We start from the raw sequence: 63,342 nt of genomic DNA on the forward strand, positions 1-63,342 counted from the left end.
GATTTAGTTCATGTACATCACACTTAATAATTCCAATTACTAATCCTGCCTTCATGAGTTTTTGTGGTGTGAGTTTATCATTATATTTTTCTGAATCATTTACTTGAGGTCATTTAACATGAATATATGCATTTATTTTGATTTGTCTGAAGCTGATATGGAACCACAAATCTACTCACCAGTTTCCATGACTTCCAAATGCAAAAAGCTGCTCTCAACTCCAAAATTTGAACCACTTTGTCCCAAACAGACCTGCCTGTCCACTGTGTCACTGTCACTGTTGTTTTTCCTCCCCTTGACATGGAAAGAACACATTCTCATTCCATCTTCAGTCACCAATACACTTTTAAATGAAAACTTACTGAGAAACACTTGTAGTTGTCAGTTGTACTTGCAGTTTCATGGGTTTAGGCAAGAAAACCACTTGGTTCAGTTTTGGCACCACACCACAACTACTTGGTTAGGCTTCGGAAAATAAGACGCTAAACATTGACTATTTGCTTCACTGGGAATCAAACACTGGTCTTCTCTGTAAAAGTCCTGTGTGTAATCAACCACTCCACCTCAGCTACCTGCACCCATGTCCACCCATAGGCCAACTTTGTCACTCCTTATACTACATTTATCTTTCACCCCTTTTTGCTGACGTCCTTGTTATTTCCGACAAATGTTTCAAGAAGTGGATCCTGGATACTTATAAACCACAGAGACTTAAATTTGTGAAAGTAACAATCACTTTTATTGCTTCTTCAGTACTGTGCCTGTGTGACCTCCAAACCACACAAGCCTTCTTGCTTTGTCTGTGACAGAAAACATAGAATCAAGACGAAGACAGCATGGCAAAATCTATGGGCTGCACGCACAAGAGTGCAATGTATTTTTTCATAGTCATGGATGACACACAACTGTACATCTGTGCTGAACTGAATGATGCTGCAGCAGACTCCATTACTAACTTTTTTTGGCAATAAATAAACAGATGAGCAATAATTTCATGAAGTTAAATGAGGAAAAAACTGAAATCCTATGGGTTTCCCCTAAAATAAATAGAGAAATACTGTTGAACAATCTGGGGAAATGAACTCCCAGGAATTAAATCTGAGGTTACGGATCTTGGTGTTATCATAGATTCAGATCTAAGCTTCAGGTCCCACATCATCAAAGGACTGAAAACCTAATTTTTCTACCATAGAAACATAGCTAATGCATGACCATTTATAAATCAAAAAGATGCTGAAAAAACGATTCATGCCTTTATTTCAAGATGACTCAATTACTGTAACACACTATTTAGTGGCCTTTTGGAAAAACAAAACAAAACAAAAAAACACTAAGATACTTCATCTAATTCAAGACTCTGCAGCTTGGTTATTAACCAGAATGGAGAGGAAAGAGCACATTAGTCCAATTTTAGCTGCTCTGCACTGGCTGCCTGTATCTTTTAGAATCAATGTTAAGGTCCTCCTACTTGTATACAATACTCATGGTTTCGGGCCAAGCTACATTGCCAACTCCCTTGTTTAATATTTGTCATCAAGAAAACTGCCATCATCTGGTGGAGAAAATATAAAATGTTTCTCTTCAATTCAGCCTTTAACTAGCTATGATTTTCCTGATACAGGCCAGAAACATTTGAACTTTGTCACGCACTTATCTTCAGCTGCTTACCTGCTGCCATTCTATTCATCTGTTCACCTGCTCAGCCAGTACTTTTCCACTCTCACTCCCCTTGCCAGCCATGGCCACCTGTCCCCTCACCTGATCTTCATTCCCCGTCAGCCCAGTATTTCAGCTGCTCTCCCACATTCACTCAGTGCTAAATTGTTCTTCGCCTTCTTCACTTGCTGCTATACTTCTTTTAAAATGTATTTTACTTGATTTTTCTGCATTTGATGTACTGTATTTATAACTTAAGGTTATGGATATAACCCCGGTTCTCTGATTAGCATGAGTGAGTGTCTCACTATGGGGAATGCCTCCTGCGTGACCTCATCAGAAGCACAATAACACTACGCCAGCCTCCGATTGGCTGGCATGAGTGATGCCTATGTCAGGAGGAGGGGGACCCTCCCCCTATATATAAGGCTGACACAGCGGCAGCCGTCATTCAAAACAAGCTCACCTCTTCCTCGCTTCACAGCAAGGAGGGTGGTCTGGTGAGACACTCACTCATGCTAATCAGAGAACCGGAGTTATATCCAAAACCTTAAGTTCTCTTTCATAGCATTCGTTTCATGTCTCACTATGGGGAAAATACTGACTCCCGGATTGCCAGACGAGCCTGTAAAGAAGACAACTGTCCCTAGTAAAACCTCACCGGGTAGGAGCCATGCTCTAAGAAGAACCCGTGCTCAGGACCATTTGTCCTAGAGTTGGCGTTGTGACATCCAATTTACAGAATCTAGCAAAAGTGTGGGTCAAGGCCCAGCATGCGGCTGCACACACCTCCTGAATGGAAACTCCCTTAAAAAGAGCCCAAGTGGTTGCTAGACCCCTGGTGGAATGTGCACGTAAGCCCGCAGGGGGTTGGAGACCTTTGCTATTGTAAGCAAGGGCAATAGCCCCTACTATCCAGTGAGAAAGACGCTGTTTGGACACTGGCATTCCCACATGTGGTTTTGCCCAAGACACAAACAACTGGTTGTCCTGTCTAAAACTCTAGGTCCTGTCAATGTAAATTCGTAGTGCATGAACCGGACACAGGTTATGCCTCCTCAGAGGAGAAAGGCGGAGGATAGAAAGCAACCAAATTTATTGGAGAGCATGAGCCCAACACCTTTGGGATAAAGACTGGGTTAGGCTGCATACTGACACTAGTATTCCCAAGGGAAAACTGGCCTACATGCCTGATGCACAGAGAGGGCATGAATTTCGCCTTATCGCCTGAATACGCTTAGCCGAGGCTAAAGCAAGCAGCAACACTGTCTTCAAGGACAACATTTTTTACTCCACTTGCTCTAAGGGTTCAAAAGGGGAACAGGAGAGAGCGCCTAGAACTGTGGGAAGATCCCACGTTGGAACCAGTGGCCTAGACGTAGGCAATTTACGGTGGTGACTAGTCCTATAGTCACCCCCTGAGTCAGAAAACCTGGACTCCACTGACGCAGGGCTAGCGAGCAGTCTGGGGAAACCCTTACTAGACGGCGGCCATCGCGATGAGGGTCCAGACCTCGAGAGGCTACCCAGCGTTGAAAGCCTCTCATGTACAGGCGCCCCAGTGGTATGGCCACCACAGAGGAGGCCATCATGCCCAGCAGCCTCTGGCATTGTTTGAGAGTAACCATGTTGCCCCTTCGAAACTTTGACAGGGTCTGCATAGTCTCCACTCTTTCCGGAGATATAACTACCTTAGCCTGGAGAGAGTCCAGGGTGAGCCCTATGAAGGTGATGCGTTGCACGGGCGTCTTCATGCTCTTATCTGCATTTATCTGAAAGCCCAGACCCACCAGGTGCTGCGTGAGAGCACCTGTGCCTCGAGAGTTCTCGTTTACGGCAGTTCTCGTTTATGGCAGCAGAGCGTTGGAGTTTGAGAAGACACATAAACAAATAAAACTTCCTAAACTTCCTAAACAGCTACAGTGCCGTGGATCAATCCTGCTCAGTCCCTGAATGGAGATCAATGGGCCAGTGATCCCGATCACCGTGCTGGACGGTGGTTCAGCACGGCGGAAAATATGCCGGTATACTGCGGAAAACATCTTCCCCACCTCCAGCCCAGGATCTCTGTCTCTCCAACAAATTCACCGTACTGGACGAACAGGAGTTCCCTCCACTTTCAGGACCTGAAAGCCGGGCCTCCCGGCTGCCTCTGCCCGACCACGGTCCTGGTCCTGGTAGCCGGCCTCATCCCACTACCATCATCATCGGGGATTCTATCATCCGGCATGTGAAAACACAGTCCTCCACCACTCTGTGTTTCCCCGGCGCCACTGTCAACGATGTGGCTGCTGAAATCCGCGGTGTACTGGAGGCACACCCCTCAGTGCATACGGTGGTGGTTCACGTGGGAACTAACGACATTAAAAGGCAACAGTCAGAGATCTTAAAAGAGGACTTTACTTGACTTTTTAACATCCTGAAGCAATCTGGAGTGAGAGCTTTTATCTCCGGACCAGTACCGACCCTCGGACGCGGAATGGGGCGTTTCTCCCGGCTACTGAGCCTCCACACCTGACTTTCCATGTCATGCCGGGAACACGGTGCTGCTTTTATCGACAATTTTAATCTTTTATGGGAACGCAGGGACTCTTTTAAATCAGATGGCCTTCATCTGAATTTTCGGGGATCGCGGCTTCTCTCCTCCAACATAAACTTCACCATCCTACACCACATGGACAATCACCACGCAGCTGACCAGCTTGGATCATCTTCATCATCGTTGTCACCACCATCCACCTCATCACGTGATTGACTACCAATCTCACATGACTCAGGTACACCCTCCACTAGCCTTCATAGCACCACCACCTCTCATGACAGTACATTTCATAAAGCAAGAATCACAGTCAGAATCACAAACAGAATTCACAGACCAGTTTCATCATGGACCAGCAATAAGCAAAATAACCTAGTTCCTGTCACTTCTGCTTCAACCTCCTCACACTGTGACGAAGTGCGCACGTTCAGCACGAACATCCAGCTGGCCGTGCTGAACGTGCGCTCCCTTTTAAATAAAACTTTTATCATAAACGACCTGATTTTAGATAACAAGTTAGACAGCATTCTTTTAACAGAGACATGGCTTGGCACTGACGCACCAGTTGTTCTCACCGAGGCTTGCCCACCAAATTTTCATTTTTTATTTTCGACCAGGAGTGGTAAAAGAGGGGGTGGAACTGCCTCTATCACTAAAAACATTTTGAACTCAATTGAAGTCTCTTTTAACAGTTACACATTGTTTGAGCATCATGCCTTTGTTTTTAGCAGTCCTCCTATTCTTTGTATCACAGTTTACAGACCACCCCACCATCATCCTACCTCTTTTATCAGTGAATTTTCTGAACTATTATCAATCATACACACCAACTATAACAAAATTCTAATAACTGGTGATTTTAACCTACATATCGATAATAGCTCTGACGTAATGTCCAATGACTTTTTAAATCTTTTAAGTTGCATGGATTTTAAACAGCGCGTCACACAGCCGACTCACAACACACAGGACACACCCTGGACCTGGTCATAACCTATGGCCTGTCCACTGGTGTGTCCTCTGTCGTTGACCTGGCTGTGTCTGACCACTACTGTGTGTATTTTAACATCACCAGTTTTAACCACCAGGAGGCCCCGGTGAGAACGGTGAGGAAACGCTACATTACTTCTGAAGTGGCTGCAAATTTTATGGAGTTTAAAGAGCACTCCTGCAGAAATTTTACCTGCTTCTTGTGATTTTATTGTTGAGAATTTTAACAGCAAACTGAAAATAACACTGGACTCTGTCACTCCACTTTTAACCAAAACCATAAAAACAAAACCTACACCACCGTGGAGAAATAACGACGAAATCAAAAAACTCAAAAGAAATTGCAGGAGTGCAGAGAGGAGGTGGAGAAAAAGCAAACTGACAATTCACTATGAAATATTACGTGAACAGCTGAAAATCTACAATAACACAGTCAAACTGGCACGAATCTCTCATTTTTCAAGACTCATCACAGACCATAAAAACAACACCAAATTCCTGTTCTCCACCATCAATTATTTAACTAATAGCAATTTTAAAAAACCCTCCAAACCCCCATCAGATGCTCTCTGTGAGGACTTTGCAGACCACTTCAGAAATAAAATAGATAATATCAGATCCAGTCTTTTACCCCAACAGAATTTATTTTTTAACACACCTGTACCATTACTTTTACCTGAGGAAACACTGGAGAGTTTTGCCCTGGTGGACGCAAGGACACTTGGTCGAGCTTTCTCCCAAGTAAACCCAACAACCTGCCTTTTAGACCCAATTCCCACATCACTTTTAAAAACATTTTATGGCTTCTTTGAGGAACAGATTTTAAATATTGTAAATTACTCTCTTCAGACGGGTGTCTTCCCCGCCGCCTTTAAAACATCAGTGGTGAAGCCCCTTCTGAAGAAGAGTAACCTAGACCCCAACATAATAACTACAGACCTGTGTCCAACTTACCATTTTTAAGTAAAATATTAGAAAAGCTGGTTTTTAATCAATTAAATGATTTTTTAAATAGTATCAATATTTTGGAGAAATACCAATCTGGTTTTAGGATGAACCACAGTACAGAGACGGCCCTTTTAAAGATTTTAAAAGACATTAGGTATAACGCAGATTCACATAAACTCACAGTCTTGGTACTACTGGATCTAAGTGCTGCCTTTGATACAGTAGATCACCACATTTTATTAAACAGACTGAGAAACCTGGTCGGCCTCTCTGGTACTGTTTTTAACTGGTTCAGCTCCTATCTCACAGATCGATATTTCCGGGTAAGTTTGGATACATGTTCCTTCAGAACACATAAAACAAGTTGTGGGGTGCCCCAAGGGTCAATTTTAGGTCCAATTCTTTTTAATCTATATATGCTTCCCCTTGGGGACGTCATCAGGAGACACGGCATCAGCTTCCACAGTTATGCAGATGATACCCACCAAAACTACAAGATTTTAAACCAACACAATGTGTAAAGAACCTGGGCGTCATTTTTGACTCTGAGCTGAATTTTATTCCACATATTAAAAATGTAACAAAAATAGGTTTTTATCATCTTAAGAATATAGCCAGAGTCCGCCCATTTCTCTCTCAAGCTCTCTCAGGCTGTGGCGCTTCCCAGTGTGGATGGCTCCCATAGGTGTTTCCTCACATGGTTCCTCAGTGCCCTGCCGTGTCTCAGCACTGTGTGTGTGTGTTTGTGTGTGTGTGTTTTGTGAGTGTTTGTGTGAGCGCATGTGTGTATATCTGGAAGTGGGATATTGTCTGTCATATTATGCTTTTATTCTCTCTGTTGTTGTATTCTTTTATCTTGTGAAGCACTTTGTGTTGCATTTTAAATGGATGAAAAGTGCTATATAAATAAAGTTTGATTTGATTTGATTTGATACGCCACCTCCTGGCAAGTGGGAGCTGCCACGAGCCAATCGTCTATGTATGTGGCCACTCGAATCCCCCTTTCTCTGAGTGGGGCTACTGCCGCCTCGGTGCATTTTACAAACACACTTGGGCTCAGTGACAGACCGAATGGCAGAACCATAAACTCGTAGGCGATCCCCTGGAAAGCAAAACGCAGATATTTTCTGTGTGGGGGATATATGGGAATGTGGAAATAAGCATCCCTCAGGTCGATTGACGTGAACCTGTCGCCTGCGCGCACGAAACGCAGCAGAGAAGCATGTGTCAACATCCTGAATTTGAATTTCCTTAGATAACAATTCAGGGCACGGAGGTCCAAAATGGCTCTCATGTCCCTCCCCCCTTTCTTTGGGACTAGGAAATACCTCGAGTAGAAGCTGCTCTGAGCTTCGCCTGGAGGGACAACTCTGATGGCTCTTTTCTCTCTCAGATTCGAAATTTCTTCCCAGAGAATACTGGCAGGCTCGCCCATGAGAGTAACACACCTCTTTGAACTGTGATGGAGCAATATTTAACTGAAGCCTGTAGCCCTTCTCTATCGTTCTCAACACCCATGCTGACTGAGTGTAGGCAGCCCAGCTCTCCCTGTGTTAAGAGAGTGGGCTGACCGGCCACTCCGTCAAAACTGGTGTGTTGGCGCCCTCTTGTGGCTCCTGTGCGAAACACACACCGTCCATGCACTCCGATGCTTCCAACCGGCGGCATGGAGGCGCATGGACCGTTTGTGTTGTTACGGCCGTGAGGCTGTTGGATCCCACTGGCTGTGTTATGCCTAATATAAGAGGACTTGGAGGCCTTTGGGTGGAGGTGGGTCGCAACCAGCGGCTCTATGGGTGGCATCTGGCGGACACCATGGATCTCCATTCCCTCACAATCCAACAGAGAGCTACCTGCAATCGGGTGTTTCTCGCTGCATGGTCTCTCCTTCCAGGTCACGGCTATCTTGTCCAGAAGCTCTGGGAAAATGGGCAACATTTGCTTTCCTGTCTTCTTTGCTTTGGGCAGTTTTTTGCCGTCAAACCGTGATTTCACCACCTCTGCTTGGGCGACGGGCCACGGGATGCTGAGCCTGTTAGCTGCGCGCTTACACATGTCCTGCATGTCAAGGTCTGTGGGAGACGACAATGGGAGCTGGACGCTTCCCTCGTGGCAGGTTTTCTCGTGTTCCTTCTTCCTGATGTTGGCGTCAGCTGGGATCGCCACATCTATTACCACCACCCACTTCTGCTCTTTGTCCACCACCACTATGTGCTGTTGGTTAGCCAGGAGCTGTTTGTCAGTCTGGAAGCTGAAGTCCCACAGAATCTTGGCCCTGTTGTTCTCAGCCACTTTCTGTGGTATGGCCCATTGGGATTTGGGTACTTCTATTCCATACTGGTTGCAGATGTTCCTGTATACTATCCCAGCCACTTGGTTGTGCCTCTCCATGTATGCTGATCCAGCTAGCATCTTACATCCTGCTACTATGTGCTGGACTGTCTCAGGGGCTTCTTTGCACAGTCTGCATCTTGGGTCTGATCTACTCTGATAGATCCTGGCCTCTATGGCTCTTGTGCTTATGGGTTGTTCTTGTGCTGCCATGATTAGTGCCTCTGTGCTGTCTGTCAGTCCTGCATTTTTCAGCCACTGGTAGGATTTCTTGATATCAGCCACTTCCTCTATCTGAGGAAGGTGCATGCCATGTAGGGGCTTGTCCCTCCAGGTTGTCTGCTCCTCCTCCTCTACACTCTTAATAGGGTTCTGCTTCCTGAGACATTCACTTAGCCGTTCATCCTTCGGGGCCATTTTTTCGATGTATTGAATTGAATTTTCGATGTTTCATCCTGGACTGTGGCCTTGACGCTCACTAGCCCTCGGCCTCCCTCTTTCCACTTAGTGTATAGCCTCAGAGTGCTGGACTTGGGGTGGAACCCTCCGTGCATGGTAAGGAGCTTTCTAGTCTTGATATCTGTGGCTTCTATTTCCTCCTTTGGCCAGCTTATGATACCAGCGGGGTATCTGATGACTGGCGTACATGTTAATGGCTCGGACCTTCTTCTTACCATTCAGCTGACTTTTTAGGACCTGCCTTACTCTCTGGAGGTATTTGGCTGTGGTTGACCTTCTTGTGGCCTCTTCATGGTTTCCATTAGCCTGTGGAATGCCAAGGTACTTGTAGCTGTCTTGGATATCACCTATGTTGCCCTCTGGTAGGTCAATCCCATCAGTCCTGATCATCTTGCCTCGCTTGGAGACAATGGGGCCACACTTGTCCAATCCAAATGACATCCCTATGTCTTCACTGTAGATCCTGGTGGTGTGGATCAGTGAGTCTATTTCTCGCTCACTCCTGGCGTACAGCTTGATGTCATCCATTGTTATGCCCCGGTCTAGGGGAACCTTTGACAAAACGTGATGTGGTGCTCCCCCAGTCTTCCCACTCCAAGAAAGCCAGCAACAACAAGCCAAGTTCAAAACAGGAGCAGTTTTATTTGCATCAGAGGGAGAAATAACAAACAAAAACACTCTAGATAGCCCTAACTTACCTAACCAAAAGAAAAGGGAAATAAATAACAACAGATAAACCTACCTCCTATAAATGAGGAAACAGGAGAAAACTGGGTTAAATCAAAAGGCTTCTCCCTCCTACTACTGCTCACTTTTGCTACTTAAAGAATTTAACAGAATATGACATTCACCATGATTCACACTAAATACGCTACAACAGGATTGAAAGAAGCTGCCGATCACTATGATGGCCTGGCATTTCCTGGTAGTGGAAAGGCTGGAGAGGAGGGAGAAAATACATACCTCTCGCAGTCACGATCAACGCAGACTGACGAGAGATGTATTCAAAGTTACAATTACTTCCACTGGCCTTCAAAATAAAAGCGCTGAGGTTGCAATGGAAATATAAAAAAATAAAGCCAAAATAAATAATCGTGTCACATTGAGGATAAAATAATAATAACGAAAGAATCCAAAACACAATGTGAGGGATTTTGGTGAAATTAATAAAAAAATATAAAAATAATCAACCCTCTTTTCTCTTGTTACATATGCAGAACAGCAGTGGTGATAGTGCATCTCCTTGGTATATGCCACATTTGATGTTGACTTGGGCAGTCGGCTTTGAATTGGCCTCTACGGTTGTCTTCCACATTTCCATCGAGTTCTGGATGAAGGTCTTTAGGTTCCTGTTGATCTTATACAGCTCCAGACATTCCAGTATTCATGTGTGCGGCATTGAGTCGTAGGCTTTCGTGTAGTCAATCCAGGCAGTGCACAGGTTGGTCTGTCTACTCTTACAGTCTTGGGCGACTGTTCTATCAATCAGTAGCTGGTGCTTGGCTCCTCTGGTGTTACTGCCAATTCCTTTCTGTGCTTCACTCAAGTATTGAGCCACATGCTTACTCATTTTTGCCGCAGTGATGCCTGACAGGTAGTCTCGGGCGACTGTTTATCTGTCTGTCTGTCTATCTGTCTTTAGAATACCAGTACTAATACCAATACTATGTGCAATTTGTGTAAAAACTGTAAAATTCGATAGATTATATTTTTATTCCAATTTTTCTTATACGTCTTTGTGGCAATATATATTTTTTACATATATACACGTTTTCCTTTTATAAAGTCCTTGTCTAAAATTTACATATATGTATATATGTGTGTATATATGTGTGTGTGTGTGTGTGTATATATATATGTATATACACACACACACACACACACACATATATATATATATATATATATATATATATATATATATATATATATACCATGGTATCCTATCCTCTGTGCAGTTAAAGCCAGTCACGAGTCACGAAGTTCCACAGGGCTCTGTGCTTGGACTGATTCTATTCACCCTATATATGCTTCCTTTAGACAACATTATCAGAAAACATTTCACAAATTTTCATTTCTATGCAGATGATACCCAGCTATATTTATCAATGAAGCCAGAAGAAACCAATCAGTTGACTAAACTCTGAGTGTGTCTTAATAAAATAAAGCCCTGGGTGACCTGATCTTTGCCCCTGCTTCTCTCTCTCTATAAAATTGATAAATAAATTAATAAAATTGACTTGAATTGATAAATTGATATATATATCAATGTCCACTTAAAATTATATAAAAAAGCACATAAAATGACTGTTTGAAGACCTCCATCGAAACAGTCATCCACAACTTAAATTGTGGTTGGAAGGGTTGCTCATATGGCCTTAGTGAGACAGAAGTATGAAAAGTGTGCAAATCAATTCCTCAGCCTCAGTATGAAATTAGTCTCAAATGAAATGCACTTTAGGCCCTGCCCCTCCTTTTTCTTATGCCCTAAAGGGTGGTGCACAAGACTGAACAATACTGCACATGAATAAAGGAGCTGATATAGCAAGAAAACTGACAGTTCAGAAAAGGAGTGAAGATAAGGAAAGTCGTGTGGGCATGTGTAGAAATCAATATGTTGTTGCTGATGTATTTCATGTTGTTGTATATCTACTTTTCTCCTGCTGTGACCTCCCATCTTTATTCCTCCCTGTGCCAGGTACAGGGACAGTTTCATCTAAATGGGATGCACAAGGCTGGAGATGTGATTTTCGGTGGGCTATTTCAGGTCCACTTCTTTTCTGACTTTCCTGATCTGTCTTTTATCTCAGAACCACGATCGCCTACCTGCCATGGGTGAGTCTATCAGGAAAAGAGCAAAAATAAGAGACAGGGAAAGTCAGTCCCATTAGTGGAGTATGTTTTTATGATCAGTTATTACAGTTCTATTGTGTATTTCTGCCATTTTAAATATGTTACATTTTTGTGTACTTCACATGAATATTGCAGATTGTTGCTATTCAACTGCTGTATTGTTTCCAAAATATTTAGTTGTGCAACATGCACAGTTACAGTTAGTTACCGTTTGTTGTATTCTTCAGTTGTAAACAGTTGCATTTCTTGTGTTAGTTTTGATGTTCTAGGATTCAGGCAGGCCCAGACCATGGCCTTTGCTATTGATGAGATCAACAGAAACTCCAACCTGCTACCTAATGTGACTCTGGGATACAGTCTTTATGATAACTGTGTCAAATTAGGAATTGGATTTCGTGCAGCACTGGTAATAGCCAGTGGTCAAGCGGAGCAGTTTATATTAGAGGAGACCTGTATAGGAGCCCCTCCAGTCCTCGGGATTGTGGGTGATTCTTCTTCTACACGTTCCATTGCCATCTCCACTGTCTTCGGTTTGTACAGAGTACCGATGGTAAGTTTTCGGTTTTGCCATCTCAGAACTCTTTTGGATTATTTTGATTTAATTTGAAATTTAGTGTCAGTTGGAAACATGCTGCATCGAACCATAAAAGGTAGAGAGAGGTGATAAAGGCTCTTCATGTTTTTTTAGTATGTACAACCTGTGTCTTTCACAGGTCAGTTATTTTGCCACATGTTCCTGCCTGAGTGACCGCCAAAAGTTTCCATCCTTCTTCAGGACAATCCCAAGTGATTCTTTCCAGGTGACTCTCTATTACCAAAATGAAAATACAGTGTTTTACAGTATTTTTTCAATTAAACATTTCTTGGGAGGAATGTTCCATCACTGCACTGAAAAATATAATCCTTGAAAGGCAACAAATAAACATGATGCATTGTGAAATTTGTTCAGCAAGTTTTCCATAGGCTTTTTCAGACTGTGCATGAATCCCTTCATTCTGTATTCATTTAGGTGCGTGCTATGATTCAGATTCTAAACCACTTTGGCTGGACTTGGGCAGGTCTGCTGGTCAGTGATGATGACTACGGACTCCATGCTGCCCGATCCTTCCAATCTGACCTGGCTCAGTCTGGTGAAGGTTGTCTGGCCTACTTAGAGGTTTTGCCTTGGGGCAATGATCCAGCTGAACTTAGGAGGATTGTGGATGTGATGAAGAAATCCACAGCTCGTGTGGTCATTGTGTTTGCACATGAGAGTCACATGATTAATCTCATGGAAGAGGTTGGACTTGAAATCCAGATTAATTATCAACTACTGTTGTTACAGTAAATGCAACTGAAAGTTTGTTTTTTTTTTTGTTTTTTTTTTACTAATTATTGTAAGTTACAATGACATGTTGGTCTCTGATAAATATTTGTAATTGAACTACAGTGATAATGATATACATCACTCTGATGATAATGCTGTCTACAACAAGGAAACAAAGGATTGCAGCTGCCTATCAACGATTAACATAATACATTTACTGTGCAAACTGTATAATTCACAAAACTAGACTCTACTTTAGTGACATGGCAGTGTGAATTTATATATTTGGCTCAATGCACAGGTGGTGAGGCAGAATGTGACAGGTATGCAGTGGATTGCCAGTGAAGCCTGGACAGCAGCTACTGTACTCCAGACCCCCCACCTCATGCCATACCTGGGTGGGACACTGGGCATCGCCATCCGTCGAGGAGAAATACCAGGGCTCAGGGAATTCCTCCTGCAAATACGTCCTGACCAACACCACAACAACAGCAATGGAAATAGCATGGTGAGAGTTTAACCATGTAATACCATAATTCAAAATAATGTCTTGTAATTGTTTACAACGACAAAATATTATAATGTCAATATATTATTCTTTCCATTATTCATAAGAAACTGTGTTGAATTTATTTCAGGTAAACCAGTTTTGGGAACACACATTTCAGTGCAGATTTCCTCCACCGCCAGCAAGTTGGATGGAAGCTGGGGGAACATTATGCACTGGACAGGAAGATCTGGAGGAGGTGGAGACAGACTTATTGGATATTTCAAACCTCAGGCCTGAGTATAATGTGTACAAGGCTGTGTATGCTCTGGCATATGCCCTTGATGACATGCTGAAGTGCAAGTCAGGGAGAGGGCCTTTCAGCGATCACAGCTGTGGCAATCTGAAAAGACTGGAGCCATGGCAGGTGTGATATCAGTTTACACTCACACAATCTGTTGATATCATGAAATCCTACACTTCAGTATTTCTTGCAGACTAGCATTTAGGGTATATGATTAAACACAAAACTATTTGATTATTCATCTTCATTTTGCCCACTGCTGAGTGATATCAGTTTTATCAGGCAGTATCTCGTCACTACATTAGACTCATTAACTCACATTCACTCACATTGAAGACAATGCTTTGCTGGAATTGCTAGTGTCTTCATGTCATCACTACATTATGCAGTTTGATTATTGAATACTGAGTACCACTGGGTTCACAATGGTCATATATAACTCTTCTGTACTCTTTGGTTTTCCTCTATCCCTTTTTCTGACATACGTAGCTTGTGTATTACTTGGAAAAGGTCAACTTCACAACACCATTTGGTGATCAAGTGTCATTTGATGAGAATGGTGATGCCTTACCAATATATGATATCATGAACTGGCGGTGGCTCCCTGATGGAAGAACCAAATTTCAGAATGTGGGTGTTGTTAAGAGGTCAGCCTTCAAAGGTGAAGAACTGACAATTGATGGAGACAAAATCTTCTGGAACTTTGAATCAAAAAAGGTTGCTCCTGATTTTGTAGACATGGTCCATGTCAGCTCATTAGAGCAGTGTAAAGAAATGTAGAAAAACATTTGTCTTCTTCCTCACAGCCACCCCGGTCAGTGTGCAGTGAGAGCTGTCCTCCAGGTACCCGCATGGCCAGAAAGAAAGGGCAACCTGAGTGCTGTTTCGACTGCATCCCTTGTTCTGAGGGAAAGATCAGCAATGACACTGGTTGGTATTGAGTTTTAGACATTGTAATTGGAGATATAAACATGTACCTCAATACCTTCCATATTTTTTATAGATTCAATGGAGTGTACCAGTTGTCCAGAGGACTTCTGGTCCAACCCACAACGTGACCACTGTGTACCTAAGAAAACAGAGTTCCTCTCCTACCATGAGCCTCTGGGTATCTGCTTGACTGCTGCATCATTGCTGGGTACATGTATCTGTGCTGTTGTCCTGGGGATCTTTATCTATCATCGCAGAACACCTATTGTACGAGCCAACAACTCAGAACTTAGTTTCCAACTATTGCTGTCACTTAAGTTGTGCTTCCTGTGTTCACTGCTGTTTATCGGCCGCCCCAGTTTGTGGACATGCCAGTTGAGACATGTAGCATTTGGGATCAGCTTTGTGCTTTGTGTCTCTTGCATCCTCGTGAAAACCATGGTGGTTCTGGCTGTGTTCAAGGCCTCCAAGCCAGGAGGTGGAGCCAGTCTGAAGTGGTTTGGTGTTGTGCAGCAGAGAGGAACAGTTTTTGTTCTTACTTCTATTCAGGCAGTAATCTGCACTGTCTGGATTGTCTCTGCCTCACCAGCTCCTCATAAAAACACTCAATATCACAATGATAAAATAGTTCATGAATGTGTAGTTGGGTCCACAGTTGGTTTTGCAGTGTTACTTGGTTATATTGGCTCACTTGCTGTCATCAGTTTTCTGATGGCATTTATTTCAAGGAATCTTCCAGACAGTTTCAATGAAGCCAAACTCATCACTTTCAGCATGCTGATCTTCTGTGCTGTGTGGGTGGCCTTTGTCCCAGCTTATATCAGCTCACCAGGCAAATACTCAGATGCAGTGGAGGTGTTTGCCATCCTGGCCTCCAGTTTTGGTCTCTTGGTGGCGCTGTTTGGACCCAAATGTTACATAATCCTGCTGAGACCAGAGAGGAACACAAAGAAAGCGATCATGGGTCGCATCCAGTCATAAACACTACACTGTTTGACACAAGACAGAATTCATCCTTTTTCTCTCTACAATACAAAAATAGAGGTACAAGGCAATAGGTTGATGGTAGTACCACTGTTAAAATGTTGAGAAAGCAGGGGTGATGCCAAATTTTGTACATAAATCCTAATATGAAATCTCTTATCACTTGGATCATATGTGTGAGAATGCACTTTTTTTTTTTTCAGGTTGTAGTTCAAGTACAAAGAACTTGAACTTCAAATGTTTTAATTGCCTTTGTTTAAGACATGGTGTAAATACCTTACATCTGATTAAACTAAGTTGCTGTTCTGAATTAATTTTATAAATTATTGGGTTTTATCCAACATGAGTATATGCATTTATCTTTAGCTGTCTTGAGCTTGTATGGACTGAAACATACACTCACCCGTTTATACATTGTCCCTACATGCAAAAATCTCCTCTTGACACATGAGTTTCCAGGTGGAGTACCTGGTATCACTCTCAAGTGTGTCACAGATGTGCTGGTCCACTGCATCAGTCACATTTTCAGTCACACACTCTCATTCCAGGGTTAAGTTAGCCAAAACAAATGCGCAACAGTTTCAGACTTTCAAAATAATGCTTGCTGAGAAACATCTTTGGTGATGGTTGTAGTTTGGTTAGGTTAAGGCACCAAAACTACTTGGTTATGTTTAGGCACTACACCAAAACTACTTGGTTTTGGTAAAAATCATGGTTTCATTTAAAACAGGTCATTTCTTGAAAAGATTAACAACAACCACTCAGCTAACCAGGGAATCAAACCCTCGTCTCCTGTTTGAAAGTCAAGCGCAAACCCTGAAATCCATTAACAGATGGATGTTAAGGCTAATCAGTTCAACTGCCGTCTGGATTTTGATGCACGTGTATTCATGCAGTTATAAAACAGGTGCTTGGAGCAGCATAAAAGAATGAAGAGAGACTTGTTGCATTCATTTCAAAACCCAGCCCGGTTCTACATGGAAAAACAATGGCAGAGTGAAATAGACTTAACATACTGGGGGTTTTGAGAGTTTAAGTTGAACTTGTAGAAGTCAGTGCTGTATGCCAGGGTTGTGTTCATGTCAGACATTTCAATGCAGACCTCTGTGAAAGAGAAGTTTTCATTAGTATGCAGATATGTAAATCAAACTCTCCCTGCCCCTACCCTAAAAGCCCTCCTCTCCACACCAAAACAGTGGTAGAAAGTTGAAAATGAAAACCAGTCACACTTAAACTAGACAGGCATGAAAAAAAAAAAAAAGAAATCAGAGGATTGTCATTGAAAAACACACCAAATACAAAAATTTCAATCTAAAATGAAACATTTTGTGATGTTTTGGTCAGCCTGTGCTCATGTCTTGTGCTTGCCTCTCGCCCTACTGGTGCATCCCCCCCAATCTCTCTCTCCATCCATTCCAGGTAGAGCACAGAGAGGCGGGGCAATCTCCTCGGCAGCAGGCCCCCTCAAACGCACCTGCTTGACATCATCTAATCAGCCTGGTTATTTAAGACACCTCCAGATCCACTCCTGTGCCCGATGATTCCTCTAACTTACATCATGTGTGCGTGCTGTCGAGTTTGATCTCCTGCCTCCTGTGACTCTAGAGATTTCATGTGTCCTTGATTGTTCTGAGTTTGTTTGTTACTGCCAGTCAGAGAAATTCCTCCTGGTTCTCCTGTGTATTTTTTTCTTTTCCCTTGGCTATTTTTCCTGTCAGGTGATTTTGTGTTACTTTGTTAATTTTTCCCATTGTGGCGATTTTTGGTTTGTTTTATTAATATCCAATGTTTTTTTCCCTGCAAGGTGTTTTTTTGTTTTATTATTCCTTTTGTTAATAAATATCCTACTTCATTCACTCTGCTTTTGGGTCCGAACTCTCCTTAATACCAATCGTAGCACATTTTTTATTTTATTTTTTTCAGCACTTTTTCTTTCAGTGCCAATGTTTTCTTTATCTGAAAAGGTTTTGTTTTCAGTGCCAAGATATTTTTTTGGGTGCCAGAATTCAATGACATTGCTGAAGCCCCATTTGGTTGCCTGCAAACATCTTTGCAAGAACAGACAAGGGGCCAAGAGGTCTTTCAATAGACCCTGCCTGACCGGTAAACTCACAAGAGAGACGCAAAATTCAACAACAATGAGAAGAAGGCTAATTTGGAGTGGTATGGGTGTGCACATCCACCAACAAGCCATCAAAACTGCTTTTCATAAATTCACTATTATGTCAGAGGTGGTCTACACACCTTTACAACCATTCACACATGTTAAAGGTGCAAATAGTGGTAGTATAACTCAACATTGCTCCCCGAACGTGTTACATGTTGTTGTGTCCATTGTGCTCTTGGGTAAAATAATCAGATGAAACTATTCCCGTCTGCAAGAATACAACTAAATATCAGTGAGCGTGTATGCCTGTGCCGAAAAATATTTGAAAAACATGCTAAAGAGTAAATTTACTCTTCAACATTGCCAACTGGGCAGTCAACGATCTAATGGGGTAACTTCCAACTTGTCACATTTCTGCATAACTGATCATGTGTGATATCTTCCAAGTCGCTATGTGCCAGACAGATACAACAGCCCTCCATTGAACGGCTGAAGTGTATTGAAAAATGGATGGGAAGGCCTTTTCTTTCACCACATGTCTTAGTATGCTGCTACCATCTAGTGGACATTTGATTGAACTCTGTGATTTCACAGTGAAATCCACAGACAGGGTACTGATTTGTGTTTGTAGTGAGTTTAATCTGGCATGCTTGTCATGCCCAGAAATTGGGGATTACGCTCATGTATGTGCTCAGGTTTTAACCTGTGAAGTGATTCTGAAGAAACCTTGTGTTTTACAATTAGGCAAGTAAGTGTTTTACTGGGAGGTGAAATAGTCTATATTCAGTGACTAACTTACATATGAACGTCCAATTGATATGACATTCAAGAAAACTAATAAGATCACAATATGAGTGTCATGCAACTTTCAGCAGATCTCAATCATTAGGGTCAGCCACAAATTAAATTTGGATTAGACAGGTGACGAATATGGCCTTAGTGAGAGAGACTTATTAATAGTGTGCAAAAGTTTTGTCTCAAGAGGAAATCATTCTCAAATGAAATGCGCTGTAGGCCCTGCCCCTACTTTTGCTTGTGCCCTAATAAGTGGTGTACAAGACTTATCAATAGGGCAAGTCAATAAAAGGGGTTGACATAGTGAGACAACAGGCTCAGCTCAGAAAAGGAGTCAAAAGAGGGAAAGTCATGTGGGCATTTTTAGTGATCAACATGCACATGCTGATGTATTTCATATTGTTGGATTGCTACTTTTCTTCTGCCGTGTCCACCCCTCTTTTGTCCTCCACCTGCCAGTTACTGGATCAGTTTCATCTAAATGGGATGCACAAGGCTGGAGATGTTGTTCTTGGTGGGCTGTTTCAAGTCCACTTTTTTTCTGTCTTTCCAGACCTGTCTTTTACCTCAGAACCACAACCACCTACCTGCCATGGGTGAGTCTTTCAGGGAAACAGCCAAAAGGAGAAACTGTGCAACATCAATCGAATAAGATGTTGGAATTACAATGCGTATTTATGCCATTTTAAAAATGTTAATCAATGTTACAATAATTGTTGCTATTCAGCTGGCACATTTTCCAAAATCTGTAGTTGTGCAACATACATGTTGGCACAGTTACTGTATGTTGTATATTTCAATAGTAAACTTTGGTGTTTCTTGTGTTAGTTTTGATGTTGTAGGATTCAGGCGGGCCCAGACCATGGCCTTTGCTATTGATGAGATCAACAGAAACTCCAACCTGCTGACTAATGTGACTCTGGGATACAGTCTTTATGATCACTGTGTAAAACTAGGAATTGGATTCAGTGCAGCACTGTCATTAGCCAGTGGTCAAGAGGAGCAGTTTATAGCAGACAACACCTGTGTAGGAACCCCTCCAGTCATTGGGATTGTGGGTGATTCTTCCTCAACACATTGTATTGCCATCTCCACTGTCTTAGGTTTGTACAGAGTGCCTATGGTAAGTTTTCCACCGTGCCATCTAAGAACTATTTTGTATCAAATGTAATGTTTGTTGCAAACATGCTGTAATCAACCTGAAATGCTTAAAAGAGCCAGAGAGGCTTTGAAATTTTTTAGGATGTATAGTCTGTGTCATTGACAGGTCAGTTATTTTGCCACATGTTCCTGCCTGAGTGACCGGCAAAAGTTTCCATCCTTCTTTAGGACAATCCCAAGTGATGCTTTCCAGGTGACTCTCTATCAGCAAAATAAAAATGCATAAAGGAACATTTAAACTGTTCTAATGAAGAACATTCCTTCACTTCACTGAAAAATCTATTCCTGGAACGGCAATAATTAAACATGATGCATTGTGAAACGTGTTTGAAGCAGGTTTACAGTGAAATAATTTTTCAGCCTGTGCATTAATTCATTCACTCTGTATTCATTTAGGTGCGTGCCATGATTCAGATTCTGAACCGCTTTGGCTGGACTTGGGCAGGTCTGCTGGTCAGTGATGATGACTATGGACTCCATGCTGCCCGATCCTTCCAGTCTGACCTGGCTCAGTCTGGTGAAGGTTGTCTGGCTTACTCAGAGGTTTTGCCTTGGGACAACGATCCATCTGAACTCAGGAGGATTGTGGATGTGATGAAGAAATCCAAAGCACATGTGGTCATTGTGTTTGCACATGAGAGTTACATGATTCATCTCATGGAAGAGGTTGGGCTTGAAATACATCTTTTGAAAATTTCGTTAGTAGTTCTACAACTTCATGTTTTATTTGTCAAACTGAGGGATCTAAATTAAATAACATGTTGGCCTGTGACTAAAAAAGTAATTGAACGCATTATGCCAGTATTTTGTTTGAGTGGTTGGAAAGTGGGATAAGTTACTCAGACAAATAACATGAAACTGGAGTGATGATCAACTGCTATCTGAAACATGAGATTGCATCTCTGTATGAATGTGTAAACTGTGTATAATTCACAAGACTTGACACAACGTTCGTTGCTTGGCAGTATGAATTTATGTATTTGGGAAAAACACAGGTGGTGAGGCAAAATGTGACAGGCCTGCAATGGATGGCCAGTGAAGCCTGGACAGCAGCTACTGTGCTCCAGACCCCCCATCTCATGCCATACCTGGGTGGGACACTGGGCATCGCCATCCGTCGAGGAGAAATACCAGGGCTCAGGGAATTCCTCCTACAAATATGTCCTGACCAACACCACAACAACAGCTATGGAAATAGCATGGTGAGAGTTTAACCATGTAATACCATAATTCACAACAATATAGTATCATTATAACATTAGTAGTGACATTATATTGTAATGCCAATATATTTTTCTTGCCATTATTCATAAGACACTGTGTTGAGCTATGGAAATAGCATGGTGAGTGTAATACTGTGCAATCTGATCTGGTAATGTCAAGAATAATATATTGTAATTTATAACATGCTGTTTTGAATATATTTCAGGTAAACCAGTTTTGGGAACACACATTTCAGTGCAGATTTGCACCGCCTCCAACAGGTTGGGTGGAAGCTGGTGGATCCTTATGCACTGGACAGGAAGATCTGGAGGATGTGGAGACAGAGTTATTGGACATTTCAAACCTCAGGCCAGAGTATAATATCTACAAGGCTGTGTATGCTCTGGCGTATGCCCTTGATGACATGCTGAAGTGTGAGCCAGGGAGAGGGCCTTTCAGCGGGCACAGCTGTGGCAATCTGAAAAGACTGGAGTCATGGCAGGTGTGATATCACTTTACACCCCATCTGTCTCCATCACTAAGTGACACGCTTTAGTATTACTTGCAGAGAAGCTTTTAGGGTAAATGATTAAACACAAAACTATTAGATTACTGATGGCAAAGTGCCCAGACGATAGCTGACAGGATTATCCCTTGACTTGGCTCATAGCCGGGGAGAGTATTATCAGATGAGAGGACACATGATCATTTCACTAGGTCCACTGAGAAATGACTCTACTTCAGAAAAATGTTTTGTTGGAATTGCTAGTGTCCTTGTTTGTTCACAAATCCAGCAGTGTGATTGTTGAAGACTGAGTCCCACTGTGTTCACCATGGTCATAAATAGTTCTTCTGTCCTCTTTGGTTTTCCTCTATCCATTATTCTGACATACATAGCTTGTGTATTACTTGGATAGGATCAACTTCACAACACCATTTGGTGATCAAGTGTCATTTGATGAGAACGGTGATGTCTTACCAATATATGATATCATGAACTGGCTGTGGCTCCCTGATGGAAGAACCGAAGTTCAGAATGTGGGTGAGGTGAAGAGGTCGGCCTTCAAAGGTGAAGAACTCACAATTGATGAAGACAAAATCTTTTGGAACTTCGAAACAAACAAGGTTACTTCTGATTTTTTAGACACATGTTTTTGACTCAAGTATATCTCATTATAGCAGTGTAAATTAAAAAGTAGCTATTTTCCTCTTAACAGCCGACCCGGTCAGTGTGCAGTGACAGCTGCCCTCTAGGTACCCGCATGGCCAGAAAGAAAGGGGAACCTGAGTGCTGTTTCGATTGCATCCCTTGTTCTGAAGGAAAGATCAGCAATAAAACTGGTTGGTATTCACTTTTAAACATTGTTGTTTGGAGATGTCATATACAGTAAACATGATTCTCAAGACGGCGCCTATTTTCATAGACTCCACTGAGTGCACCAGTTGTCCAGAGGACTTCTGGTCCAGCCCCCAGCGTGACCACTGTGTTCTAAAGAAAACAGAGTTCCTCTCCTACCATGAGCCTCTGGGTATCTGCTTGACTGCTGCATCATTGCTGGGCACATGTATCTGTGCTGTTGTCCTAGGGATCTTTATCTATCATCGCAGAACACCTATCGTACGAGCCAACAACTCAGAACTTAGTTTCCAACTATTGCTGTCACTTAAGTTGTGCTTCCTGTGTTCACTGCTGTTTATCGGCCGTCCCAGTCTGTGGACATGCCAGCTGAGACATGTAGCATTTGGGATCAGCTTTGTGCTTTGTGTCTCTTGCATCCTCGTGAAAACCATGGTGGTTCTGGCTGTGTTCAAGGCCTCCAAGCCAGGAGGTGGAGCCAGTCTGAAGTGGTTTGGTGTTTTGCAGCAGAGGGGGACAGTTATTGTTCTTACGTCTATTCAGGCAGTAATCTGCACTGTCTGGATTGTCTCTGCCTCACCAGCTCCTCAAAAAAACACTCAATACCACAATGATAAAATAGTTTATGAATGTGTAGTTGGGTCCACAGTTGGTTTTGCAGTGTTACTTGGTTATATTGGCTCACTTGCTGTCATCAGTTTTCTGATTGCATTTATATCAAGGAATCTTCCAGACAGTTTCAATGAGGCCAAACTCATCACTTTCAGCATGCTGATCTTCTGTGCTGTGTGGGTGGCCTTTGTCCCAGCTTATATCAGCTCACCAGGCAAATACTCAGATGCAGTGGAGGTGTTTGCCATCCTGGCCTCCAGTTTTGGTCTCTTGGTGGCACTGTTTGGACCCAAATGTTACATAATCCTGCTGAGACCAGAGAGGAACACAAAGAAAGCGATCATGGGTCGGGACATCCAGTCATAAACACTACACTTTCTGTTCCAAGATAGAATTAATCCTTTTTCTCTATACAATACAAAATACATACATCAAGCCATAGGTGGATAGTATTATCAATGTTAAAAAAAAAGGGTATGCTTATATGAAATCTCTGACTGCATTGATCAACACAAGAACACACAGCAAGTTATTCTGTTTTTTCTAGGATGTAGTTAGAGTACAAAACACTTGAACCTCAAATACTATCATTGGCTTTTTGAGTTTTCATTGTGTAAGTAAACCGTACATCTGTTTCAACTAAGTTACTTTTTCTGAATTATTTAAGCAATCTATTTAGGTTAATCTGAATGATTTTCGGCATTTATTTTGACTTGTCTGCAGCTAATATGGACTTAAATGTACACTCTATATTGTAGCCAATTTTATTAAAAGTGTGTAAACTTTCTGCCTCAATAAGAAATCATTCTCAAATGAAGTGCACTTTAGGCCCTGCCCCTACATTTCCTAATGCTATAATGGGTGGTGTGCAAGATACTGCAAGTCAATAAAAGGAGTTGACATAGCAAGAAAACTGACTCAGCTCAGAAAAGGAGTCAAGAGGGGGAAAGTAACGTGGGCATTGTTATACATCACTATGTTGTTGCTGATTTATTTCATGTTGTTGTATTGCTACTTTTCTTCTGCTGTTTCCACCCCTCTTTCGTCCTCCTCCTGCAAGTTACTGGGACAGTTTCATCTAAATGGGATGCACAAGGCTGGAGATGTGGTTCTTGGTGGGCTGTTTAAGGTCCACTTCTTTTCTGTCTCTCCTGACCTTTCTTTTACCTCAGAACCACAACCAACTAGCTGTCACGGGTGAGTCTGTCAAGGAAACAGCAAAAGTAAGAAACTGTGGAAAATCAATCCCATTCGTGGAACGTGTTTTGATCATCAAATATTGCTCAGAATAACATGGTGTATTAATTCCATTTTAAACATATAACTCTTTCAATAATTTTTGCTATTCAATTGGCTTGATTATTTATAAAACCTTTTGTTGTGCAACATAATTGCTAACACAGCTACTGTATATTGTATTTTTCAGTCGTGAACAGTAGTGTTTCTTGCGTTAGTTTTGATGTTGTAGGATTCAGGCAGGCCCAGACCATGGCCTTTGCTATTGATGAGATCAACAGAAACTCCAACCTGCTACCTAATGTGACTCTGGGATACAGTCTTTATGACAACTGTGTAAAACTAGGAATTGGATTCAGTGCAGCACTGTCATTAGCCAGTGGTCAAGAGGAGCAGTTTATATTAGAGGAGACCTGTGTTGGAGCCCCTCCAGTCCTCGGGATTGTAGGTGATTCTTCCTCAACACGTTCAATTGCCATCTCCACTGTCTTAGGTTTGTACAGAGTACCGATGGTAAGTTTTCCGCTTTGCCTTCTCAGAAATATTTTGCATCATTTTGACTTAATTTTAATTTTGATGTTTGTTGTCAGCAGTAATAAACCATAATCAACATGCTTGAATGTTTTTTATAATGTGTAGTCTGTTACTTTGACAGGTGAGTTATTTTGCCACATGTTCCTGCCTGAGTGACCGGCAAAAGTTTCCATCCTTCTTCAGGACAATCCCCAGTGATGCTTTCCAGGTGACTGTCTATCAGTAAAATAAAAAATCATTCATGAACACATGTGCAGTTAAACATTTCATGTCTCAACATCTCTGCACTGCACGGACAAATGTTTTTCTGTGATCTAATACTGTCATTGATGGGGTTGTTTGGTCATAGATGACAAAGCCTAAAGGCAAAATTTAACGTGATGCATTGGGTTTTCCTCTTAAAATTTTTTTAGCCTGTGCATTAATTCATTCACTCTGTATTCATTTAGGTGCGTGCTATGATTCAGATTCTAAACCGCTTTGGCTGGACTTGGGCGGGTCTGCTGGTCAGTGATGATGACTATGGACTCCACGCTGCCCGATCCTTCCAGTCTGACCTGGCTCAGCTTGGTGGAGGTTGTCTGGCGTACTTGGAGGTTTTGCCTTGGGGCGATGACCCAGCTGAACTTCGGAGGATTGTGGATGTGATGAAGAAATCCACAGCTCGTGTGGTCATTGTGTTTGCAGCTGAGAGTCACATGATTATCCTCATGGAAGAGGTTGGGCTTGAAATATAACTTCATTGTAAATTACTGTATCTACAATGAATGCCACTGAATGTTTTCCTTGCAATGTGATATGAGTTTTAATAACAGGTGGGCCTTTGATAAATGTTTGTAACTGAATAAGCACCTCTTATTTGTGAACAGGGTTTAATAGTGAAATAATTGAATCACCCCGATAACATGAAAGTCTAATTATGATGACATACATCACTTTGCTAATAATACTATTTAAAACAAAGGTTTGCAGCTGAGTATGAATGACTTAGATGACATTAACTGTGTAAACTGTGGATAATTCAAAAGGCTAGACACTACTTTCATGGCATGGCCGTTTGTATTTATATATTTCTCAAAATCCACAGGTGGTGAGGCAGAATGTGACAGGCCTGCAGTGGGTGGCGAGTGAAGCCTGGACAGCAGCTAATACACTCCAGACCCCTCACCTCATGCCATACCTGGGTGGCACACTGGGCATCGCTGTCCGTCAAGGAGAAATACCAGGGCTCAGGGAATTCCTCCTGCAAATACATCCTGATCAACACCACAACAACAGCTATGGAAATAGCATGGTGAGTGTACCACCGTGCAATGTGATCTGGTACGTGAAAGAATAATATACTGGCATTTAATCATGCTATTTTGAATATGTTTCAGGTAAACCAGTTTTGGGAACACATATTTCAGTGCAGATTTGCTCCACCTCCAACAGGTTGGGTGGAAGCTGGGGGAACATTATGCACTGGACAGGAAAATCTGGAGAATGTGGAGACAGAGTTATTGGACATTTCCAACCTCAGGACAGAGTATAATATCTACAAGGCTGTGTATGCTCTGGCGTATGCCCTTGATGACATGCTGAAGTGTGAGCCAGGGAGAGGGCCTTTCAGCGGGCACAGCTGTGGCAATCTGAAAAGACTGGAGCCATGGCAGGTGTGATGTCAGTTTACACTCCCTCTTTCTATATCACTAAATCCCACACTTTAGTATATTTTGCAGAGGAGCAAAGCAAAGGTACAAAGCTCGGAATTTACAAATCACAAGCTGCCTAACAGTAATGAAACGAGTGATGTTTTTTTTTTTCCCATATCGCTGGGTGTGATATCAATGGATTGTGGTATCAGATCAGAGACAGCAAAAATGTGTCATTTAATGTGACTCCAATTTAAAGAAAATGCTTTGTTGGAATTGTTCCTGTCTTCCTATGTTCATTACTGCAGTAAGCAGTTTGATTATTGAATGCTCACGGCTGTGTTCACCATGGTCACATATAATTCTTCCATCCTATTTGGTTTTCCTCTATCCCTTATTCTGATATTCACAGCTTGTGTATTACTTGGAAAATGTCAACTTCATGACAGCATTTGGTGATCAAGTGTCATTTGATGAGAATGGTGATCCCTTACCAATATATGATGTCATGAACTGGCTGTGGCTCCCTGATGGAAAAATCGAAGTTCAAAATGTGGGTGAGGTAAAGAGGTCGGCTTTCAAAGGTGAACAACTCACAATTGATGGAGACAAAATCTTCTGGAACTTCGAATTGAACAAGGTTACTTCTGATTTTTTAGACACATTTTTTGACCTGTGTGTGACTCATTTTAGCAAAGTAAATTCAAGTAAAGTGGAACAACAGTAAATTATTCAGACTATTGTTACTCCCTATAGCCACCCCGTTCAGTGTGCAGTGAGAGCTGTCCTCCAGGTACCCGCATAGCCAGAAAGAAAGGGGAACCTGAATGCTGTTTCCATTGTATCTCTTGTTCTGAGGGAAAGATCAGCAATGAAACTGGTTGGTATTCAGTTATAACATTGTTGTTTGGAGATGTAATATGAATCTCAAGACTGCCCATTCTTTTGTAGACTCCACTGAGTGCACCAGTTGTCCAGAGGACTTCTGGTCCAGCCTCCAGCGTGACCACTGTGTACCTAAGAAAACAGAGTTCCTCTCCTACCATGAGCCTCTGGGTATCTGCTTGACTGCTGCATCATTGCTGGGTACATGTATCTGTGCTGTTGTCCTGGGAATCTTTATCTATCATCGCAGAACACCTATCGTACGAGCCAACAACTCAGAACTTAGTTTCCAACTATTGCTGTCACTTAAGTTGTGCTTCCTGTGTTCACTGCTGTTTATTGGTCGTCCCAGTCTGTGGACATGCCAGTTGAGACATGTAGCATTTGGGATCAGCTTTGTGCTTTGTGTCTCATGCATCCTCGTGAAAACCATGGTGGTTCTGGCTGTGTTCAAGGCCTCCAAGCCAGGAGGTGGAGCCAGTCTGAAGTGGTTTGGTGTTTTGCAGCAGAGGGGGACAGTTATTGTTCTTACGTCTATTCAGGCAGTAATCTGCACTGTCTGGATTGTCTCTGCCTCACCAGCTCCTCATAAAAACACTCAATACCACAATGATAAAATAGTTCATGAGTGTGTTGTTGGGTCCACAGTTGGTTTTGCAGTGTTACTTGGTTATATTGGGTCACTGGCTATCCTTAGTTTTCTGATTGCATTTATTTCTAAAAATCTTCCAGATAGTTTCAATGAGGCCAAACTCATCACTTTCAGCATGCTGATCTTCTGTGCTGTGTGGGTGGCCTTTGTCCCAGCTTATATCAGCTCACCAGGCAAATACTCAGATGCAGTGGAGGTGTTTGCCATCCTGGCCTCCAGTTTTGGTCTCTTGGTGGCGCTGTTTGGACCCAAATGCTACATAATCCTGCTGAGACCAGAGAGGAACACAAAGAAAGCGATCATGGGTCGCATCCAGTCATAAACATTGCACTCTTTGACACAAGACAGAATTAATCCTTTTCCTGTCTACAATACAAAAATAGAGGCATCAGGCAACAGATTGACAGTGTTATTGCTAAGATATTCAGAATGCAGAACTGATGCCCAAATAAGTGTGTCCTTATTTGAAATCTCTTCCCACTTTGATCTTATGTGTAAGAATATACTACAACTTATTTTGTTTTTTCCATGTTGTAGTTAAAGTAAAAAGCACTTGAACGTCAGAAACTGTCATTGCCTTTCATGGTGTAAATAAACCTGACATCTGATTAAACAAAGTTACTTCTTCCTTATTAATCATGCAGACTATTTGGGGTCATCTGACAAGACTATATGCACTTATTTTGACTTGTCTAGTGTGCTAAACTTACCCCAAATAAATATTACATGACAATTTTCGCCTGCTATTCTACACAATACCACAAAAAATCAGTGCCAAAATGCAATAGCAAGGTGTTCTATCTTCTTCTACTGCTATCAATCCAACGAGGAAAATCGGGATCAATGAAGATGGGAGCAATAGGTCTTGCACTGATAACAGAATGCATTTTGGCTATGAGGGTGGACAACACTGTGAGTTAGGTGAGAGGGGCAAACCTGAGATCGCAATGTAAGAACTGTCGGTAAACCCCAATCACCCTTTCCAGTGCATCTTGATTGGCGTCATCAGGTCATTTTGTCAGTTCTTTTGCCCTGAGCATTTTGAGTGTAGCCCAGAATATAATTTTAAATGTAAGGCAATGTGATGCTCAATAAAAACATAATGCTGTGATTGTGTGGTGGTCTTTGTAACATAGCAGCCTGTCAAAATAAATGCAGGTCTCTGTGCAGATGTGTGTGTAGCCCCACCCTCATAATCTGAACCCAGGTCTCCCAACATGGAAAAGGGAGAACTGGCAGGGGGGTGCGAGATGAAGTTGAGGCATCTGACTTGTGCCTGCCATTGAGGTCGTCCCCTGGGATATCTGGGAAGTCACCACTGAAGATGAGCATGTTCATCTTGTCTTCTGGAGAGATGTTTCGCATAGACTAATGTCAGCCATCAGCTCATATTACATTCTGTGATACAAACAAGGGCAGAGACACACAGACTTACAGTTTGGGAGTTCGAGGTGATCTTGCGAAAGCTAAAACTGCGCGGCCATGTCAGACTGCGGTCAAGCCAGCCACCGTCTGGATTTTGATGCATGGCTGTTCATTTAGTTGTGATATAGGTGCTTGGAGCAGCCTAAAATAACAAAGAAAGATTTGTGCCATTCATTTCCCAGTCCAGTCCGTTTCTATGTGGAAAAACGACAGCAATGAGTAAAATGGACTTCACATTTAACGTATTTGGGGTTTGAGATTTTCAGGTGAACTTGTAGATGCCAGTGCTGTTTGCTTGATATGTTGTCATGTCACACATTTCAGACATTTCAGAATAGACTTCTGTTTTAGAGGCCTGATGTTTTCTCATTAGTACACAGATATGTAAATGACACTTCCCTTGCCCCTTCCTTTAAAGCCCTCCTCTCCAAAGTGAAATGAGATCAGTTTTACTGTCTGGCTTTTATTTTTCTGTGAAACTTCTTTCCTTTGCCAATACTTGTTTAAGTGCCAATACAGCTTTGACCAAATGCCAATGTTTCCTTGATCCGTCAGGATTTTGTTTTCAGTGCCAAATTCTACTGTCAGAGCCCAAATTTAAAGTCAGTGTTCTGTCCTGATAAGGTTTATCCACAAACATCTGTGGAAGAATTAAGATGGACCCACCCTCCCCACTATATAAATTGAATCTGTAACCCTTATGTAGCACAGTGTAGTCCAGCTTGTAACCATGGTCAGATCTCAGAATATGGTTTGAATCTTTGCTTGAGGCCTTTTCCAGCAATTTGGTACTGCACTTAATTTGGGGTACCAACAATAAGTTAAAGAACGCAGTTTTGTTTTGTTTTTTTTGTTTTTTTTTATAAATTCAAGCAGAAACTCCTTTAATCACTTGATCCAACATCTCCTACTCTGTAAATCTTTTATCTTCTATGATCTTATATAATCTATGATCTTTCATTAGACCATCCATGACTTATGGACACCAATGTCTTTCAAACGCTCCAGCCCAAGTCTGTACCACAGGCTTTCTGATGAATATTTGTAGTCTCAAAGCCAAAGCCAAACAAGCCACAATGACATCATCAAATGTTATAATTCATGGCCAATATTTTAATCCCCTTGCTACTAAGGTGCCCAGACTAAAGAAGAAATCTAAAAATGTGACAAGCACACTAGACAGCAAATCTACGACACAGCAAATTGGACAGTCAAAGATCAAGTGGGGTAACCTTCTTGCACATATGTTTCTGCAGAACTGATCATATCTGATATCTCCAAATTGCTATGTGTCAGACAGACACTATAGCTCTCCATTAAACAGCTGCAATGTAACAAAAAATACATGAAAAGACATATTTCTATAGGAATTGTTTTAGTATGGTGCTACCATCTAGTGGACATTTGAGTACAATCTGGTCATGAATTTATTTTTGGTGTGCTTGTCAGGCCCACAAATTTGGGATTATACTCAGTACAAAGTGGCTCTTCTGATACACTTATGTATCTGCTCAGGTTTAAACCATTAGAGTGATTGTGAAGAAACCTTTACTTTCTAATAAGTAAAGTGGCTGTTTTACCAGGAGGTGAAACTCTAAATTTACAGTCAGTAATTTACAAATGAAAGTTCACTTGATATGACCTTCAAGATTCAATAACCCTTTAACATGACTGTCATGCACATTTTAAAAGACCTCAATCATTACGGTCAACCACAAATCAAATTTGGACTGGAAAGGTTACTAATATGGCCTTAGTGAGATGTTGTCAAAATTGTGCAAAACAGTTGTGCCTCAATCCATAATCAATCTCAAATGAAATGCACTTTAGGCCCTGCCCCTACTTTCGCTTATGCCCTCGTGGGTGGTGCGCAAGATTAAACAAGACTGCAAGTCAATAAAAGGGTTGACATAGCAAGAGAGCCGACTGGGCTCAGAAAAGGAGTGAAGATGATGAAAGTCATGAGGGCATTGTTAGATATCAACATGCTCTTGCTCTCGTGTACCATGTTTTTGTATTCCTACTTTTCGTCTGCTGTGTCCGTCCCTCGTTATTCCTCCACCTGCCAGTTACAGCGACAGTTTCATCTAAATGGAATACACAAGGCTGGAGATGTGGTTCTCGGTGGACTATTTGAAATCCACTTCTTTTCTGTCTTTCCAGACCTGTCTTTTACCTTAAAGCCACAACCGCCAACCTGCCACGGGTGAGTCTGTCAGGGAAAGAGCAAAAAAGGAGAAACTGTGGAAAATCAATCCCATTAGTGAAGCATAAAATTTTGTGTTTATGCGATTTTAAACATATAAGTCTTACAATAATTTTTGTTATTCAGTTGGCTTGATTGTTTAAAAAACCTTAATATGTGCAACATACATGTTGGCACAGTTACTGTATGTTGTATTTTTCAAAAATCAACAGTTGCATTTCTTGTATCAGTTTTGATGTTCTAGGATTCAGGCAGGCCCAGACCATGGCCTTTGCTATTGATGAGATCAACAGAAACTCCAACCTGCTACCTAATGTGACTCTGGGATACAGTCTTTATGACAACTGTGTCAAACTAGGAATTGGTTTCCGTGCAGCACTGTCATTAGCCAATGGTCAAGAGGAGCAGTTTATATTAGATGAGACCTGTGTTGGAGCCCCTCCAGTCCTTGGGATTGTGGGTGATTCTTCCTCTACACGTTCGATTGCCATCTCCACTGTCCTAGGTTTGTACAGAGTGCCTATGGTAAGTTTTCCACCTTGCCATCTAAGAACTATTTTGTATCGCTTTAATTTCAAATGTTATGTTTGTTGTTGACATGCTGTAATCAACCTGAAATGCTTAAAAGAGCCAGAGAGGCTTTGAAATTTTTTTAGGATGTACAGTCTGTGTCTTTCACAGGTCAGTTATTTTGCCACATGTTCCTGCCTGAGTGACCGACAGAAGTTTCCGTCCTTCTTTAGGACAATCCCCAGTGATGCTTTCCAGGTGACTCTCTATCAGCAAAATAAAAAATCATTCACGAACACATGTGCAGTTAAACATTTCATGTCTCAACATCTCTGCACTGCATGGACAAATGTTTTTTTCTGCTATCTAATACTGTAATTGATGGGGTTGTTTGGCCTCATATAACTAAGCTTAAAGGCAATAATTAAACGTGATGCATTGTGAAACATGTTAAGCAGGTTTTACACTGAAAGAATTTTTCAGCCTGTGTATTATTTTATTCACTCTGTATTCATTTAGGTGCGTGCTATGATTCAGATTCTAAACCACTTTGGCTGGACTTGGGCAGGTCTGCTGGTCAGTGATGATGACTATGGACTCCACGCTGCCCGATCCTTCCAGTCTGACCTGGCTCAGTCTGGTGAAGGTTGTCTGGCCTACTTTGAGGTTTTGCCTTGGGCCAATGATCCAGCTGAACTCAGGAGGATTGTGGATGTGATGAAGAAATCCACTGCTCGTGTGGTCATTGTGTTTGCACACGAAAGTCACATGATTAATCTCATGGAAGAGGTTGGGGTTAAAAGAGTATACATCTTTTGAAAATTTTGTATATTTATACAACTTCATGCAATTTGTCATACTGAAAAATCTGAATTAAATGACATTTTGGCCTGTGAATAATATAAGTGATTGAACACATAATACTTTTGTGACATGGCAGTGTGAATTTATATATTTGGGAAATGCACAGGTGGTGAGGCAGAATGTGACAGGCCTGCAGTGGATGGCCAGTGAAGCCTGGACAGCAGCTACTGTGCTCCAGACCCCTCACCTCATGCCATACCTGGGTGGCACACTGGGCATCGCCATCCGTGGAGGAGAAATACCAGGGCTCAGGGAATTCCTCCTACAAATACGTCCTGACCAACACCACAACAACAGCTATGGAAATAGCATGGTGAGAGTTTAACCATGTAATACCATAATTCACAACAATATAGTGTCATTATAACATTAGTAGTGACATTATATTGTAATGCCAATATATTTTTCTTGCCATTATTCATAAGACACTGTGTTGAATTTATTTCAGGTAAACCAGTTTTGGGAACACACATTTCAGTGCAGATTTGCTCCACCTCCAGCAGGTTGGATGGAAGCAGGGGGAACCTTATGCACTGGACAGGAAGATCTAGAGCATGTGGAGACAGAGTTACTGGACATTTCAAACCTCAGGCCAGAGTATAATGTGTACAAAGCTGTGTATGCTCTGGCGTATGCCCTTGATGACATGCTGCAGTGCAAGTCAGGGAGTGGGCTTTTCAGCAGGCACAGCTGTGGCAATCTGAAAAAAACGGAGCCATGGCAGGTGTGACAGCACTTTACTCTTCATCTCTATATATTACTAAATCCTACACTACAGGATTTTTTTGCAGATTAGCATTGAGTATATAGTTTTAAATAATAAAGTAAGTGTAGTTTACAGTTTGATTATTGAATACTAGGTACTGTCTGTCTGTCCTTTTTCTCTGACATGCATAGCTTGTGTATTACTTGGAAAAAGTCAACTTCACCACAGCATTTGGTGATCAAGTGTCATTTGATGAGAATGGTGATGCCTTACCAATATATGATATCATGAACTGGCTGTGGCTCCCTGATGGAAGAACCGAAGTTCAGAATGTGGGTGAGGTGAAGAGGTCGGCCTTCAAAGGTGAAGAACTCACAATTGATGAAAACAAAATTTTTTGGAACTTTGAATCAAAAAAGGTTGCTTCTGATTTTTTACACATCACATGAAAAAACTCACCATAGCAGTGTAATTGTGCACAATAATAGATTTTTCTCCATACAGCCACCCCAGTCAGTGTGCAGTGAGAGCTGTCCTCCAGGTACCCGCATGGCCAGAAAGAAAGGGGAACCTGAGTGCTGTTTTGACTGCATCCCTTGTTCTGAGGGAAAAATCAGCAATAAAACTGGTTGGTATTCAGTTTTAAACATTGTTGTTTGGAAATATAAACATGTACTTTAAGACTCTCCATGATTTCATAGACTCCACTGAGTGCACCAGTTGTCCAGAGGACTTCTGGTCCAGCCCCCAGCGTGACCACTGTGTTCTGAAGAAAACAGAGTTCCTCTCCTACCAAGAGCCTCTGGGTATCTGCTTGACAGCCACCTCATTGCTAGGTACATGCATCTGTGCTGTTGTCCTGGTGATCTTTGTCTATCATCGCAGAACACCTATCGTACGAGCCAACAACTCAGAACTTAGTTTCCAACTATTGCTGTCACTGAAGTTGTGTTTCCTGTGTTCACTGCTGTTTATCGGCCGTCCCAGGCTGTGGACATGCCAGCTGAGACATGCAGCATTTGGAATCAGCTTTGTGCTTTGTGTCTCATGCATCCTGGTGAAAACCATGGTGGTTCTGGCTGTGTTCAAGGCCTCCAAGCCAGGAGGTGGAGCCAGTCTGAAGTGGTTTGGTGTTTTGCAGCAGAGAGGGACAGTTATTGTTCTTACTTCTATCCAGGCAGCAATCTGCACTGTCTGGATTGTCTCTGCCTCACCAGCTCCTCATAAAAACACTCAATACCACAATGATAAAATAGTTTATGAATGTGTAGTTGGGTCCACAGTTGGTTTTGCAGTGTTACTTGGTTATATTGGCTCACTCGCTGTCCTCAGTTTTCTGATTGCATTTATTTCTAGGAATCTTCCAGACAGTTTCAATGAGGCCAAACTCATCACTTTCAGCATGCTGATCTTCTGTGCTGTGTGGGTGGCCTTTGTCCCAGCTTATATCAGCTCACCAGGCAAATACTCAGATGCAGTGGAGGTGTTTGCCATCCTGGCCTCCAGTTTTGGTCTCTTGGTGGCACTGTTTGGACCCAAATGTTACATAATCCTGCTGAGACCAGAGAGGAACACAAAGAAAGCGATCATGGGTCGCATCCAGTCATAAACACTGCACTGTTTGACACAAGACAGAATTAATCCTTTTTCTCTCTACAATACCAAAATAGAGGTACACAGCAATAGGTTGGTGATAGTACCGCTGTTAAAATATTGAAAAAGCAGGGCTGATGCCAAATAAAAATATCCTAATCTGAAATCTCTTGTCACTTGGATAATATGTGTGAGAATGCACAATAAGTTATTCTTTTTTTTTTCCAGGTTGTAGTTCAAGTACAAAAAACTTGAACTTCAAATGTTAGGATATCCCTTGTGCAAGACATGGTGTCAGTAAACCTTACATCTGATTAAACTAAATTGTTGTTCTGAATTAATAACAGTAACTATTTGGTTCTATCCAACATGAGTATATGCATTTATCTTTAGCTGTCTTGAGTTTATATGGACTAAAAGATACACTCACCCATTTCTACATTGTCCCCAAATGCAAGAATCTCCTCTTAACTCATGAGTTTCCAAACATTCAACCCTGTATCAAGCTTGAATGTGTCACAAATCTGCCGGTCCACTGCATCAGTGTCACGTTTTGCTGTACCTATGTGTGAAAAGAATACATTCTCATTCCAGGGTTAAGTTAACCATAACAAATGCACAAGAGACTTTCAAAATAAAGCTTGGTGAAAAACATCTTTGGTGATGGTTGCAGTTTGGTTAGGTTAAGGCACCAAAACTACTTGGTTGTGTTTAGGCACTACACCACAACTACTTGGTTAATTTTAGGTAAAAAACATGGTTTTATTTAAAACATCTACTTTCTCTAAATGACAACTGTCACGTCTCGTCGGGTCTGTTGATGTTCTGTTCACAGTGTCATGTCTTGTTATGCACTTCCTGTTGTATTGTAAAACCCTAACTCTCCTCTCATTTCAGACCCTTGACTTCCTGGTGTCCTTCCCGCCTGTCTGATTGTCTGCCCCGCCCTAATTGTCTCCACCTGTTCATTGTTACCTCGTGTATATGTAGTCCGCGTCTCCCTTTGTCCTGTGCCAGATCGTCTTGTGCGTTATGTGCCTTGTTGTTATTGCTACCACAGCTACAGTAAACCCAGAGTCTTGTCTTATCTTATCTTGTCTTATTTGCCCTTCTGCCTTAGTTGCCTTTTGCCTAAGTGCTTTTTGTTGTTTGATTTTTTGGAAAAGACATTTTGTTAATAAATCAGCCTTTGAGCTCGCCTTTAGTTCGTGTCCTGTGTTCTGCCTGTGAGTCCTGAAAGCCCTGACAGCCCTACGGGCTTAACAACAACAACTATTTGCCTAACCAGGGAATCAAACCCGGGTCTCCCATGTTAAATTCAAGCACAAACCCTGTAGTCCATTAACAGATGGATGTTAAGGCTAATCAATCCTGGTGTCGTCTGGATTTTGATGCACATCTATTCATGCAGTTAAGATATAGGTGCTTGGAGCAGCTGAAAAGAATGAAGAGAGACTTGTTGCATTCATTTCATAACCAAGCCCATTTCGGCCAAAATTTAACGTCATTGTTCAAGCCCCATTTTTTAGCCCGCAAACATCTGTACAAGAACAGACAAGGGGCCAACAAGAGGTTAAAAAAAGAAATGTAAAACATTAAAACAGAAACTCCCTCAAACACTGGATCCTACTCAATCCCACTCTGAAAAATCAATGACATCGTTCATCAGACCGTGTCTGACTGGTAAACTCACAAGCCAGGTGGTGTTCATGGTCAGTACAACAAACTCCAGACTATGAGGGTGCCCCAACTGAAGAGAGAAACGCAAAATTCAACAAATAGATAGGAGGCTAATTTGGAGTGGTAAGCGTGTGCACATCCACTAACACGCCATCAAAACTGCTTTTCATAAATTCACCATTATGTCAGAGGTGGTCGACACACCTTTACAACCATTCACACGTCTTAAAGCTGCAAATAGCGGTAGTATAACTCAATGTTGCTCCCCACCATCTTGTGTTCAGAGACATGTAACACGTTTTTCATTGTGCTTTTCTCATCTATGAATGCTAATTATCAGTGAGCGTGTATGCCTGTGCCTAAGAATATTTGACAAACACGCGAAAGAGTATATCTACTGTACAACATTACCAACTGGGCAGTCAAGATCTAATAGGGTAATTACTAACTTGCCACATTTCTGCATAACTGATCGTATCTGATGTCTGCCAAGTCGCTATGTGCCAGACAGATACAACAGCCCTCCACTGAACAGCTGAAGTGTAATGAAAAATAGATGGGAAGACCTATTATTTCACCACATGAGTATGCTGCTACCATCTGGTGGACGTTTGATTAAACTGGTGTTTTACAGTGAAATCCACGGACAAAGGACTGATTTGTGGATGCGATGAGTTTAATCTGGCATGCTTGTCATACCCAGAAATATAAGATTATACTCAATACACTCATGTATGTGCTTAGGTTTAAACTGTGAAGTGATTCTGAAGAAACCTTGTGTTTTGCAATTAGGCAAGTAACTGTTTTACTGGGAGGTGGAATAGTCTATCTTCAGTGACTAACTTACATATGAATGTCCCCTTGATATGACATTCAAGAAAACTAATAAGCACATAATATGAGTGTCATGCAACTTTCAGCAGATCTCAATCATTAGGGTCAGCCACAAATTAAATTTGGATTGGAAAGGTAGCTAATATGGCCTGATTGAAAGAGAGTTATTAATAGTGTGCAAAAGTTGTGCCTCAATAAGAAATCATTCTCAGATTAAATGCACTTTAGGCCCTGCCCCTACTTTTGCTTATGCCCTAATGGGTGGTGGACAACACCAAACAATACTGCAAGTCAATAAAACAGGTTGACACAGCAAGTAAACTGACTCAGCTCAGAAAAGGAGTCAAGAGGAGGAAAGTCATGTGGGCATTTTTAGAGCTCAACATGCACATGCTGATGTATTTCATATTGTTGTATTGCTACTTTTCTTCTGCTGTGTCCACCCCTCTTTCGTCCTCCACCTGCCAGCTACTGGGGCAGTTTCATCTAAATGGGATGCACAAGGCCGGAGATGTTGTTCTTGGTGGGCTGTTTCAAGTCCACTTTTTTTCTGTCTTTCCAGACCTGTCTTTTACCTCTGATCCACAACCACCTACCTGCCATGGGTGAGTCTGTCAGGGAAACAGCAAAAAGGAGAAACTGTGAAAAATCAATCCCATTGGTAGGGTGTATTTTGCTAATAAGATGTTAGAATTAGTGGAATGTGTTTTTATACAATTTCAATAATGTCACTTTTTGTGCATTTTCGATAAATATAATAATTGTAATTGTAGTTGTGCAACATACATGTTGGCACAGTTACTGTATGTTGTATTATTTCAATAGTAAACATTGGTGTTTCTTGTATCAGTTTTGATGTTCTAGGATTCAGGCGGGCCCAGACCATGGCCTTTGCTATTGATGAGATCAACAGAAACTCCAACCTGCTACCTAATGTGACTCTGGGATACAGTCTATATGATAACTGTGCCAAATTAGGAATTGGATTCCGTGCAGCACTGTCATTAGCCAGTGGTCAAGAGGAGCAGTTTATGTTAGGTGAGACCTGTGTTGGAGCTCCTCCAGTCCTTGGGATTGTAGGTGATTCTTCCTCAACACGATCCATTGCCATTTCCACTGTCCTAGGTTTGTACAGAGTGCCTATGGTAAGTTTTCCACCTTGCTATCTAAGAACTATTTTGAATCACTTTAATTTCAAATGTTATGTTTGTTGTCAGCAGTAATCAACCTGAAATGCTTAAAAGAGCCAGAGAGACTTTGAAAGTTTTTAGGATGTACAGTCTGTGTCTTTGACAGGTGAGTTATTTTGCCACATGTTCCTGCCTGAGTGACCGGCAAAAGTTTCCGTCTTTCTTTAGGACAATCCCAAGTGATGCTTTCCAGGTGACTCTCTATTAGCAAAATGAAAATGCATAAAGGAACATTTAAACTTTTCTAATGAAGAATGTTCTTTCAGTCCAATGAAAAAATCTATTATCTATTATCTATCTAATAATTCAGTCACTCTGTATTCATTTAGGTGCGTGCTATGATTCAGATTCTAAACCGCTTTGGCTGGACTTGGGCAGGTCTGCTGGTCAGTGATGATGACTATGGACTCCACGCTGCCCGATCCTTCCAGTCTGACCTGGCACAGTCTGGTGGAGGTTGTCTGGCCTACTTAGAGGTTTTGCCTTGGGACAACGATCCAGCTGAATTTAGGAGGATTGTGGAATTGATGAAGAAATCCACAGCTCATGTGGTCATTGTGTTTGCACATGAGAGTTACATGATTAACCTCATGGAAGAGGTTGGGCTTGAAATATATCTTTTGAAAAATTAGTTACTAGTTCTTCAACTTCATGTTTTATTTGTCAAACTGAGGGATCTAAATTAAATAACATGTTGGCCTGTGACTAAAAAAGTAATTGAACAGATTATGCCAGTATTTTGTTTGAATGCTTGTAAAGTGGGATAATTTACTCAGACAAATAACATGAAACTAGAGTGATGATCATCTGCTATCTGAAACATGAGATTGCATCTCTGTATGAGTGTGTAAACTGTGTATAATTCACAAGACTAGACAACGTTAGTTGCTTGGCAGTATGAATTTAAATACAGTATTTGGCTCAATGCACAGGTGGTGAGGCAGAATGTGACAGGCCTGCAGTGGATGGCCAGTGAAGCCTGGACAGCAGCTACTGTGCTCCAGACCCCTCACCTCATGCCATACCTGGGTGGCACTCTGGGCATCGCCATCCGTCGAGGAGAAATACCAGGGCTCAGGGAATTCCTCCTACAAATACGTCCTGACCAACACCACAACAGCTATGGAAATAGCATGGTGAGTGAAACACTGTGCAATCTGATCTGGTCAGTGCAAGAATAATATAATGTAATTTATAACGTGCAGTTTTGAATATATTTCAGGTAAACCAGTTTTGGGAACACACATTTCAGTGCAGATTTGCACCGCCTCCAACAGGTTGGATGGAAGCTGGTGGATCCTTATGCACTGGACAGGAAAATCTGGAGGATGTGGAGACAGAGTTATTGGACATTTCAAACCTCAGGCCAGAGTATAATATCTACAAGGCTGTGTATGCTCTGGCGTATGCCCTTGATGACATGCTGAAGTGTGAGCCAGGGAGAGGGCCTTTCAGCGGGCACAGCTGTGGCAATCTGAAAAGACTGGAGTCATGGCAGGTGTGATATCACTTTACACCCCATCTGTCTCCATCACTAAGTGACACGCTTTAGTATTTTTTGCAGAGAAGCTTTTATGGTATATGACTAAACACAAAACTATTAGATTACTAATGGCAAGGTGCCCAGAAGATAGCTCACAGGATTATTCCTTCGGCTCGCTAATAGCCTGGGAGAGTATGATCATGTCAGAGAAAACATGATGATTTCACTACACACAGAGATGTGACTCGACTTCAGAAAAAATGCTTTGTTGGAATTGCTAGTGTCCTTATTTGTTCAAAAGTCCAGCCTGTAGTTTGATTATTGAGGACAGAGCACCACTGTGTTCACCATGGTCATAAATAGTTCTTCTGTCCTCTTTGGTTTTCCTCTATCCCTTATTCTGACATACATAGCTTGTGTATTACTTGGATAGGATCAACTTCACAACACCATTTGGTGATCAAGTGTCATTTGATGAGAATGGTGATGCCTTACCAATATATGATATCATGAACTGGCTGTGGCTCCCTGATGGAAGAACCGAAGTTCAGAATGTGGGTGAGGTGAAGAGGTCGGTCTTCAAAGGTGAAGAACTCACAATTGATGAAGACAAAATCTTCTGGAACTTTGAAACAAACAAGGTTACTTCTGATTTTTTAGACACATGTTTTTTTTATCCATGTATATCTCATTATAGCAGTGTAAATGAAAAAGTAGCTATTTTCCTCTCAACAGCCACCCAAGTCAGTGTGCAGTGACAGCTGCCCTCCAGGTACCCGCATGGCCAGAAAGAAAGGGGAACCTGAGTGCTGTTTCGATTGCATCCCTTGTTCTGAAGGAAAGATCAGCAATAAGACTGGTTGGTATTCAGTTTGAAACATTGTTGTTTGGAGATGTCATATACAGTAAACTTGAGTCTCAAGACTGCTCCTATTTTCATAGACTCCATGGAGTGCTCCCTTTGTCCAGAGGACTTCTGGTCCAGCCCCCAGCGTGACCACTGTGTTCTGAAGAAAACAGAGTTCCTCTCCTACCATGAGCCTCTGGGTATCTGCTTGACTGCTGCATCATTGCTGGGCACATGCATCTGTGCTGTTGTCCTGGGGATCTTTATCTATCATCGTAGAACACCTATCGTACGAGCCAACAACTCAGAACTTAGTTTCCAACTATTGCTGTCACTTAAGTTGTGCTTCCTGTGTTCACTGCTGTTTATCGGCCGTCCCAGTCTGTGGACATGCCAGCTGAGACATGTAGCATTTGGGATCAGCTTTGTGCTTTGTGTCTCTTGCATCCTCGTGAAAACCATGGTGGTTCTGGCTGTGTTCAAGGCCTCCAAGCCAGGAGGTGGAGCCAGTCTGAAGTGGTTTGGTGTTTTGCAGCAGAGAGGGACAGTTATTGTTCTTACGTCTATTCAGGCAGTAATCTGCACTGTCTGGATTGTCTCTGCCTCACCAGCTCCTCAAAAAAACACTCAATACCACAATGATAAAATAGTTTATGAATGTGTAGTTGGGTCCACAGTTGGTTTTGCAGTGTTACTTGGTTATATTGGCTCACTTGCTGTCATCAGTTTTCTGATTGCATTTATATCAAGGAATCTTCCAGACAGTTTCAATGAGGCCAAACTCATCACTTTCAGCATGCTGATCTTCTGTGCTGTGTGGGTGGCCTTTGTCCCAGCTTATATCAGCTCACCAGGCAAATACTCAGATGCAGTGGAGGTGTTTGCCATCCTGGCCTCCAGTTTTGGTCTCTTGGTGGCGCTGTTTGGACCCAAATGTTACATAATCCTGCTGAGACCAGAGAGGAACACAAAGAAAGCGATCATGGGTCGGGACATCCAGTCATAAACACTACACTTTCTGTTCCAAGATAGAATTAATCCTTTTTCTCTATACAATACAAAATACATACATCAAGCCATAGGTGGATAGTATTATCAATGTTAAAAAAAAGGGTATGCTTATATGAAATCTCTGACTGCATTGATCAACACAAGAACACACAGCAAGTTATTCTGTTTTTTCTAGGATGTAGTTAGAGTACAAAACACTTGAACCTCAAATACTATCATTGGCTTTTTGAGTTTTCATTGTGTAAGTAAACCGTACATCTGTTTCAACTAAGTTACTTTTTCTGAATTATTGATGCAATCTATTTAGGTTAATCTGAATGATTTTCGGCATTTATTTTGACTTGTCTGCAGCTAATATGGACTTAAATGTACACTCATCCGTTTCTATATTGTAGCCAATTTTATTAAAAGTGTGTAAACTTTCTGCCTCAATAAGAAATCATTCTCAAATGAAGTGCACTTTAGGCCCTGCCCCTACATTTCCTAATGCTATAATGGGTGGTGTGCAAGATACTGCAAGTCAATAAAAGGAGTTGACATAGCAAGAAAACTGACTCAGCTCAGAAAAGGAGTCAAGAGGGGGAAAGTAACGTGGGCATTGTTATACATCACTATGTTGTTGCTGATTTATTTCATGTTGTTGTATTGCTACTTTTCTTCTGCTGTTTCCACCCCTCTTTCGTCCTCCTCCTGCAAGTTACTGGGACAGTTTCATCTAAATGGGATGCACAAGGCTGGAGATGTGGTTCTTGGTGGGCTGTTTAAGGTCCACTTCTTTTCTGTCTCTCCTGACCTTTCTTTTACCTCAGAACCACAACCAACTAGCTGTCACGGGTGAGTCTGTCAAGGAAACAGCAAAAGTAAGAAACTGTGGAAAATCAATCCCATTCGTGGAACGTGTTTTGATCATCAAATATTGCTCAGAATAACATGGTGTATTAATTCCATTTTAAACATATAACTCTTTCAATAATTTTTGCGATTCAATTGGCTTGATTATTTATAAAACCTTTTGTTGTGCAACATAATTGCTAACACAGCTACTGTATATTGTATTTTTCAGTCGTGAACAGTAGTGTTTCTTGCGTTAGTTTTGATGTTGTAGGATTCAGGCAGGCCCAGACCATGGCCTTTGCTATTGATGAGATCAACAGAAACTCCAACCTGCTACCTAATGTGACTCTGGGATACAGTCTTTATGACAACTGTGTAAAACTAGGAATTGGATTCAGTGCAGCACTGTCATTAGCCAGTGGTCAAGAGGAGCAGTTTATATTAGAGGAGACCTGTGTTGGAGCCCCTCCAGTCCTCGGGATTGTAGGTGATTCTTCCTCAACACGTTCAATTGCCATCTCCACTGTCTTAGGTTTGTACAGAGTACCGATGGTAAGTTTTCCGCTTTGCCTTCTCAGAAATATTTTGCATCATTTTGACTTAATTTTAATTTTGATGTTTGTTGTCAGCAGTAATAAACCATAATCAACATGCTTGAATGTTTTTTATAATGTGTAGTCTGTTACTTTGACAGGTGAGTTATTTTGCCACATGTTCCTGCCTGAGTGACCGGCAAAAGTTTCCATCCTTCTTCAGGACAATCCCCAGTGATGCTTTCCAGGTGACTGTCTATCAGTAAAATAAAAAATCATTCATGAACACATGTGCAGTTAAACATTTCATGTCTCAACATCTCTGCACTGCACGGACAAATGTTTTTCTGTGATCTAATACTGTCATTGATGGGGTTGTTTGGTCATAGATGACAAAGCCTAAAGGCAAAATCTAACGTGATGCATTGGGTTTTCCTCTTAAAATTTTTTTAGCCTGTGCATTAATTCATTCACTCTGTATTCATTTAGGTGCGTGCTATGATTCAGATTCTAAACCGCTTTGGCTGGACTTGGGCGGGTCTGCTGGTCAGTGATGATGACTATGGACTCCACGCTGCCCGATCCTTCCAGTCTGACCTGGCTCAGTTTGGAGGTGGCTGTCTGGCGTACTTGGAGGTTTTGCCTTGGGGCGATGACCCAGCTGAACTTCGGAGGATTGTGGATGTGATGAAGAAATCCACAGCTCGTGTGGTCATTGTGTTTGCAGCTGAGAGTCACATGATTATCCTCATGGAAGAGGTTGGGCTTGAAATATAACTTCATTGTAAATTACTGTATCTACAATGAATGCCACTTAATGTTTTCCTTGCAATGTGATATGAGTTTTAATAACAGGTGGGCCTTTGATAAATGTTTGTAACTGAATAAGCACCTCTTATTTGTGAACAGGGTTTAATAGTGAAATAATTGAATCACCCCGATAACATGAAAGTCTAATTATGATGACATACATCACTTTGCTAATAATACTATTTAAAACAAAGGTTTGCAGCTGAGTATGAATGACTTAGATGACATTAACTGTGTAAACTGTGGATAATTCAAAAGGCTAGACACTACTTTCATGGCATGGCCGTTTGTATTTATATATTTCTCAAAATCCACAGGTGGTGAGGCAGAATGTGACAGGCCTGCAGTGGGTGGCGAGTGAAGCCTGGACAGCAGCTAATACACTCCAGACCCCTCACCTCATGCCATACCTGGGTGGCACACTGGGCATCGCTGTCCGTCAAGGAGAAATACCAGGGCTCAGGGAATTCCTCCTGCAAATACATCCTGATCGACACCACAACAACAGCTATGGAAATAGCATGGTGAGTGTACCACCGTGCAATGTGATCTGGTACGTGAAAGAATAATATACTGGCATTTAATCATGCTATTTTGAATATGTTTCAGGTAAACCAGTTTTGGGAACACATATTTCAGTGCAGATTTGCTCCACCTCCAACAGGTTGGGTGGAAGCTGGGGGAACATTATGCACTGGACAGGAAAATCTGGAGAATGTGGAGACAGAGTTATTGGACATTTCCAACCTCAGGACAGAGTATAATATCTACAAGGCTGTGTATGCTCTGGCGTTTGCCCTTGATGACATGCTGAAGTGTGAGCCAGGGAGAGGGCCTTTCAGCGGGCACAGCTGTGGCAATCTGAAAAGACTGGAGCCATGGCAGGTGTGATGTCAGTTTACACTCCCTCTTTCTATATCACTAAATCCCACACTTTAGTATATTTTGCAGAGGAGCAAAGCAAAGGTACAAAGCTCGGAATTTACAAATCACAAGCTGCCTAACAGTAATGAAACGAGTGATGTTTTTTTTTTTCCCATATCGCTGGGTGTGATATCAATGGATTGTGGTATCAGATCAGAGACAGCAAAAATGTGTCATTTAATGTGACTCCAATTTAAAGAAAATGCTTTGTTGGAATTGTTACTGTCTTCCTATGTTCATTACTGCAGTAAGCAGTTTGATTATTGAATGCTCACGGCTGTGTTCACCATGGTCACATATAATTCTTCCATCCTATTTGGTTTTCCTCTATCCCTTATTCTGATATTCACAGCTTGTGTATTACTTGGAAAATGTCAACTTCATGACAGCATTTGGTGATCAAGTGTCATTTGATGAGAATGGTGATCCCTTACCAATATATGATGTCATGAACTGGCTGTGGCTCCCTGATGGAAAAATCGAAGTTCAAAATGTGGGTGAGGTAAAGAGGTCGGCTTTCAAAGGTGAACAACTCACAATTGATGGAGACAAAATCTTCTGGAACTTCGAATTGAACAAGGTTACTTCTGATTTTTTAGACACATTTTTTGACCTGTGTGTGACTCATTTTAGCAAAGTAAATTCAAGTTAAGTGGAACAACAGTAAATTATTCAGACTATTGTTACTCCCTATAGCCACCCCGTTCAGTGTGCAGTGAGAGCTGTCCTCCAGGTACCCGCATAGCCAGAAAGAAAGGGGAACCTGAATGCTGTTTCCATTGTATCTCTTGTTCTGAGGGAAAGATCAGCAATGAAACTGGTTGGTATTCAGTTATAACATTGTTGTTTGGAGATGTAATATGAATCTCAAGACTGCCCATTCTTTTGTAGACTCCACTGAGTGTACCAGTTGTCCAGAGGACTTCTGGTCCAGCCTCCAGCGTGACCACTGTGTACCTAAGAAAACAGAGTTCCTCTCCTACCATGAGCCTCTGGGTATCTGCTTGACTGCTGCATCATTGCTGGGCACATGTATCTGTGCTGTTGTCCTGGGAATCTTTATCTATCATCGCAGAACACCTATCGTACGAGCCAACAACTCAGAACTTAGTTTCCAACTATTGCTGTCACTTAAGTTGTGCTTCCTGTGTTCACTGCTGTTTATCGGTCGTCCCAGTCTGTGGACATGCCAGTTGAGACATGTAGCATTTGGGATCAGCTTTGTGCTTTGTGTCTCATGCATCCTCGTGAAAACCATGGTGGTTCTGGCTGTGTTCAAGGCCTCCAAGCCAGGAGGTGGAGCCAGTCTGAAGTGGTTTGGTGTTTTGCAGCAGAGGGGGACAGTTATTGTTCTTACATCTATTCAGGCAGTAATCTGCACTGTCTGGATTGTCTCTGCCTCACCAGCTCCTCATAAAAACACTCAATACCACAATGATAAAATAGTTCATGAGTGTGTTGTTGGGTCCACAGTTGGTTTTGCAGTGTTACTTGGTTATATTGGGTCACTGGCTATCCTTAGTTTTCTGATTGCATTTATTTCTAAAAATCTTCCAGATAGTTTCAATGAGGCCAAACTCATCACTTTCAGCATGCTGATCTTCTGTGCTGTGTGGGTGGCCTTTGTCCCAGCTTATATCAGCTCACCAGGCAAATACTCAGATGCAGTGGAGGTGTTTGCCATCCTGGCCTCCAGTTTTGGTCTCTTGGTGGCGCTGTTTGGACCCAAATGCTACATAATCCTGCTGAGACCAGAGAGGAACACAAAGAAAGCGATCATGGGTCGCATCCAGTCATAAACACTACACTCTTTGACACAAGACAGAATTAATCCTTTTCCTGTCTACAATACAAAAATAGAGGCATCAGGCAACAGATTGACAGTGTTATTGCTAAGATATTCAGAATGCAGAACTGATGCCCAAATAAGTGTGTCCTTATTTGAAATCTCTTCCCACTTTGATCTTATGTGTAAGAATATACTACAACTTATTTTGTTTTTTCCATGTTGTAGTTAAAGTAAAAAGCACTTGAACGTCAGAAACTGTCATTGCCTTTCATGGTGTAAATAAACCTGACATCTGATTAAACAAAGTTACTTCTTCCTTATTAATCATGCAGACTATTTGGGGTCATCTGACAAGACTATATGCACTTATTTTGACTTGTCTAGTGTGCTAAACTTACCCCAAATAAATATTACATGACAATTTTCGCCTGCTATTCTACACAATACCACAAAAAATCAGTGCCAAAATGCAATAGCAAGGTGTTCTATCTTCTTCTACTGCTATCAATCCAACGAGGAAAATCGGGATCAATGAAGATGGGAGCAATAGGCCTTGCACTGATAACAGAATGCATTTTGGCTATGAGGGTGGACAACACTGTGAGTTAGGTGAGAGGGGCAAACCTGAGATCGCAATGTAAGAACTGTCGGTAAACCCCAATCACCCTTTCCAGTGCATCTTGATTGGCGTCATCAGGTCATTTTGTCAGTTCTTTTGCCCTGAGCATTTTGAGTGTAGCCCAGAATATAATTTTAAATGTAAGGCAATGTGATGCTCAATAAAAACATAATGCTGTGATTGTGTGGTGGTCTTTGTAACATAGCAGCCTGTCAAAATAAATGCAGGTCTCTGTGCAGATGTGTGTGTAGCCCCACCCTCATCATCTGAACCCAGGTCTCCCAACATGGAAAAGGGAGAACTGGCAGGGGGGTGCGAGATGAAGTTGAGGCATCTGACTTGTGCCTGCCATTGAGGTCGTCCCCTGGGATATCTGGGAAGTCACCACTGAAGATGAGCATGTTCATCTTGTCTTCTGGAGAGATGTTTCGCATAGACTAATGTCAGCCATCAGCTCATATTACATTCTGTGATACAAACAAGGGCAGAGACACACAGACTTACAGTTTGGGAGTTCGAGGTGATCTTGCGAAAGCTAAAACTGCGCGGCCATGTCAGACTGCGGTCAAGCCAGCCACCGTCTGGATTTTGATGCATGGCTGTTCATTTAGTTGTGATATAGGTGCTTGGAGCAGCCTAAAATAACAAAGAAAGATTTGTGCCATTCATTTCCCAGTCCAGTCCGTTTCTATGTGGAAAAACGACAGCAATGAGTAAAATGGACTTCACATTTAACGTATTTGGGGTTTGAGATTTTCAGGTGAACTTGTAGATGCCAGTGCTGTTTGCTTGATATGTTGTCATGTCACACATTTCAGACATTTCAGAATAGACTTCTGTTTTAGAGGCCTGATGTTTTCTCATTAGTACACAGATATGTAAATGACACTTCCCTTGCCCCTTCCTTTAAAGCCCTCCTCTCCAAAGTGAAATGAGATCAGTTTTACTGTCTGGCTTTTATTTTTCTGTGAAACTTCTTTCCTTTGCCAATACTTGTTTAAGTGCCAATACAGCTTTGACCAAATGCCAATGTTTCCTTGATCCGTCAGGATTTTGTTTTCAGTGCCAAATTCTACTGTCAGAGCCCAAATTTAAAGTCAGTGTTCTGTCCTGATAAGGTTTATCCACAAACATCTGTGGAAGAATTAAGATGGACCCACCCTCCCCACTATATAAATTGAATCTGTAACCCTTATGTAGCACAGTGTAGTCCAGCTTGTAACCATGGTCAGATCTCAGAATATGGTTTGAATCTTTGCTTGAGGCCTTTTCCAGCAATTTGGTACAACACTTAATTTGGGGTACCAACAATAAGTTAAAGAACGCAGTTTTGTGTTTGTTTTTTTTTTTTGTTTTTTTTTATAAATTCAAGCAGAAACTCCTTTAATCACTTGATCCAACATCTCCTACTCTGTAAATCTTTTATCTTCTATGATCTTATATAATCTATGATCTTTCATTAGACCATCCATGACTTATGGACACCAATGTCTTTCAAACGCTCCAGCCCAAGTCTGTACCACAGGCTTTCTGATGAATATTTGTAGTCTCAAAGCCAAAGCCAAACAAGCCACAATGACATCATCAAATGTTATAATTCATGGCCAATATTTTAATCCCCTTGCTACTAAGGTGCCCAGACTAAAGAAGAAATCTAAAAATGTGACAAGCACACTAGACAGCAAATCTACGACACAGCAAATTGGACAGTCAAAGATCAAGTGGGGTAACCTTCTTGCACATATGTTTCTGCAGAACTGATCATATCTGATATCTCCAAATTGCTATGTGTCAGACAGACACTATAGCTCTCCATTAAACAGCTGCAATGTAACAAAAAATACATGAAAAGACATATTTCTATAGGAATTGTTTTAGTATGGTGCTACCATCTAGTGGACATTTGAGTACAATCTGGTCATGAATTTATTTTTGGTGTGCTTGTCAGGCCCACAAATCTGGGATTATACTCAGTACAAAGTGGCTCTTCTGATACACTTATGTATCTGCTCAGGTTTAAACCATTAGAGTGATTGTGAAGAAACCTTTACTTTCCAATAAGTAAAGTGGCTGTTTTACCAGGAGGTGAAACTCTAAATTTACAGTCAGTAATTTACAAATGAAAGTTCACTTGATATGACCTTCAAGATTCAATAACCCTTTAACATGACTGTCATGCACATTTTAAAAGACCTCAATCATTACGGTCAACCACAAATCAAATTTGGACTGGAAAGGTTACTAATATGGCCTTAGTGAGATGTTGTCAAAATTGTGCAAAACAGTTGTGCCTCAATCCATAATCAATCTCAAATGAAATGCACTTTAGGCCCTGCCCCTACTTTCGCTTATGCCCTCGTGGGTGGTGCGCAAGATTAAACAAGACTGCAAGTCAATAAAAGGGTTGACATAGCAAGAGAGCCGACTGGGCTCAGAAAAGGAGTGAAGATGATGAAAGTCATGAGGGCATTGTTAGACATCAACATGCTCTTGCTCTCGTGTACCATGTTTTTGTATTCCTACTTTTCGTCTGCTGTGTCCGTCCCTCGCTATTCCTCCACCTGCCAGTTACAGCGACAGTTTCATCTAAATGGAATACACAAGGCTGGAGATGTGGTTCTCGGTGGACTATTTGAAATCCACTTCTTTTCTGTCTTTCCAGACCTGTCTTTTACCTTAAAGCCACAACCGCAAACCTGCCACGGGTGAGTCTGTCAGGGAAAGAGCAAAAAAGGAGAAACTGTGGAAAATCAATCCCATTAGTGAAGCATAAAATTTTGTGTTTATGCGATTTTAAACATATAAGTCTTACAATAATTTTTGTTATTCAGTTGGCTTGATTGTTTAAAAAACCTTAATATGTGCAACATACATGTTGGCACAGTTACTGTATGTTGTATTTTTCAAAAATCAACAGTTGCATTTCTTGTATCAGTTTTGATGTTCTAGGATTCAGGCAGGCCCAGACCATGGCCTTTGCTATTGATGAGATCAACAGAAACTCCAACCTGCTACCTAATGTGACTCTGGGATACAGTCTTTATGACAACTGTGTCAAACTAGGAATTGGTTTCCGTGCAGCACTGTCATTAGCCAATGGTCAAGAGGAGCAGTTTATATTAGATGAGACCTGTGTTGGAGCCCCTCCAGTCCTTGGGATTGTGGGTGATTCTTCCTCTACACGTTCGATTGCCATCTCCACTGTCCTAGGTTTGTACAGAGTGCCTATGGTAAGTTTTCCACCTTGCCATCTAAGAACTATTTTGTATCGCTTTAATTTCAAATGTTATGTTTGTTGTTGACATGCTGTAATCAACCTGAAATGCTTAAAAGAGCCAGAGAGGCTTTGAAATTTTTTTAGGATGTACAGTCTGTGTCTTTCACAGGTCAGTTATTTTGCCACATGTTCCTGCCTGAGTGACCGACAGAAGTTTCCGTCCTTCTTTAGGACAATCCCCAGTGATGCTTTCCAGGTGACTCTCTATCAGCAAAATAAAAAATCATTCACGAACACATGTGCAGTTAAACATTTCATGTCTCAACATCTCTGCACTGCATGGACAAATGTTTTTTTCTGCTATCTAATACTGTAATTGATGGGGTTGTTTGGCCTCATATAACTAAGCTTAAAGGCAATAATTAAACGTGATGCATTGTGAAACATGTTAAGCAGGTTTTACACTGAAAGAATTTTTCAGCCTGTGTATTATTTTATTCACTCTGTATTCATTTAGGTGCGTGCTATGATTCAGATTCTAAAACACTTTGGCTGGACTTGGGCAGGTCTGCTGGTCAGTGATGATGACTATGGACTCCACGCTGCCCGATCCTTCCAGTCTGACCTGGCTCAGTCTGGTGAAGGTTGTCTGGCCTACTTTGAGGTTTTGCCTTGGGCCAATGATCCAGCTGAACTCAGGAGGATTGTGGATGTGATGAAGAAATCCACTGCTCGTGTGGTCATTGTGTTTGCACACGAAAGTCACATGATTAATCTCATGGAAGAGGTTGGGGTTAAAAGAGTATACATCTTTTGAAAATTTTGTATATTTATACAACTTCATGCAATTTGTCATACTGAAAAATCTGAATTAAATGACATTTTGGCCTGTGAATAATATAAGTGATTGAACACATAATACTTTTGTGACATGGCAGTGTGAATTTATATATTTGGGAAATGCACAGGTGGTGAGGCAGAATGTGACAGGCCTGCAGTGGATGGCCAGTGAAGCCTGGACAGCAGCTACTGTGCTCCAGACCCCTCACCTCATGCCATACCTGGGTGGCACACTGGGCATCGCCATCCGTGGAGGAGAAATACCAGGGCTCAGGGAATTCCTCCTACAAATACGTCCTGACCAACACCACAACAACAGCTATGGAAATAGCATGGTGAGAGTTTAACCATGTAATACCATAATTCACAACAATATAGTGTCATTATAACATTAGTAGTGACATTATATTGTAATGCCAATATATTTTTCTTGCCATTATTCACAAGACACTGTGTTGAATTTATTTCAGGTAAACCAGTTTTGGGAACACACATTTCAGTGCAGATTTGCTCCACCTCCAGCAGGTTGGATGGAAGCAGGGGGAACCTTATGCACTGGACAGGAAGATCTAGAGCATGTGGAGACAGAGTTACTGGACATTTCAAACCTCAGGCCAGAGTATAATGTGTACAAAGCTGTGTATGCTCTGGCGTATGCCCTTGATGACATGCTGCAGTGCAAGTCAGGGAGTGGGCTTTTCAGCAGGCACAGCTGTGGCAATCTGAAAAAAACGGAGCCATGGCAGGTGTGACAGCACTTTACTCTTCATCTCTATATATTACTAAATCCTACACTACAGGATTTTTTTGCAGATTAGCATTGAGTATATAGTTTTAAATAATAAAGTAAGTGTAGTTTACAGTTTGATTATTGAATACTAGGTACTGTCTGTCTGTCCTTTTTCTCTGACATGCATAGCTTGTGTATTACTTGGAAAAAGTCAACTTCACCACAGCATTTGGTGATCAAGTGTCATTTGATGAGAATGGTGATGCCTTACCAATATATGATATCATGAACTGGCTGTGGCTCCCTGATGGAAGAACCGAAGTTCAGAATGTGGGTGAGGTGAAGAGGTCGGCCTTCAAAGGTGAAGAACTCACAATTGATGAAAACAAAATTTTCTGGAACTTTGAATCAAAAAAGGTTACTTCTGATTTTTTACACATCACATGAAAAAACTCACCATAGCAGTGTAATTGTGCACAATAATAGATTTTTCTCCATACAGCCACCCCAGTCAGTGTGCAGTGAGAGCTGTCCTCCAGGTACCCGCATGGCCAGAAAGAAAGGGGAACCTGAGTGCTGTTTTGACTGCATCCCTTGTTCTGAGGGAAAAATCAGCAATAAAACTGGTTGGTATTCAGTTTTAAACATTGTTGTTTGGAAATATAAACATGTACTTTAAGACTCTCCATGATTTCATAGACTCCACTGAGTGCACCAGTTGTCCAGAGGACTTCTGGTCCAGCCCCCAGCGTGACCACTGTGTTCTGAAGAAAACAGAGTTCCTCTCCTACCAAGAGCCTGTGGGTATCTGCTTGACAGCCACCTCATTGCTAGGTACATGCATCTGTGCTGTTGTCCTGGTGATCTTTGTCTATCATCGCAGAACACCTATCGTACGAGCCAACAACTCAGAACTTAGTTTCCAACTATTGCTGTCACTGAAGTTGTGTTTCCTGTGTTCACTGCTGTTTATCGGCCGTCCCAGCCTGTGGACATGCCAGCTGAGACATGCAGCATTTGGAATCAGCTTTGTGCTTTGTGTCTCATGCATCCTGGTGAAAACCATGGTGGTTCTGGCTGTGTTCAAGGCCTCCAAGCCAGGAGGTGGAGCCAGTCTGAAGTGGTTTGGTGTTTTGCAGCAGAGAGGGACAGTTATTGTTCTTACTTCTATCCAGGCAGTAATCTGCACTGTCTGGATTGTCTCTGCCTCACCAGCTCCTCATAAAAACACTCAATACCACAATGATAAAATAGTTTATGAATGTGTAGTTGGGTCCACAGTTGGTTTTGCAGTGTTACTTGGTTATATTGGCTCACTGGCTGTCCTCAGTTTTCTGATTGCATTTATTTCAAGGAATCTTCCAGACAGTTTCAATGAGGCCAAACTCATCACTTTCAGCATGCTGATCTTCTGTGCTGTGTGGGTGGCCTTTGTCCCAGCTTATATCAGCTCACCAGGCAAATACTCAGATGCAGTGGAGGTGTTTGCCATCCTGGCCTCCAGTTTTGGTCTCTTGGTGGCACTGTTTGGACCCAAATGTTACATAATCCTGCTGAGACCAGAGAGGAACACAAAGAAAGCGATCATGGGTCGCATCCAGTCATAAACACTACACTGTTTGACACAAGACAGAATTAATCCTTTTTCTGTACAATGCAGAATAGAGGTACACGGCAATAGGTTGATGGTAGCACTGGTGTTAGAATATTGAGAAAGCAGGGCCAAATAAATGTATCCTAATATGAAATCTCTTATCACTTGAATCATATGTGTGAGAATGCACAACAAGTTATTGGTTTTTTTCTCAGGTTGTAGTTCAAGTACAAAGAACTTGAACTACAAATGTTATGATTGCCTTTGTGCAAGACATCATGGAAGTAAACCTCACATCTGATTTGACTAAAGTACTCTTCTGAATTAATTACACTAACCATCCAACATGAGTATATGCATTTATCTTTGTGTGTCACAGATCTGCCGGTCCACCGCATCAGTGTCACATTTTGCCTCACCTACGTATGAAAAGAACACATTCTCATTCCAGGGTGAAGTTAGCCATCACAAATGCACAACAGTTAGACTTTCAAAATAATGCTTGCTGAGAAACATCTTTGGTGATGGTTGCAGTTTGATTAGGTCAAGGCACCAAATCTACCTTGTTATGTTTAGGTAAAAATCATGGTTTTACTTAAAACAGTTACTTTCTTTAAATGATAAACAACAACTGTTTGCCTAACCAGGGAATCAAACCCTCATCTACTGTGTGAAAGTCAAGCGCAAACCCTGCAGTCCATTAGCAGATGGATGTGAAGGCTAGTCAGTCCAGCTGCTGTCTGGATTTTGATGCACGTCTATTCATAGTTATAAAACAGGTGCTTGGAGCAGCTGAAAAGAAAAAAGAGAGACTTGTAGCATTCAATTCATAACCCAGCCCGGTTCTACGTGGAAAAACAATGGCAGAGTGAAATAGACTTAACATACTGGGGGTTTTGAGAGTTTCAGTTAAACTTGTAGAACCCAGTGCTGAATGCTAGGGATGTGTTCATGTCAGACATTTCAATGCAGACCTCTACTACAGAGGACTAAAGTTTTCATTAGTATGCAGATATGTAAATTGCACTCTCCCTGCCTCTCCCCTAAAAGCCCTCTTCTCCACACGAAAACAGCGGCAGAAAGTTGAAAATGAAAACCAGTCACACAAGACAGGCATGAACAAAAAAAAAAAAAGGAGGATTGTCATTGAAAAGCACACGAAATTCAAAAATGAAATATTTTTCATTAGATGAGTCTTTTTTTCAGCACCACTACAACTCTTTCTTTCAGTGCCAATGTTTCCTTTACCTGAAAAGGTTTTGTTTTCAATGCCAAACTTTTTGGTGCCAAGATTTAACGTCATTGTTCAAGCCCCATTTTTTTTACCTGCAAACATCTGCGCAAGAACAGACAATGGGCCAACAAGAGGTCTTTCATCAGACCCTGCCCAACCGGTAAACTCACAAAGTTCAACAAAAATGACAAGAGGCTAAATTGGAGTGCTATAGGTGTGCACATCCACCAACAACCCATCAAAACTGCTTTACATAAATTCATCATAATGTCACAGGTGGTCTACACACCTTTACAACCATTCACAGATCTTAAAGGTGCAAATAGCGGTAGTATAACTCAACGGTGCCCCCGCTATCTTGTGTTAAGAGACATGCAACACGTTCTCCATTGTGCTTCTCACATCTATGAATGCTATGAATTCTAGGTAAAATAATCAGATGAACCATTCCCTTTTGCAGGAATATAACTAAATGTCAGTGACCATTGCCTAAAAACATTTGGCAAACACGCCAGGGTAGGGTAACTACTATTTCTGCATAACTGATCGTATCTGATGTCTTCCAAGTCGCTATGTGCCAGACAGATAGCTGCTACCATCTAGTGGATGTTTGATTAAACTGTTGTTTTACAGTGAAATCCACAGACACAGGATTGATTTGTGGATGCGATTAGTTTAATCTGCCATGCTTGTCATACCCAGAAATATGGGATTATACTCAGTACACTGATGTATGTGCTTAGGTTTTAACCTGTGAAGTGATTCTGAAAAAAACCTTGTGTTTTGCATTAGGCAAGTAACTATAACTGACATACAAATGTCCCCTTGATATGACTAATAAGCACATAATATGAGTGTCATGCAACTTTCAGCAGATCTCAATCATTAGGGTCAGCCACAAATTAAATTTGGATTGGAAAGGTAGCTAATATGGCCTGATTGAAAGAGAGTTATTAATAGTGTGCAAAAGTTGTGCCTCAATAAGAAATCATTCTCAAATGAAATGCACTTTAGGCCCTGCCCCTACTTTTGCTTATGCCCTAATGGGTGGTGGACAACACCAAGTAATACGGCAAGTCAATAAAAGAGGTTGACATAGCAAGAAAACTGACTCAGCTCAGAAAAGGAGTCAAGAGGAGGAAAGTCATGTGGGCATTTTTAGAGATCAACATGCACATGCTGATGTATTTCATATTGTTGTATTGCTACTTTTCTTCTGCTGTGTCCACCCCTCTTTCGTCCTCCACCTGCCAGCTACTGGGGCAGTTTCATCTAAATGGGATGCACAAGGCCGGAGATGTGGTTCTTGGTGGGCTGTTTCAACTCCACTTTTTTTCTGTCTTTCCAGACCTGTCTTTTACCTCAGAACCACAACCACCTACCTGCCATGGGTGAGTCTGTCAGGGAAACAGCAAAAAGGAGAAACTGTGTAAAATCAATCCCATTGGTAGGGTGTATTTTGCTAATCAGATGTTAGAATTACAATGTGTTTTTATGCAATTTCAATCATGTCACTTTTTGTGCTTGTTCTATAAATATTATAATTGTTGCTATTCAGCTGGCACACTTGTTTCCAAAAGCTGTAGTTGTGCAACATACATGTTGACACAGTTACTGTATGCTGTACATTTCAATAGTAAACATTGGTGTTTCTTGTCTTAGTTTTGATGTTGTAGGATTCAGGCGGGCCCAGTCCATGGCCTTTGCTATTGATGAGATCAACAGAAACTCCAACCTGCTACCTAATGTGACTCTCGGATACAGTCTTTATGATAACTGTGTAAAACTAGGAATTGGATTCCGTGCAGCACTGTCATTAGCCAGTGGTCAAGAGGAGCAGTTTATATTACATGAGACCTGTGTTGGAGCCCCTCCAGTCCTTGGGATTGTGGGTGATCCTTCCTCTACACATTGTATTGCCATCTCCACTGTCTTAGGTTTGTACAGAGTGCCTATGGTAAGTTTTCCACTGTGCCATCTAAGAACTATTTTGAATCACTTTTAATGTCAAATTTAATGTCAGTTGTAAACATGATGTAATCAAGCTGGAAAGCTTAAAAGAACCAGAGAGACTTTGAAAGTTTTTAGGATGTATAGTCTGTGTCTTTGACAGGTCAGTCATTTTGCCACATGTTCCTGCCTGAGTGACCGGCAAAAGTTCCCGTCCTTCTTTAGAACAATCCCAAGTGATGCTTTCCAGGTGACTCTCTATCAGCAAAATTAAAATGCATAAAGGAACATTTAAACTTTTTGAATGAAGAACGTTCCTTCACTTCAGTGTAAAATCTATTCCTTGAAAGGCAATAATTAAACATGATGCATTGTGAAATGTGTTCAAAGCAGGTTTACAGTGAAATAATTTTTCAGCCTGTGCATTAATTTATTCACTCTGTATTCATTTAGGTGCGTGCTATGATTCAGATTCTGAACCGCTTTGGCTGGACTTGGGCAGGTCTGCTGGTCAGTGATGATGACTATGGACTCCACGCTGCCCGATCCTTCCAGTCTGTCCTGGCTCAGTCTGGTGAAGGTTGTCTGGCCTACTTAGAGGTTTTGCCTTGGGACAATGATCCAGCTGAACTCAGGAGGATTGTGGATGTGATGAAGAAATCTACAGCTCATGTGGTCATTGTGTTTGCACATGAGAGTTACATGATTCAGCTCATGGAAGAGGTTGGGCTTGAAATACATCATTTGAAAATTTAGTTCGTAGTTATACGACTTCAAGTAATTGAACACATTATGCCAGTAATTAGTTTTAATGGTTGTAAAGTGAGTGTATGAGTGTGTAAACTGTGTATAATTCACAAGACTAGACACTACGTTAGTTGCTTGGCAGTATGAATTTATATATTTAGCTCAATGCACAGGTGGTGAGGCAGAATGTGACAGGCCTGCAGTGGATGGCCAGTGAAGCCTGGACAGCAGCTAATATGCTCCAGACCCCTCACCTCATGCCATACCTGGGTGGCACTCTGGGCATCGCCATCCGTCGAGGAGAAATACCAGGGCTCAGGGAATTCCTCCTACAAATACGTCCTGACCAACACCACAACAACAGCTATGGAAATAGCATGGTGAGTGAAACACTGTACAATCTGATCTGGTCAGTGCAAGAATAATATATTGTCATTTATAACGTGCTGTTTTGAATATATTTCAGGTAAACCAGTTTTGGGAACACACTTTTGAATGTAGATTTGCTCCACCTCCAGCAGGTTGGATGGAAGCTGGTGGATCCTTATGCACTGGACAGGAAAATCTAGAGGATGTGGAGACAGAGTTATTGGACATTTCCAACCTCAGGCCAGAGTATAATATCTACAAGGCTGTGTATGCTCTGGCATATGCCCTTGATGACATGCTGAAGTGTGAGCCAGGGAGAGGGCCTTTCAGCGGGCACAGCTGTGGCAATCTGAAAAGACTGGAGCCATGGCAGGTGTGATATCACTTTTCACCCCATCTGTCTCCATCACTAAGTAACACGCTTTAGTATTACTTGCAGAGAAGCTTTTAGGGTAAATGATTAAACACAAAACTATTAGATTACTAATGGCAAGGTGCCCAGAAGATAGCTCACAGGATTATTCCTTCGGCTCGCTAATAGCCTGGGAGAGTATGATCATGTCAGAGAAAACATGATGATTTCACTACACACAGAGATGTGACTCGACTTTTCGAAAAAATACTTTGTTGGAATTGCTAGTGTCCTTATTTGTTCATTCGTCCAGCCTGTAGTTTGATTATTGAGGACAGAGCACCACTGTGTTCACCATGGTCATAAATAGTTCTTCTGTCCTCTTTGGTTTTCCTCTATCCCTTATTCTGACATACATAGCTTGTGTATTACTTGGATAGGATCAACTTCACAACACCATTTGGTGATCAAGTGTCATTTGATGAGAATGGTGATGCCTTACCAATATATGATATCATGAACTGGCTGTGGCTCCCTGATGGACGAACTGAAGTTCAGAATGTGGGTGAGGTGAAGAGGTCGGCCTTCAAAGGTGAAGAACTCACAATTGATGAAGACAAAATCTTTTGGAACTTCGAATCAAAAAAGGTTACATTTGATTTTTTAGACACATGTTATTTGACCCATGTACATAACACGATATTAGTGTAATTTAAAAAGTTGTATTACAGATATTTACAACATTTATTTTCCTCTCTACAGCCACCCCGGTCAGTGTGTAGTGAGAGCTGCCCTCCAGGTACCCGCATGGCCAGAAAGAAAGGGGAACCTGAGTGCTGTTTCGATTGCATCCCTTGTTCTGAGGGAAAGATCAGCAATAAGACTGGTTGGTATTCAGTTTAAAACACCGTTGTTTGAAGATGTAATATAAACATGAATCTCAAGACTCTCCATGTTTTCATAGACTCCACTGAGTGCACCAGTTGTCCAGAGGACTTCTGGTCCAGCCCCCAGCGTGACCACTGTGTTCTGAAGAAAACAGAGTTCCTCTCCTACCATGAGCCTCTGGGTATCTGCTTGACTGCTGCATCATTGCTGGGCACATGCATCTGTGCTGTTGTCCTGGGGATCTTTATCTATCATCGCAGCACACCTATCGTACGAGCCAACAACTCAGAACTTATTTTCCAACTATTGCTGTCACTTAAGTTGTGTTTCCTGTGTTCACTGCTGTTTATCGGCCGTCCCAGGCTGTGGACATGCCAGCTGAGACATGTAGCATTTGGAATCAGCTTTGTGCTTTGTGTCTCATGCATCCTGGTGAAAACCATGGTGGTTCTGGCTGTGTTCAAGGCCTCCAAGCCAGGAGGTGGAGCCAGTCTGAAGTGGTTTGGAGCTGTGCAGCAGAGAGGGACAGTTATTGTTCTTACGTCTATTCAGGCAGCAATCTGCACTGTCTGGATTGTCTCTGCTTCCCCAGCTCCTCATAAAAACACTCAATACCACAATGATAAAATAGTTCATGAGTGTGTTGTTGGGTCCACAGTTGGTTTTGCAGTGTTACTTGGTTATATTGGCTCACTTGCTGTCCTCAGTTTTCTGATGGCATTTATTTCAAGGAATCTTCCAGACAGTTTCAATGAGGCCAAACTCATCACTTTCAGCATGCTGATCTTCTGTGCTGTGTGGGTGGCCTTTGTCCCAGCTTATATCAGCTCACCAGGCAAATACTCAGATGCAGTGGAGGTGTTTGCCATCCTGGCCTCCAGTTTTGGTCTCTTGGTGGCGCTGTTTGGACCCAAATGTTACATAATCCTGCTGAGACCAGAGAGGAACACAAAGAAAGCAATCATGGGTCGGGGCATTGAGTCATAATAGCTGCACCTAATTTCATGTGACAGAATGAATCCTTTTTCTCTCTACAATGCAAAAATAGAGGCATCAGGCACTATATTGATATTGAGAATGCAGGGCTGCCCACGTAAATGTATTATAACATCAAATCTCTTACCACTTTGAGCATATGTGTGAGAATACTTCAACACAAGAAATTAATCAATATTTTTCAAGGATGTGGTTAAAGTACAACGCACTTTAACTTCAAATGCTGCTATTGCCTTTGTGATTTTTCATTGTGAAAGTTAACCTTAAACTTGAATAAAATATAACTTTCTTTTTCTGAATTAAATATTCAAACTGTTTGGGTTCATTTGGCATTTTGGCACTTTGAACTGTCTGCAGCTGATGTGGACTTTAATATATACTCACCAGTTTTTTTATTGTCCCCAAATTCAAAAATCTTCTGCTCCTAAGTTGCCTCAAAGTGTCATGTTCTGCCTTTTTGCCCTCCCTCCAGTCACATTCCTACATTCCCATGATCCCAATTCAAAACGTAACCACCAGATGCCCTTGGACATTCCTCATCCATTTTGGTCACTTCCCCATCAACCTGCTCATCTGTTGCCACTTTCCCTCATCTGCTCTGTAGAAACCCATTTCTAACCTTTCCCATCACCTTCTTGCTCACCTGTTCTGCATTTCCTGTGTCAGTCTACAGTGTCTTTCATTTCCATCCATTCCCCACCGTATCATCAAGGATGCAATGTTGCTTTGCAACCTTGTTTTTCAGCCATCTTTGACTAAAATCTGTCACGTGTTCCTTCTCCTGTTCCCTGAATTTGCAATCTGAACTCTGCGAATGCAGAGCTCGGCTTCCTAAAGTGCCTTTTTCTGAAGTGTGACCCTGAGTTTTCACAAGAAGTGGCTTTCTTCAGGTGGAAGATTCACGCTCACACTGTGGATCCTTCTTCTCCTGAGTCTATCAATCCTGCACAGACTACTTCCCAGCCAGCAAACCTCAAGACTACATGTTAGTCAGCTAATGTGCCACCTGCCATCTCCGCCAAGAAGCTTTGGTACTCCTCTTGCCAGCCTCCTGCTCTGCAGTCCCGTCACCATCCTCTTGCTTAGGTATCCTGCAGTCCAACTGTCCGGCACCCAATACCTAACCTGTGGCCTGATCTTCAGTTGACCAGCTGCCATTCCTTTCTCCTGGCTGTCCTCCAGAGCAGTCCCGCCTGCATCGCTGCAGGGCCTAATCATAGACTTAGATTTACAATGTTGTACTTTACTATTCTTCTGTCTGTGCAGGTAGGCGTGTTGACAGGCATATGAATAGTTGACAAAAACTGTAACGAGCAAATCTACAATGCTGCAAATTAGACCGATGAAGGCCCAATGGGACAAGCTATATTGGACACATATGTCTGGAGAACTTAACACGTCTACTGTCTTATAAGTTACTGTGTGTGAGGCAGAAACAATAGTGAGGCAGAAACCAAGCATGCATAGTGCAATGAAAAGGAGATGGGAACACATATTATTTCACCATCTGATACCATCTAGTGGAAATTTATTTAAACCATGTCTGTGTTTGATAGTGAATTCCACGTACTCCAGGCTGATTTGTACATTTGGTTAGTTAAATTTATTGTTCTTGTCACATATACATATTTGGGATTACACTCACTATAAAGAGGCTCTTCTGATCCACATTGGTATCAACTCAGATTTTAAACTGCAGAGTGTTTCTGAAGAAAACTTGTATTTTACAACAATGCAATGCATGTTTTAAAGGAATGTGAAATGTCTACTTAAAATAACATATCGAGGTCTTTTTAACATGACATTTAGTAAAACTAATAAATACATCTCCTGACAGTCATGAAAATTTGAATAGACGTGAGTCATTGCTGTCACATTAGATTTTGGTTGGAAACATGGGAAGATGTTATTAAAAGTGCACAAATCACTTCTGCCTCAATACGAAATTAATGTCAAATGAAATGCATTTTAGGCCCTGCCCCTACTTTTGCTTGTGCCATAATGGGTGGTGCGCAAGATTGAACATCACTGCAAGTCATTAAAAGGGGTTGATAGAGCAGGAAAACTTACTCACCTCAGAGAAGGAGTAAAGAGGAGGAAAGTCGTGTGGGCCTTTTTAGATCAATATGTTGTTGCTGATATATTTCATGTTGTTGTATTCCTACTTTTCTTCTGTTTTGTTTCCCCCTCTTTATTCCTACTCCTGCCAGTTACAAGAACAGTTTCCTCTAAATGGGATGCACAAGGCTGGAGATGTGGTTCTGGGTGGGCTGTTTGAAATCCATTTCTTTTCTGTCTTTCCTGACCTGTCTTTTACCTCAGAGCCACAACTGCCCACCTGCCACGGGTGAGTCTATCAGGGAAACAACAAAAAGGAGAAACTGGGGAAAATCAATCCTATTAGAAGAGTGTATCTGACAATCAAATATTAGTCTCAAAAAAGTACATTGTGTGTTTTTGCCATTTTATGCATATTACTTCTTTGACAGTTTTGTTTATAAGTGTTATGATAATTGTGCTGATTTAACTGTCTCAACTGTCTGTTTTCAAAATCTGTAGTTGTGAGTTACTGTATCACGTTATGCTTTTCAATAGTAAACAGTA

General features: G+C 41.7%; 9 protein-coding genes across 9 annotated transcripts in view; all 9 read left to right on the plus strand.

Moving 5' to 3' along the window:
* Nucleotides 1-11,612: 11,612 nt before the first annotated feature.
* Nucleotides 11,613-15,784, plus strand: LOC121609047 (extracellular calcium-sensing receptor-like). Its single transcript, XM_041940565.1, has 9 exons — nucleotides 11,613-11,758; nucleotides 12,032-12,326; nucleotides 12,490-12,576; nucleotides 12,786-13,055; nucleotides 13,384-13,590; nucleotides 13,721-13,996; nucleotides 14,363-14,590; nucleotides 14,680-14,803; nucleotides 14,877-15,784. The coding sequence occupies exons 1-9, from the start codon at nucleotides 11,649-11,651 to the stop codon at nucleotides 15,782-15,784; spliced, it is 2,505 nt and encodes an 834-aa protein (XP_041796499.1). The 5' UTR covers nucleotides 11,613-11,648.
* Nucleotides 15,785-19,040: 3,256 nt separating this feature from the next.
* LOC121609203 (extracellular calcium-sensing receptor-like) lies at nucleotides 19,041-23,388 on the plus strand. Its single transcript, XM_041940777.1, has 9 exons — nucleotides 19,041-19,285; nucleotides 19,518-19,812; nucleotides 19,957-20,043; nucleotides 20,247-20,516; nucleotides 20,846-21,052; nucleotides 21,280-21,555; nucleotides 21,951-22,178; nucleotides 22,271-22,394; nucleotides 22,478-23,388. The coding sequence occupies exons 1-9, from the start codon at nucleotides 19,041-19,043 to the stop codon at nucleotides 23,386-23,388; spliced, it is 2,643 nt and encodes an 880-aa protein (XP_041796711.1).
* Nucleotides 23,389-23,992: 604 nt separating this feature from the next.
* On the plus strand, nucleotides 23,993-28,285 carry LOC121609061 (extracellular calcium-sensing receptor-like). Its single transcript, XM_041940583.1, has 9 exons — nucleotides 23,993-24,219; nucleotides 24,477-24,771; nucleotides 24,914-25,000; nucleotides 25,242-25,511; nucleotides 25,880-26,086; nucleotides 26,172-26,447; nucleotides 26,839-27,066; nucleotides 27,183-27,306; nucleotides 27,378-28,285. The coding sequence occupies exons 1-9, from the start codon at nucleotides 23,999-24,001 to the stop codon at nucleotides 28,283-28,285; spliced, it is 2,616 nt and encodes an 871-aa protein (XP_041796517.1). The 5' UTR covers nucleotides 23,993-23,998.
* A 3,142-nt stretch (nucleotides 28,286-31,427) lies between these two features.
* On the plus strand, nucleotides 31,428-35,283 carry LOC121609090 (extracellular calcium-sensing receptor-like). The gene is made up of 9 exons (XM_041940633.1): nucleotides 31,428-31,594; nucleotides 31,825-32,119; nucleotides 32,276-32,362; nucleotides 32,624-32,893; nucleotides 33,075-33,281; nucleotides 33,417-33,692; nucleotides 33,866-34,093; nucleotides 34,179-34,302; nucleotides 34,376-35,283. Exons 2-9 carry the CDS (start codon nucleotides 31,859-31,861, stop codon nucleotides 35,281-35,283), a joined length of 2,361 nt encoding a protein of 786 aa, XP_041796567.1. The 5' UTR covers nucleotides 31,428-31,594; nucleotides 31,825-31,858.
* Nucleotides 35,284-38,141: 2,858 nt separating this feature from the next.
* LOC121609155 (extracellular calcium-sensing receptor-like) lies at nucleotides 38,142-42,307 on the plus strand. Its single transcript, XM_041940716.1, has 9 exons — nucleotides 38,142-38,386; nucleotides 38,632-38,926; nucleotides 39,078-39,164; nucleotides 39,301-39,570; nucleotides 39,904-40,107; nucleotides 40,194-40,469; nucleotides 40,868-41,095; nucleotides 41,190-41,313; nucleotides 41,397-42,307. The coding sequence occupies exons 1-9, from the start codon at nucleotides 38,142-38,144 to the stop codon at nucleotides 42,305-42,307; spliced, it is 2,640 nt and encodes an 879-aa protein (XP_041796650.1).
* A 612-nt stretch (nucleotides 42,308-42,919) lies between these two features.
* On the plus strand, nucleotides 42,920-47,212 carry LOC121609097 (extracellular calcium-sensing receptor-like). Its single transcript, XM_041940643.1, has 9 exons — nucleotides 42,920-43,146; nucleotides 43,404-43,698; nucleotides 43,841-43,927; nucleotides 44,169-44,438; nucleotides 44,807-45,013; nucleotides 45,099-45,374; nucleotides 45,766-45,993; nucleotides 46,110-46,233; nucleotides 46,305-47,212. The coding sequence occupies exons 1-9, from the start codon at nucleotides 42,926-42,928 to the stop codon at nucleotides 47,210-47,212; spliced, it is 2,616 nt and encodes an 871-aa protein (XP_041796577.1). The 5' UTR covers nucleotides 42,920-42,925.
* A 3,578-nt stretch (nucleotides 47,213-50,790) lies between these two features.
* LOC121609264 (extracellular calcium-sensing receptor-like) lies at nucleotides 50,791-54,215 on the plus strand. The gene is made up of 8 exons (XM_041940849.1): nucleotides 50,791-51,051; nucleotides 51,208-51,294; nucleotides 51,556-51,825; nucleotides 52,007-52,213; nucleotides 52,349-52,624; nucleotides 52,798-53,025; nucleotides 53,111-53,234; nucleotides 53,308-54,215. Exons 1-8 carry the CDS (start codon nucleotides 50,791-50,793, stop codon nucleotides 54,213-54,215), a joined length of 2,361 nt encoding a protein of 786 aa, XP_041796783.1.
* Nucleotides 54,216-56,582: 2,367 nt separating this feature from the next.
* Nucleotides 56,583-60,729, plus strand: LOC121609346 (extracellular calcium-sensing receptor-like). The gene is made up of 9 exons (XM_041940949.1): nucleotides 56,583-56,827; nucleotides 57,099-57,393; nucleotides 57,550-57,636; nucleotides 57,840-58,109; nucleotides 58,307-58,513; nucleotides 58,600-58,875; nucleotides 59,275-59,502; nucleotides 59,617-59,740; nucleotides 59,819-60,729. Exons 1-9 carry the CDS (start codon nucleotides 56,583-56,585, stop codon nucleotides 60,727-60,729), a joined length of 2,643 nt encoding a protein of 880 aa, XP_041796883.1.
* A 2,216-nt stretch (nucleotides 60,730-62,945) lies between these two features.
* LOC121609265 (extracellular calcium-sensing receptor-like) overlaps nucleotides 62,946-63,342 on the plus strand; it is a 3,959-nt gene continuing 3,562 nt past the window's right edge. Inside the window, exon 1 of the mRNA XM_041940850.1 lies at nucleotides 62,946-63,085. Within this exon, the coding sequence (XP_041796784.1) occupies nucleotides 62,976-63,085 (110 nt within the window). The 5' untranslated portion in view covers nucleotides 62,946-62,975. The remainder of the gene's footprint in view (nucleotides 63,086-63,342) is intronic.

This window comes from Chelmon rostratus, chromosome 7 (genome assembly GCF_017976325.1).
Source record: "Chelmon rostratus isolate fCheRos1 chromosome 7, fCheRos1.pri, whole genome shotgun sequence".
In the NCBI taxonomy this organism is placed as follows: Eukaryota; Metazoa; Chordata; class Actinopteri; order Chaetodontiformes; family Chaetodontidae; genus Chelmon; species Chelmon rostratus.

Excerpts from the sequence above, each read along its gene's own strand:
- LOC121609155 (XM_041940716.1), top strand. The coding sequence starts at position 38,142 with ATGTGGGCATTTTTAGAGCTCAACATGCACATGCTGATGTATTTCATA. Across the intron at positions 40,108-40,193 it reads ACAGCTATGGAAATAGCATG|GTAAACCAGTTTTGGGAACA; the intron begins GTGAGTGAAACA and ends AATATATTTCAG. Across the intron at positions 41,096-41,189 it reads GGAACTTTGAAACAAACAAG|CCACCCAAGTCAGTGTGCAG; the intron begins GTTACTTCTGAT and ends TCCTCTCAACAG.
- LOC121609203 (XM_041940777.1), top strand. The coding sequence starts at position 19,041 with ATGTGGGCATTTTTAGTGATCAACATGCACATGCTGATGTATTTCATA. Across the intron at positions 20,044-20,246 it reads TCCCAAGTGATGCTTTCCAG|GTGCGTGCCATGATTCAGAT; the intron begins GTGACTCTCTAT and ends GTATTCATTTAG. Across the intron at positions 21,556-21,950 it reads AAAGACTGGAGTCATGGCAG|CTTGTGTATTACTTGGATAG; the intron begins GTGTGATATCAC and ends TGACATACATAG.
- LOC121609047 (XM_041940565.1), top strand. The coding sequence starts at position 11,649 with ATGCACAAGGCTGGAGATGTGATTTTCGGTGGGCTATTTCAGGTCCAC. Across the intron at positions 12,327-12,489 it reads GTTTGTACAGAGTACCGATG|GTCAGTTATTTTGCCACATG; the intron begins GTAAGTTTTCGG and ends TGTCTTTCACAG. Across the intron at positions 13,997-14,362 it reads AAAGACTGGAGCCATGGCAG|CTTGTGTATTACTTGGAAAA; the intron begins GTGTGATATCAG and ends TGACATACGTAG.
- LOC121609264 (XM_041940849.1), top strand. The coding sequence starts at position 50,791 with ATGGCCTTTGCTATTGATGAGATCAACAGAAACTCCAACCTGCTACCT. Across the intron at positions 53,026-53,110 it reads GGAACTTTGAATCAAAAAAG|CCACCCCAGTCAGTGTGCAG; the intron begins GTTACTTCTGAT and ends TTCTCCATACAG. Across the intron at positions 53,235-53,307 it reads AAAAATCAGCAATAAAACTG|ACTCCACTGAGTGCACCAGT; the intron begins GTTGGTATTCAG and ends ATGATTTCATAG.
- LOC121609097 (XM_041940643.1), top strand. The coding sequence starts at position 42,926 with ATGTTGTTGCTGATTTATTTCATGTTGTTGTATTGCTACTTTTCTTCT. Across the intron at positions 43,699-43,840 it reads GTTTGTACAGAGTACCGATG|GTGAGTTATTTTGCCACATG; the intron begins GTAAGTTTTCCG and ends TTACTTTGACAG. Across the intron at positions 45,014-45,098 it reads ACAGCTATGGAAATAGCATG|GTAAACCAGTTTTGGGAACA; the intron begins GTGAGTGTACCA and ends AATATGTTTCAG.
- LOC121609061 (XM_041940583.1), top strand. The coding sequence starts at position 23,999 with ATGTTGTTGCTGATTTATTTCATGTTGTTGTATTGCTACTTTTCTTCT. Across the intron at positions 24,220-24,476 it reads CAACCAACTAGCTGTCACGG|TTTTGATGTTGTAGGATTCA; the intron begins GTGAGTCTGTCA and ends TTCTTGCGTTAG. Across the intron at positions 25,001-25,241 it reads TCCCCAGTGATGCTTTCCAG|GTGCGTGCTATGATTCAGAT; the intron begins GTGACTGTCTAT and ends GTATTCATTTAG.
- LOC121609346 (XM_041940949.1), top strand. The coding sequence starts at position 56,583 with ATGTGGGCATTTTTAGAGATCAACATGCACATGCTGATGTATTTCATA. Across the intron at positions 57,394-57,549 it reads GTTTGTACAGAGTGCCTATG|GTCAGTCATTTTGCCACATG; the intron begins GTAAGTTTTCCA and ends TGTCTTTGACAG. Across the intron at positions 58,514-58,599 it reads ACAGCTATGGAAATAGCATG|GTAAACCAGTTTTGGGAACA; the intron begins GTGAGTGAAACA and ends AATATATTTCAG.
- LOC121609090 (XM_041940633.1), top strand. The coding sequence starts at position 31,859 with ATGGCCTTTGCTATTGATGAGATCAACAGAAACTCCAACCTGCTACCT. Across the intron at positions 32,120-32,275 it reads GTTTGTACAGAGTGCCTATG|GTCAGTTATTTTGCCACATG; the intron begins GTAAGTTTTCCA and ends TGTCTTTCACAG. Across the intron at positions 32,894-33,074 it reads TGATTAATCTCATGGAAGAG|GTGGTGAGGCAGAATGTGAC; the intron begins GTTGGGGTTAAA and ends GGAAATGCACAG.